Consider the following 61269-nt stretch of genomic DNA (forward strand, 5'->3'; position numbering starts at 1 on the left):
GACCTGTGTGTAAGTTCAGGCACTCTGTTCTGAAAGGGAAATGGACAAGCAGCAGAAACTGAAGCAAATTAAGAGGCAACAAAATTGCTGGTGATATACATGGACAGGCAGAAAAGAGTAGAACTGGTCTTCCGTTTCTGTGTGGAAAGAATATTTTCACACAATATCACAATGACCAGCCAGATGCCTCCAGGACGTCTACAGCTAGGACATGAACTTAGTATCTTAGTTTTGCTGTTACTTCCCAGCTGTTGTATTCAGTAGCAGTGCTGCCAACCATGGATGTTTGTGTGATTTTTGTTTAAAGTCATCTAAGATGGTGACAATTACATTTCATAGCAATCAGTTCCATAATCATGTTGTTCTATTCCTTTTTAATCAATAGCCAATCCACACCCCTCCTTTTAAAAACATGTCACTGGAAGGAGTGGTGGATTGGCACATAGGATGAGTTCTCTAAAGTTCCTCAGATTATATTTTAAATGACCTTATTGTCCACAGATGACCTCCAACAGAGAAAAAAATGATTTTTTTGTCCCCTGATCCACTCTGAAAAATGGTCTTGTTTATGTCCTGTCCCTATTGTTGTTGCTAATTGCCATCAAGTTCACTTTGACTCTGTCATCACCAGCCCTGCTGAGGTCTTGCAAACTCAGGGACGTGGCTTCCTCGAATGAATCTACCCACCTATAATGCAATTTTCCTGTTTTCCTACTGCCTACTACTTTGCCAAGAATAGTTGTCTTTTCTAGTAAATCAAGTCTTCTCAGAGAGCCAGCATGGTGTAGTGGGTAGTCACACTGCAACCTATTTTCAATTCCTTAATGGAATTGGTAATGGATGGAAGATGATTAAGAAAAGAAATTTGTCCCTTTCTTGCCTTTTCCTCCTCTGTTGTCATGGCAGCCTAAGCAGCATTGCCCTAGACCCAAGGCCTGAGGAATTGTGGAGGAGGCAATGATGTAGACCAAAGACAAATAAAATCCTTAATTAAAAGCCTGCCTCAATGCAATGGGAAACCTCCTCTGAACAAATCTTGCCAAGAAAACTCCATGATAGGTTTGCCTTATGGTCACCATAAGTTGAAAACAACTTGAATGCACAAAAACACATACACTCAAACAGGAGGTAAGTTAAAAGAACTTCATGATCCTACCTAGCTTTCACAACTACAGTGTGTCTCCTTGCTCCTCCACACACTGTAGTTCTGAAACCCCTTGGTCCATACCCAAACCACCCACACCCACCTGCTGCTTTTGAAAGGAAAGAAAATAATAGATGCAGCCATACATTTAAATTTGCAGTTTTACTTTTAAGGAGAGAAATATAGAATTACATTGTTCATGCTTCATCTGTTTTGACACTCAGTTTCATTGGATGAATCAGAAAAGAAGAGGAAAGACTTACCAGTTTTCACCACGCCACTCGTCATTCCTGTTTTAAATGTGCTTCTTTAAAAAATATCAAAGCAAATATAGAAAAATTGAATGAACCTTGGTGCCATTTCCCCATGTCTTTTATTTTACACTTTTCACTCACTCAGCCATAAGAACCTTAGTTTGTCCGAACCATATATTAAGACCAGATTACTGGCTTGATTTTCCTACTCTTTCCTTGCTGTTCATCTGACAGTGACTATGTAGTTGAGTCACTAATGATCTTCTGAGTCAGCACAAATCAGATGCTTTTGCAGTCCCACACAAAAGGCTAGATGAGTTTTGCAAAGCAAACCTTTTATGAAAATTACTGACCATTCTACTGTTTGCTTCATTAACATTCTTCAAGGAAATTAACTCGCTTACAAATAAGCAATCCTCTCTTAATTTTCCCTTTCCTAGCAAGGTTTAACATGTTTTGTCAGGAACTTAATTTGCATATGATGCAAGAACTGGTATATACAGCACTATGAATTAAGAAGTTAAACTTTGCTGAAAAACTGAAGAGTTGTGAATCTAGTCTGTCTCACATTTGCCACAGACTAATTAGGCCACATGCTAGATGGATGGACTCTATTAGGGATGACACGGGTATGAATTTGCAGGAACTAAGCAGAGCAGTGGAGGATAGGGAGTCTTGGAGATGTCTCCTCCACAGAGTTGCCATGAGTTGAGACCGACAATAACAACAAATTAGGCACTTAGGCAAGCCACTCCTACTCAGTCTCATCAACTTGATGTGAAATATTTTGGAAAAACTGTAATAATATTGACTTATTTTTTTTCTGTACAGGCAGGAATCACATACCTCTCCAGATGTTGTTGGACTGCAAGTTCCAGTAGCCCTGCCTAACATAGCCAATGGTGGAAAATAAAAGATGTTGCAGAAACATGGTTCTAGACCAAGCTTACAATGTCACAGAGAATGCAACTGGAAATTGTGTGTGAAGTACATTTAAAACTTGAAAGACCTATAGAAGTGCTAAGTATTCTATTCTAATGCAAAACTGGCAGGAAACTGTATTGCAAAGCTACTGCCATAGGAACTGTATTGTTAAGCATTTGAACAGAGATTAAAATTAAAGAAATGTAGCATCTTTCATCAAAAACATTTAGGCAGTGGTGCAGAACACATAGACTTCCAGTTGTTGCTGGACTGCAATTCATTTCAGTCTTAGCTAGCCAATGCTGACCATTGATGGATGTTGCAATCCAACGTCTAACAGGCCATACATTCCTCATTCCTGGTTTTGAAAAGCCACAGGATATGAAGATGCAGAGTATATTGGGATCAACTCAGCAATGTATATGTGTGTGTGTCTGTGTGTGTGTGTGTGAGAGAGAGAGAGAGAGCGCTCTCCACCTAAGGAAGGCAGAGCTGTATCACATCCCAGTCATAGAAGCAACTCCACAAGTGGAACAAGCAGAGGTTTCCGATACATTCAGCACATCTACATTAAAGAGCAATAGTGGCTCTGGTTTCTGAACATGTTCCACAATTTACACATTAATTCAAAAGCTGTTTGAATGTAAACAAAAAAGTTTATAAACCTTTGTTCCATGGTATTTGTTTGAAAATCTCATTACAGTGTCACTGTTAATGTTACTAGCTGGAATGCACTTCAAAACATCTGTGGAATCATCAGGAAAGCGGCTGTTGATACTTGACAGAGCACAAAATCCAAGAGATTAAAGTATGCAGAAAAGCAAAGCAATTTATGGAATGAATATTCTTGGCCAGTATTCAGATCAAATGTTTTATATCACATGAAGTCCTTTCTTGCTGGTTGTTAAAATCTTATTCCAACAGCCAAGCTAATTCTGAATGGATTCTACTGTCTGATATTCTATAACACTTACACCAACATTGGCTTAAAAATTAAGCTCTTTCCATTCCGAAGAAATAAGCCAGTACAAGACTAACAAGTTTGAATAAACACGTTTTATTTTAATTTGAAGTTTTAAGCAATCCAAACAAAAACTCATCAATATAACATAAATACAAAAAGCATTTAAAGCACATCACTGACAGCCAGCTACATGGTATGCAAGAACTACAGCAAACCTCACAGAAGCAGCAAAACACGGGACTTGGTGAGTAACGGTAATGACTTCTAGGGGCAAACTATGTTCACATATGCAGGGTCTACAGACTTTCTGAAATAAAACTGTAATCGTGCTGAACCTCAGGGTCTTTGCAGAAAGAAATAAGTCTTTCCTTCAAAGTAGGCACATACCAGAACTCAGCTTATTTGCAGATTTTTTTAAAAAAAAATGGTAAATAGGAAACAGTCTCCAATTTGTAGAGATCAGTCATACAATTCACCTGTGAAGAGGAACATTTTAACAAACAGAAACAAGTGGTAGTAATTTAGAATAAAAACAAAGAACAGACAATACAATAAAAAAATTGTGGTGTGAACCATACAGACAGTACTAATATAGGCCCTGTTGAGGATTTCTTTTGTGTCATCAGGTTGCAGCTGTCTATACAACATGGGAAACCAGTTTTCACACTATAGGGCGTCTCAAAAACAGCTTGTGACAGGGCATGGCTGTCTGCTTTTTCTGGATGTGGGAGAGAACAAAAATGTTCTGCTGGCCAAGTCTGAAATTGCTCCTTGGATGCCAATGGCAGATTACTATCCCAGGCTCTTATGCGTAACAAAATCCCTTTATGACAAGAAACTTCCTCCAAGTAATGTTTTGTACTGGTGCTGCGTGTGCTATTTGTACATTGGCTAAAACTGAAAACTTAGTCAAATCACCTGTGATTTACAAGAACAAATCTTGGTAATTCAAAAATTAAACTGATGTCACAGTGGACTTTGAAGCAGAGCTTCTGTGTGGGCATTATGCATGTTTACTTCTTGAGTTAATGTTCTTTTTCAGGTTGAATATTAAATACAGGAACTAGCATTTAGGAAAAATCCCAGAACTATTTGTTAAAGAATCTAGTATGGCTTGTTTCTTCATGTGTAATGGCACTAAACCAAGTATTCTCAACTGCAAAAGACTGAAAGCATTTGGCACATCAACTATCATTTCAAATATTATTTTTCCTACATTGGCATGTACTTTAGTGCCACCTTCTGGTCAACCTTACTGCACATATATAATACTATCTAAACAGTATTACTTCCAATAGAATGGTAGCAAGGTTCCAATTATTATACATGCAGTGAGCATGAGTAGTGGTTCTCAAACACATTTTCCAAGGAATTGTGATCTTACGTACTTATATGATTAAATTCAGATAGTATATAGAATATAGCCAAATCACAAAAACAAACTTATCTTTGTATTAATAAAGTATTAATTCCATGTTCCCTATCTCCTATAATTGACAATATTTCAACCGAAATTGTGATCTAATATACTCAACGTCCCCAAAACCCAATGGTTTGTCTCTTTAGAAAACAATTCAGAGGTATCAAAAGGATTTTTAAAACATATATTTGGTGAAATAATTACTACATAAGAATGTCTGTGTTGTGAGAAACTAGAAGCTAGATGTGAAAACTGGAAACACAGTAAAAGGAGTAAGGGAAAGTATTCTTGTATTCTCAGATGTTAAAGAGGTAAATGTGAAAGATTTCATACTATATTACAAAATGATCACAAGAGCAATTTTACTATGCAGAGAGCAGGTGGCAGCTTTTTCATCATCCTTCCTACTACAGTCATTGGGAGGGAACTACTTGTACCAGCCCAAATGCTGTCATGGAGTTCCACTACTTGAGGTATCATCCTGCTAGTGCACCGCTATCTCTGCCAGCAGAATGACACTTACATTACTTGCTGTGGACTCCCAAGTAGCTCCCCACTACTGTCAGCATAGCTCTTCCACAGCAGCAAAATCGAAAGTTACAAAGTAAACACACTGGTATCAGAAGAACAGTTGGCTTTCTATGGATTCTAATTTAGTTACCATTTAGTGAAATGTAATGTTGATAGCAAAGAAGTCTAAGAGAAATTGCTCCCTTCACCATATGCCCCTTCTAATTAATTATAATTATCTCACATTTAGCCCATATAGATCTAACTAAGGTCAATTCCAAGGGAGTGGATTTCTAAGGGCTAGATCCAGATGAAATTGTATGCAATTGGGCTGCCATAAATGGACTTCCCTATTCCCTCCTCCCATAGAAAAATTCCTCTAACACCCTGAGAATACTACATAGATGAACAGGGTGGGCTATGGTGCACATGAAACTACATTACCCTGAAGTATTTTGTGAGTGGGTTATCTTCTAGAAGACACATTTTCTTCTGAACCCAGCCATGCATTTTCTTCATCAAGTAAACTGTTGTACTTGAGAGCTCACTGACAGCAGAATGTCTCAATTGAGTTCAGGACACTGCATATATTAATTGTCTGGTTGGCATGGGTGTTTAAATGTATGGATTCATGCAAGTGATGCAGCATGAAAGCTTTCCTATATAATCTCCATAGAAAAGCTGAACTATAGAACTTGTTTCCAAAAAGCTCAAACATTTTATAGACTTAGGAGTTGCGGTAATCAATTTTTAATAAAGTGTAAGTTAAATATGTTTAGAATCAGTTTGGTTCAGTTAATACCTCTAGATAATTTTATTCTTCAACTCCCAGAACGGCCAGCTAGGCCAACAGTCAGGAATTCTGGAAGCTGAAGTCCAAAATATCTGTAGGATCAGAGTTTGGGAATCTCTATTTACTGAAAGCCTCTATACCGATTCCACAGTAATTGTAAAGGAGTGGGGGTGGGGCATAATATCTGAATCTTCCGGATGTTGGAAACAGAAAAAAAATACAGGATATATATTTTGGAGGGGAAATAAGTTGCTTTATAATACCATTACAGTACAGAATTTTCCCCTTGTTACTGAGAGGTGAATCTTGGTTTTAGAAAATTAGAAGCCAAAGACATATAGCTTAAAATAGAGGAGTCATAGTCTTACTATAATATATGTATAATGACATCACTTCCAGTGTAAGCCTTCTTGTCTGTTCCCTGCTGAAAAAGTGTAGCAGAATGTCATTGTGCTCCAAAAATGGGGACAGAAGGTATAGTACTAAACATTTACCCTAACGGTAAAAGTTACGTGTTAGACATTTTGTCACAGGATAAAGGACACAGGATCAGGAGGAAAATTTTTCAAATTGTCTGTACATTAAACATTCTAGCCTTATTTTCAGATCTAGTCACAGGAACTAAGTTTCTGCACAGCTCATATAGAGAGACCAAAGTTTGCTTACTTTTAGACCTTTTAACCCTACTTGCAGAGACACAGGAATAAAAATGTAGGACACATGCCAATTAGAATGAGGCACTTCTAAATGCTACTGGTGTAAGAGTGAAAGATTTTAGCATATGATATCAATAGGCCTTAGGCTATAATTTAGTAGTGTCCAAGTTCTTTAAGGGATTTTGGACTTCAGCTCCCAGAATCCCAGACTATTGGCCAACATGGCTGAGGCTTCTGGGAGCGGAATTCCAAAATCTCTTAAAGGGCACAGTTTGGGGACCACTGCTATAACCCTATACACACTAACCTAGAAGTAAGTCCTACAGAACTTGAAGGGAGTTACTTCTGCGTAGACATATATACAATTACTTAACTTTGGGCAGGGCTTCAAAATAAAGGAAAGGGAATCCATAAAGGCATAAAAGTCACAAGCCAATGAAGGTATAAAAGTGCAAGCGTCACATTTTAAATATAAAATAATTACACAAAGTACACACTAATGTATTCACAATCTTCTCTCCTAGAGTCATTACCAGTTATGTCAGTGAAAAAATACTTGGTTAGCAAGCCCACTTAGGATGAAAGTATTTCTAAAGCAGCTGTATTATAATCACAGAAGAGATGTTAAAAGTAAAATTTATGTATTTATCGTTAGAACATTAAAAGGGTTTATTTGCAGTATGTAGCGAGTATGAGCAAAGCAAAGAACCATTCTTAAAATGTAGCAAATAATGCTGTATAGGAAAATAGATTTTGAGGGTTCAACATTCTAAAAAAAATGCAGGAATTTTCACTTTACAGGGTTTTCAGCAAAGATGAAGCAAGGAATAAATCAGAAGGGAATGCTTAAACCAAAAGTATTCAGTGATCTCTTCTGGTTAATAGCAGTGCTTGTTTTTCACATGGCATGGATGCACTCCAATGTCCTTCAAATCTAGTAGAGTTCTGATACTGTAGTTAATGCAGGTTTCGGGTTGGTTCAAGAGCAGGCAATAGATAAAAGGAAACATAATCCTGAATGACAGAACACTTGATAACCTGCCCTGGATTTGTTGCTTTCCACAGATTTCAAGCAATACATTAAAAACTCTTCCAACATTCAGTTCTTCTGTTTTAAGTAGGCTGGGCTGCCTTAATCAACAATCACAGCTGGTTTTCTGTGCATAGACTATACATATCCCAAGAAAGGAGAACTCTGTTTCAGGTGCATCCTTCCAAAGTCTCTTCTCCATTTCATGGTGGAAAATACTTAGGACAGTTAACATTTCTAGCAGAAGTATGAATGTCAGGTATCAAAGCAGTCAAAACTCCATACGATGTTTTACCACTTGCTGTCTCCTTCATCTCTACAAATGAAGGCCACTTTTTTGTACTGAGGAAAATTTAGCTTCCCTGTAAGAAAGACCCTCGAGGTAGTAAAATGGGGAGCTTAATGTGAATTTTTACCTTTCACTTTATTTCAGACTGCAAAATGTAATTTCAGACATGACCAATTATGAATCTGCTTAAACAGACACAGGCCCACCCTGCCAACTGGCTATCATGCAGTAACAGAAAATGAATCTGAAAGCAGCAATGAACTGGCATAGAAATGAAAATATATGCTTTGCAATATAGACACACATTATGACTCTCCTTTCTCACCAAGTCCCTGATGCTTACTGCATAGCATTAGAACAGCTGACACAATAGGAGAAAATTGCAACTGAAATATGAGGCATTTAAAGGCAATCCTCCCAGGAGCAGCTTGAGATTATCGCATTGCAAAATATGCCATATGATAAGGCAGCACGAGTGAGCATGATTGCCTGTCAGTCTTCCATTTTGTCCACACAGTTGCATATCCTCGATAGATTTTTTTCTGCTGCTTACCATACTGAGAGAGTTCATGGTCCACTGCAAGCTTTTGGTCTTCCAATTTCCTAAAGACAGCTAGTAGCACTGCTATCCATTGAGTAAGTAGACTACCACTTCATATGTAGACATCATTATAGCTGTGTTCGGTATCTGTCTAAACAAGTGTGTTGTTAGGCCACGGTAAAGAGAGCCATAGCCTTCTTCTCGCACCAGCAAAGACAGCGTCTGGAAAAAAGATCTGTACTTTGTTCCTTCTTCTCGTAGCCTTGTTCGTACAACCTCTGCAGAACCAGAAAGAATTATTATTATTATTATTATTATTATTATTATTATTGAATAAAAACATTCCAAATATACAAAGAATAATATGCCTTACAGGAATTAAAGAAAAGGAAACTAGGGAGCTATCACATTTTTTTAGTCACAATTTTTTGATAGAATTAGAAAATTTGCATTATTATTATTTATTTCAGGCTTTGTATGTGCTACATACCACTACTCCCTGACTACTGACAACTCAAAGAAAAGTAACAAGTAACAAGAGTATCTATTACACATTAATAAGAGCATAACAATGTTTAAAAATACTGCAATGACTGGGGACATTATTAACTAACTTCTTGTTTGGGGCAAGGGTTCTAATTTGTTTTTTTTTTTGAGAATGTTTTCAGCCCCACACCACATTTTTAAGCCACTATCTTCCATTTTTATAGTTTTTTTAAAAAAAGACATCAAAAAATAAAAAAGCAAGGAGTACAAATTACCATGAGAGAGGTCATAACATGTTATATAACAAATTGCTTTAAAAAGTAACTCCAACATACTTTTCTAAGCATCCACAGTTTTAAAGGCCAACAACTGTACTTTCCGGAGCTAAACAGACAACCAGTGCTTTTGATGTAGACCACTACAATCTGTACCAGAAGCATCTTTCAAGCCATCTCTGTAACAAAATGTTGTAATATCTGAAGCATATGGCAGAATAGGAGTAGGCAACTGTGGAAGGCCAAGGGGTGTATTAGGCCCTAAGCAAATTTGTAGGGCTGGACCTACTCCCACAAAAAAATAAAAATAAAAAAATTAAAATTCAGAAAATAATCTAAAGGATATGTAGGGCAATTTCATCATGTTTTAGGTCTCAAAAAAGGGCCAATCAAATGTGGTGGAAACGCACCCCACACCCCCTAGTGGATATTTTGGAACATTCTGGAACAGAATATATTTTTAATTATTTAAAAAAAATTATTGATGTTTTAAGGGCCCATGGGGCCTTAAAACATGGTAGAAATACCCTCTTCACCCCCTAAAGTTAAACTGAGTGCATTTTGGAACAAAACATTCTTTTGCAAATAAAAATTATTTTGACCCTAGTGGGGCACAAAAATGACACTTGGGGGCTGCTTGCAGGTCACACTTTGTACACCTCTGATCTGGGGATACTTATAATGACAGATATGCACTTCTCTATTAACTTTTGTTTAGTAATTTTTTAAAAAGTTCAGCCATTTACAGATGGAGTAGTACGTAGAGGAGATCCAATGAATTCAACGTGTCTTCTCTAAGTTAGACTAAATATTGAATCAACATAATAACAGTGGGTCCTTGTTCTTTGCTGGGGTTTGGTTCCAGGACCCCCACCAAATTGGTAGATGCTCAAGTCCCATTATATACAGTGGCTCCCCTTATATAAAATAGCAAAATCAATGTTTGCTTTCTGGAATGTTTTTATTTTTGGAATATTTTCAAGTTGTGGGTAGCTGGATCTATGGATATGGAGGGCAAACTGTATATGTTTTCTCAACGGATTTGGTTAATAGGAAGTATACAGACATTCTGAACCAATCAATCCAAAAAACATGAAAGATTATGAAGCACATGTTGTCAAGTCCTGACATCATTTCCAAATCATCACTGCCATCACCAATGAAAATGTTCTACAAGACTGTGAAGCAAATTCATCTTTCTCCATCTCTTTGTTGTGCTAACATCTCCCATTTGTTTGAAGTACAGAAGTTTACTTGAGGGGTCATATTAAATGCCTATTTAGACCTTTTTATCACACCTCCAAATATCATAAATTCTAGACTCCAAAAATATAAAACAAACCATGCTCATTTCTTAAGCCAAGCAAATACTAACAAGGAAGGTCTTTAAGCAGAGGTTAGATGGCCATCTGTCAGGGATGCTTTGATTTGGATTTCCTGCATGGCAGGGGGTTGGACTGGATGGCCTGTGCGGTCTCTTCCAACTCTATGATTCTATGACTACATAAAATTCAAATATATAGGTGTGTAAGTCTGTACAGACAGACAGACAGACACATATGTATGTATGTATGTCTGTCCCTGGTTTCCACTCCACTAAATGCATCTGAGGAAGTAGACTGAAGTCTACGAAATCTTATGATGCCAAGTTCTTTATTTCAATTAGTCTCAAAGGTGCTACAAGATCTCTCTACCTACAGTACACATTATTTTACTTACAACAGATGGGTAAAGACTTATGTTTTTACTTTAAAAAGACATGATTCCCGAATCTCTAAGCAATGCTTCCTTACCATGCGGATAGGCTATAGATGTGGCACAAGTTTTGGAAGTGGCTGCAGCCATCATCATGCCAACAAAGTCAGATGCTTCTTTGACAGATTCATCTTCCTCATCCATAGCAGAAGTAGATTTATATTCCAGTAGTCTTCGCTTAATACTTTCATAAATAACAAAATGAATAACAGTCTCTGATATGCCTGCATAAGATGCAGACATTCCTCGGTAAAAACCTTTAATTCCATCTGCATGATAGACTTTGCGAACACATTCAAAAGCACTCATCCGCTTTTCTCCACGATTCCTGAAAAAGAGGGGTAAAAACATTCAGCACCTTAAACAGGTTGATAATACTTTGCCAGGTACACATACTATATAACCATATGTCAAAGTTTCCAAAGATTCACATTTAGAAATGTATTTCAGGAAACTACTTAAATTACAAAGAAAAGTTATGAACTTTCACATGAATATCATCTACAGAAATTTTGGAAGTAATCTGACTCTATGGCATTTAAATTCAAGACAGTTGCAATGAAATTGTAACAAACAAAAAAGAAATCCTACAAAGTCAGTGCTTCTACCACCTCTTCATGCATTTGGATTTGCCTCTCAAATATTATAAGCTTGATAAGGGGAAATTACAATCACATGAAACTTTCTTAAAGCAGCTGTTACATTGATTAGGAATGATGACACACAGAAGCTAATGTGCTCACTACCAGTGTTTCCATTCATTACATTCATGTGCTCAAGAATAAGAACGTGTTGAGTGAAGAAAGTGGGCAACATCCCCCTCAAGTGTTGCTAGCAGTATGTAATGTCCTGCTGAGTTGATCACTAGTTTGTCTTGTCTAATACTGTGATTTCCAACTGGCCAAGGTCCCTCCTAGACCTTCCAATTAAAATTCAATAACAACTGAAGATGCCAGGAATGTGGGACCTTCTGCATGAACAGCATATTACGCAGATACAATTTACATGTGTACATTTTCATATTATCTTCTGTACAGTGCAGCAACTACAATTCTGTTCCCTATCTGCCTATGGGATCCAATGGCTGTATGAAAAGCACCAGTTAAAATTCCTTTTCTGATCACACAATCAGAGGTTTCCAAAAGAAGGTAGAGAAGCTCTGCAAATCACATACTGCATTAAATAACTTTCCATGAAACCTATTACACTAGTTAACAAGTGAGAATGTATACTAGAAATCTGCTATTCTGGAACCTTCTATGAATATACAAACATGAGTGTATTACTGCCAACATCATATTCCACTGTATTAAAATTGCTCAGAAGAAGTCATTACAGCATGCAGTTTGGATCACATCACTTCATGGCTAAAACCATGCTCTTATTTAAATAATTAAATAAGAATAAATAAAAATAGAACAATACATAAGCAAATGATACATAAAAACTTTATAAATGCTCTCAAGAAATTTTTCTTTTACCTTGCATCAAGTTGTAATCGTGTCTTTATTAACCAAATTGGATTGGTTGCTGTGATTGCAGTAAAACCTAAATAAATATTTTAAAACAGCAAATTAGGTTTGCTAACATCACAAAAATAGTTTGTTATAAACTAAAAAATGCACAATAAAACACAGAAGTTGATGTGAACTAACGTGCACTACACTAATTGTTAACAATCAGAATATTTGTAATGACATTTTGTTACTTTTATAAGTCCACAGAGACAATAAACTTTTGCACAATTACTTGAAAATGTATTTCTTATTTCTAGTTATAAGTTATACGTATATTTCAAACTTAATTTGTGCCTGTATGCTCATACAAAACTCTTTTTAACACCTTTCCAACAGCAAGAGTGGGACTAGGCTAGCTGAATTTAATTGTATTCTAAATAAATACAAGAATGTAAATGAAACTAAACCAAGAAGAGCAAAAAACAGAGCATAAAATATTCTCTGTAAATTTAATTTATATATAAGAAATGCAAGGTAGAGTATAAAACCACATTTACTGAGTAACTAAATGTTCTACAACTCAGACACACATTACTGTACATATAGATGTTAATACTGAATTACATAGTATAATTAAATGAAGTATTATATGAATTATGTCAGTGAGTTGTACTTAGCATTCAGAAGCACAGATTGTTGGCGGGACCCAGAAATACTTGTACAAACACAGATAAGTTAAAACAATACTATTGCATATATACTATGGACCACTTAGTAGCAAGATACTAACTAGTCAAAGTCTCCATAGGGTTAAGAACAAATAGGGCTCTAGTAACCATCTTTTGGATGGATTAAAAATTTATCTTTCCCCACTGCACAAGCACAATAAATAGAAAAGCAGTTTGGGATAGCAGGTTTTAATAGGTGTTCTAGGTTATTAGTCTAAGACTAAACAACACAATATTTATCAGGAAACATGTCTACAGAAGAAAGCTACAGAATGTGCTAGGCCCAGGAAATCCTATTTATTATTACAGCCTTTATTCTATCAGAATCATGTGGAAATAACTCTCACTATGCAAATCCATCTCTCTCCCTGCAGAAAAGGGCATCGGGGATTTTAGTGTGAATGTTCAGGAGCATCTTGTTGAGTGCATCTGTCATGCATATTTCAGCTACACCAGAACCAGAGAATGTAGATGCTTTCTTGAGAATGATACAAAGACTATCAGGTTCTTCTGGACAATCTCTGTTGGCATTAACAAGGAAAAGCTGGTACTTCAATGACTAAGACAACTGTAAAAATGTGTACTCAATAGTAAGCCCCCATTGAGTTTAATGTGGCTTACTCCCAGTAAGCATGCACAGGATTACAGCCTAAAAGGCTCAAAAGTAGAATTGCCAAAGGATCTTAACTGTTTTAAAGTTAGTTAATGTTAAAAATTCAAATTTAATGTTTTATTATATGGTATTAAGTAGAAGTGCTTTAATTGCTTGCAATATTTAAATTTCTGACCAAAGCGCTTCAAAGTTCATCACTAATAGGACTCTCACCCTCCCAGGGCCATAAAGTTCTCTGTTAAATTTCACACTGTACCCATTTAAAAAAATCTTTTTCAATTAAAAAAAATGGGGAGAAAAAAATGAAAACAAGCCTGAAACTTTGGTAGACCATTTTCATTTTGGCCCTATAATGCTGACATACATTTTAATGCTATTTTACTAGCATTTACAGATTCAGGGATTATAGTAGTGTAAGCAATGATAAGAAACACATTTATTATGTTAAGAATATCAACATGTTTTAAAAGCAGTAAATCTATCTTGAGCCTAACCTTTATTTCAACCTAGGAAGAACATCTCACCATCAGCTATGTTATCTAGGGCTGGTGGGAGTTGCAGGTTTAAAATTTATGGACATCCACCATTCCCTATCCATGATTTAATCATAAAGGATATTCTACTAGACTAAGGTGCTTTCTGCACCGCCATTTGGGATGTCCGGAGGACGTCCCATTTTAAAAAAGGGGCGTCTCTTATAGATGCCCCTGGGCCTAGTACGGACTCCGTCCGTACAAGATGGCGCCGGCCCTTCTACATGGCCGGCACCATCTTTGTGTATCGGACGCTGAGCGTCCGTACGCGTCGCGTCGCTTGTGACGTAGCGAGTGCGCCCCTGGCGCCTCGCTACGTCGCAAACGCGACGGAAAAAGAAGCTCCATTTTGGAGCTTCTTTTTCGGTCCGCGCGGGAGTCGGGCCGCGTGAAGGCTCCGGCTCCCCCGTGGACCTACTGGCGGCGGCGGCAGAGCGCCGCAAAGCGGAGGTATGTACCCCGCCTAAGATATTACTTTGTTAATGCTATGCTTTTTAAAAACCTCTTGTATATCTCTCCCAAGGTTTTCCTACAAAGGCAAAGAACAAGTCATCCTAAACTCCCCAGGTAATGCAAGGCTTTTGGCTATAATATGGACATACACGTTAACCAAAAACAGTTAAGATTTTATTTGGCACTTGGAAGGAAAGGGGCAATGACCCTATAACTGGAAGATTATTAAGATGCTGTTTCTGTAAGTATTCTATAAACAACTAATGCAAATTGTTAAAATGCAAAACACAAAAGGATCTGCATTCTGGGAAGACCTAGGTTGATCACTATGAAATAGTTTTATCAAAAGCTAACTTGTCACTGAAATGTTCAAGGTTCTTATAGTTGAATCCCATGGATGTCTTATTCAGAACTAAGCTCCACTGAATTCAGTGTGGCTTATCCCCAAATAAGTATGTACGTACAGCTTTTCAACCTTACCTTATTTCTAAATTGCAAACTAGAACAAAGTTGAAACTTTGAGGAGATTGAGTACAAAACTCATGGTAAGCAATTTCAGGACACTGAGGTATATGAAGTATGACCCCAAATATTTAGCTTGGTGTCTCTGGATTTATATAAGACTGAAAAGGAGCCCCAGAAATGAGGAACAGGTGGTTGCCTATACTACATAAAGCAGGTGAACAATTCTTGTTCAAAATTCAGAAGTGCTTACAGTGATGTATCACTGTCACAATAAAGCAGAATTCTAGCTTATCATGAACAAACAAAAGTGCTAAAGTATCCTGTCAGATATATTCCACTTGGCTCCTACAGTCAATGAGAACACACAAATAAGCCAGGAACTCTTTCTATAGTTTGCTATGTGTGATATCTGAAGCAGGATCTCTGGTTTTTGACTCTGGCTTGCTAGGAAAAAACAAGGCAGAGATCCTACTTCAGAGGTCACACTAAACAAATTACAGACAGACAATATCTGGCTTGTTTATTTGCTCTTGATGGCTGGATAAACAAAACTGAAGTTCGTTTGTTACAATAAAGATTTTAACTTACTGTGACATCTGAATACAGCAAATGAGTCCTATAAGTTTTATATGCTTGCTTCCTTGAGCCCACTCCAAATTTAGAAGCACCGAGGGGACTTGGCAAAAGAACTAATGGAGGACAAATTCAGTAAAGAGACTGTGTGTGCTATCAAATGGAAATTTTCGTTCAACAGATGTTGTACCAGTCCACCTAAACTCATTGTCTATTTATCCCTCAAAACTATGCATTACAATTTCAAACTCTAGATTATTTTTTTTAAAAAGGATGATTTTGAGGCAAAAGAATAAACTTCATAATAAAACAGCTAAGATCCCAGGAATGTAACCACATCAACTTTGTTTTCAAGTTATAACATAACTACTAAATTAATGCAAATAATGCCAAGGAGGGGGACAAACTCTGACAACAAATGAAGTTAACAGCAGTGACATTAAGTACAGTTCTGAGATAGTTTTTAATTTTTAAAAGAAAAGAAATCCTGCATACTGTCAACAAGAGTTTTAATTTCACCAAGGTGGTCAAGATGCACAGCCGTGACCATAAAATGTTTCCAAATCTCCCCAAATTCCACTGAAGAAATAGCTGAATGTTTTAAGACAACGAATACAACTTGAATTCAGATATAAAGCTTCCCATTAAGTTCTTTGTTTAAGAGTGATTACAAACCTAAAGTGTGGTTCTTACGCTAGAGGCTGCAAGAGATGCTCAGTTCAGTACTCACGAGGTTTAAGTTAGTCCATATTTCTGCAGGAAGTGACCTGCGGATGGGGAGCATGAGATGACACGATCTCACTCTTTTCACGGGAGAAATGTACAGTAAATGCCTAAAATAGACACAGGCTTTTCTGTATCATAACAACAAGCAGTGACCTCATCAGACACATGTGACAAAATTGAATCCCAATGGAAGGATTTGTGAATTAGTAAAAGGTGAGATCTAACTTTTAAAAGTTTAGAACAATAAAAAAGGAAAAAAGTAGTACAGGCCACAGGTATTTTTTAAAAAGTTTTGCAAAATATACTGAGTACTGAAATTTCTGCCATCTGCAGCAGTTAAACCATGAAAAATACTTACCAATATTTGTTAAATCCAAAAGTGTTGCTTTGTTTTTGCTTTTTTAAAATAAAAATGCTAACCTTGTCACACTGGGTAGAAAAGCATGATTTGGTATCATATTGGTATCATATTTAACTGTACTGTAATTCAAAATTTGAAACCATCTTTGAACTGAATACCCTGTATCAATTTTGTATCTAGTTTTGCAATACAGCTAATTTTGAGTATTTTTAGAAGCATATTCGAAGAGGAAGACTGACAGAAAGAGAAAAGAGGTTGCACGGGCTATTATCTTCCCTCCTTTGTTCAAAACAGACCACCTACAAGTATAACTTGACAGAACTCTGTCAAGATACACGGTGGTGTTACACCAAATATGTCAAATCAATTACTACCGGGAAAGACCACAGGGCTGCAACAGACTACAAAGCATTGACACTGAATTATCCTTCTATGCTTCATGTTAGAGCCTGATGTAAGATAAATGCTCTGTCAGAATGCAATAGCTTTCAAATGTATACATCACTCACCATTAACACAATACAGGGAAGAATAATACCTGTTTAACCTGAACCTGTGTTGTTCCGGTAGATATACATCTCTTAAACATATACAGTACTGCTGCACAGTAACATCTGCCTCAAAGAAGATGGCAAATCTAAGGCCCAACTCAGCATATTCCAGAAAATTGAATGGTATTGCTCTGTAGGCACAGTAGAATGAGTGTAGGGCTTTCAGCTATGGATTTTGTAAAAGATAACATCTGAATGTGTATTTCTTTGTCATTCACAAAGAATTGGATACAAAAACTTCCATTATAGTTACTATTCAAATACTTTTCATTTTTGTTATTTACTTACAACAAAAGGGGTAGACTCTAAAGTGGTATATTTTGTTGCTCCATAACTTTAGGAGGTTATGCCCTAAAAGTGGTCATGAATTATTAGTTGGGTCCCATGTAAAGAAGGCAAGGTATGAGGACCCCTGGTGCACAGAAGTACCCTTGTGACTGGATATCAAATGTTGTTGGCAACTATATTCAGTACTCATGTGGCTCCACTTGAAGTATCATAGATATGCTAGACTATGTTAAGACTATGTACAAAGTATAACTAGAGCCTTGTTTAGCATATCTCACTTGGAAGTCAAGGTAGCTTTCTTAATCCATAAAAACAAAACAAAATCACAAATCCACAAGTGAATAACACCTTTATTAAGATAAACTTCAACCCCACAATCATGTGCAAGCTTTGGAGAGCAATGCTTCATCAGGCTAGATAGAAGAAAAAAAAGTAGGAGAAAGAAGAACTACCGTGTTTCCATCCACTTTTTTTAAAAAAAAACACCTATCCTGATGAAACATTGTGGAGAACTAAACAACTCACATACTACAAATAAAGCTATTGCTCACCTGTGGATATTTTTTCTTATGGAAAGTATTGTATTGAGAGGTCACTAGACCAAACTCTGGGGGCATAATGGAATCTGGAATAAGTGCCTAAGGGTCTTCTGGATTCCTCAACACTACTGGATCTCACCAGATACTGCACACTATTGTGGTCAATCCCATCCTAGATCCCATAATGCAAGGATAATTGGTGACAACTAGAAAGGAGTGTAAAAATTTCCAGCAAAGTAGCTCTCTCATAATGGAGCAAAAGATAAAACATACCAGGCATCAAAATTGTGGGCATATTCATAACTTCAGGCTCTGAAAGTTTTTTTTATTAAAGAAAGCACTATAAAGTTTACTAGTTTAAATTTAAGTTTTGTTTTTTTAATAAACAGTTCATGACAGAAAGTGAGTACAGCAGCTTTGTTTTTACAATTGCTAAGAATAACTACAGTAATACAACTGACTGGCACAAAGATCTTGTTGGTGCTCTATGCTGGCATAATTATCCATTATACCATACAGTTCACTATAAGCAGCAACAAGAAGAATGCAGAGAAAACTGACTCCACTATGGGAATGTCAATTTTCCAAAGCAGTCTTTCCAGAGTATGTGGAAAGTTTTAAAAACCCACCTAGAAACTATACATCAATGAAAGTGACGTGGGATTTCATCCTAAATCTTTTGCAAAAATTTGCAACTACTAAAAAGCTTTTAGTCAAATACATCTAATCCCCAACACATCTTCAATACAATAATCTTGAGAGGTCATCATATTCTTAATGGTTAAAGTGACTGATTTTTAAGCCAAAACAGACCTTGTTGGTAAAATGGTTAATAGCTTAATTTAGTGCACATAAGTCTTATGAAGCAATTACAAAAATGACAAGGTTAGCATTTTTCCCCTACAAGCTAAGTTGTTAACAGCCCTTTATATTAGTCGCATGGCCATCTAGCCAACGATATGAAACAGTATTGTATGCATATTTAAACAAACATTTTAAAATGTAGTCTGTAGGATTTCTAGTATCCTAAAGCTACTCCAGTTCAAGAAAAAACATAGCTACCTTCACAGCCAATCTGCATGGGATATTCTTTTTCACCAACCATGTGGTATAGGTGCATAACTGCAAAGCTGAATATTAATGCCTGTCAGTATTGCACAAGCACCTGAGCATGATAATTTCAAGCAAGAAGAACAGAGCCACAGAAGTGCAAAAGGGGTAGCTTTCCATTTTAAAACCAGAATAAAGCATACATATCAAAAAGTGGAAACTAAATAAATATATGCAATAAATAAGTAAATGAACTAGGAAAATGTGAGTATTACATTGGCTGAAAATTTAATTTTTTTAAAAAAAACCACACGGTTTAAATAGTAAGAATTCAAGCCACTGATTACATTTTGATGGGCAAACTGAGTTTGCACGTAGATATGAAGCTTGCCAATAAATTAGTTCTTTACTTTTTTATTCGATTGGGAATAGATATACATCTACACACAGACAATCAATAATAAAAATGAGGTATATAACTTTAGTTCTAAACAGCCATTTTTGTGCAATACACATTGCATAAGCTATTAAAATAATCTTCATTTTTTAAAAAAAGATTACTAATCCATGTGCTTATCTTCTGTTCCGCTCTTTGTCAAGAGAAATAATAGTTCTTTAAACTTCTGAAGGAAAAAAAACACAGGTAACAGAAGAGCCTTTACATCAACAAAGTCTCTGGAGCAACTGATTGACTGAGATCCATTTAAATGATTCCCTACTACACTTTTCTTCCTCCTCCCATTCCATACCCTATTGACTTCTTCAGTGGAATGTAAAAGTTACAACTGCTGTAAGTCTATTCTCTCTTATCAAAAGTACAGATCTAAACATGACAAGCATTTATTAACCACCTTCTTCTCAGTTTATTTGTCAGCTAGAACAGTTTTAATTTTAAAAATGAAGCAGAAAATTGGGGGGGGGGGGGATAAAATGGTTGAATTACTTCACCAAGCTAGATCTTTTTATCACAATTGTGTTGGGTTAGCCTTCAGATATCTAAATGGGGCATATACTATTTAGGGATGATCCACAGTGGAAACTGAAATAACTAAAACCAAGAAAGTATCAAGAATTACTATATACCTGCTTAACCACATTCTTTCTGATTGATAAAGCTAAATCTATAACCCTCCAAATTATGTAGATGAAGCATGCAAAAAAGAGCTATATTTAAGCCATCATCTGAAAAATTTAACTATTGCGAAATACCAGCACAATACTGTGCAGGTGTATTCAGGAAGAAATGAGTCCTAAAGGTTGCCACCAGATAAATTAGTGTAGGACTGAAGTAGCAGCCTGTAAATACCTTGAAGCAAACTCCACAAATTCAGTAGGAGTTCTGAATTAACATGCACAGAACTGATCTGGACTACATTTTAACTTAATTCTTTAGCAAGAGGCTTGTTCTACTTCTCCACACCCCTTCTGCAAAATGGGGGGGGGGGGGAATCTTATATTCTTATCAAAGCTAACAAACTTTATAGCAAAATTTAAATACTTTCACCATGAAATGTATGGGCAGAAAATGACTACCAGAACCTGCTAGCATATTTCAAATAAGCCAAAGCAGGTGGTTTAACACAGGAAGCTGTTTGCAGCAAAGAGGTATGGGGATTCAGGGTCTGTTTCTTTATTCCTTGGTTTTATTTGCAAAACATATTTGCTCAGTTAGAATTAAAAATAGATAAAATGAAGAATGTTGATATACTTTGCTCTGCCACACTGCTGTTCCAATGAATATCTACTTGGTAGCATTCATCTTCAAGTAATAAACTGTCATAGCTGTCTGCCCAGCCATTTCTTACTGCACTCTGAATCAGCCATTTCCCCAATTTCTGCTGCTCTTTAATTCACCATAGTCACTCAACTGCTAGGAGGCTTCTCAGATAACTCAAGCTACAGAAAAGTTACAGATTCTTACCTGCCACTCCAGCTGAGGTCATGTGAACTTGGGTAGAGTCTGGCTGAAAGATATTATTCAGTGCTTCCTTGCAGTTGGAATAAGCAGCAAAATATATTGCTCTAAAATCAAAACAAATTAAATAGCATTAACAACAAACTAGCGTCTATTCAACCAATTACTAACAAACCTCAAGAACTTTATGAATGTACGAAATATTTTCAGACTCATCAGTGCTCTGACATGGTAATGCCTTGAAACTGGATGCAAACGTTCCTCCTAAACTTCATGTGTCCCATAACTCTTAGAAGCACTAAACCAATTTATGTCTTCACCTCAGTGATGTCAAAGGGCTTCTGTACCCTGACAGGAATCCTGTTGTTCAATGCCCTAAATAAGGTTATGCCTCTTTATTTGTTTCACAGATGGTGTGATAAAAAGTGCTTTCTGCGAGGAGCAATTCAAAAATTTATAAGTACTGCTTCTTTCTTTGGCTTTGGGAGCTTCCAAATGGTGTTTCTGGCTGCTCTACAGAAGACTGGGAGTGTTTGCATCAGATCCTTCCATCCATGCCTCCCATAGTATTAGCAGTTCTACTTGGTTTGTCCTGGACAAGATCAAGCAAGCTTGCATCTTTGAGCAAGGGAAGGAACTAATTCTCATCCAAGCAATCACACCAGCTGCTCTACATTATGTTTCAAAAACAAAAAGGCATGCATTTTTTGTCCTCATACATGACAAAAGAAAGCACCCCAATAGCAAAATTGTCATTGTCTGAACAAAAAAGCACTCCAATGGCAAAATGCAACAGATCTGTTGTGAAAAACATGCTCTTCAAAACATGTTGGAGGTGACAATGTTGCAGATGCCTAAGTTTGTAGGTCTAATTCCATGTGAATTCTGCAACAACAAAAAAGACTCTGGGGTATTTAAAGATTCTGTCTGATTAGATAAAGACTTTTAAAAAGAGAAGAGACTTAACTGACTATAGCTTTCAGATATTCAAATATGTCAACTGAGAAATATAAATGTATTGTTCAAAGCTACAAGGTAAACTCAATTTTTTTTAAAAAAAATATTATGAATAAACACACTACTGTATCATGTTTCTTTCGCCTCACCATTATCGTGAGGTTCCAGGTCCTGGAACAGTGATGGGCAACCTTTGGGAAGTTAGAGGGCTGCACTGGTCCCTCAGGGACCTGGGAAGCCACTCTCCATGGAAAAAAATAACTACCTCAATGCCATTTAGGGTGCATTGGATTTAACCTCTCCATCCTCATAACAAAGGAAACCAACTGCTGAGTGAAGCTTCATGGCTTGCTCAGCTACTTCCACAGCAAGCAAAGCTATCAAGCACAATGCATCAACACACTGGTTGTTTAGAACAAACCAGGGTTAGTATTGCTGGCTTGTTCTCTTAGGCAAACACGCTAATTGTTCCCTTGTAACATAGTTGGGGGATACAGCTGTACAGTAGTTTAACACTTAAGCTAGGATCTTAAAAAATGTCCAACTAGTTCTGGATTAGCACCCCTAAGAATGGATATCAGAAAATTACTGAAATTTGGTTTTGTGATACTGCATTGGAGTGCACTGATGTTAACGAAGATAGCTTTTTGGAATCCATCATGTCTGTTATTTCGTCTTTTTCTGTTATTTAAGTACTAAAATCATGCACTAAACATGTTTTAAAACTAAAACATACAAATTGACCTAGACTATAGGAATATAGAACAATTCAAACAATCAAGTACAGTATAGGCATGCCTCAATTCACAAAGCCTCTGATAAAGAAGCTCCTTTTTACAAAGTATTTTTACAGGAGTGCAGCTAAGTCCCTCTTTTCCTTGTATTCTGTTTTTTACACACTGGTATTAGAAAGATGGGCTAGAGAAAGATGGACCTTCATGCTGGGCTGCAGCAGTGTGTCTGCAATAAACAGTTCAATAAAGCTTGACCTGGGAAACAATGGGACTGTACTCCAGGTGATTCTACTGTGTACTTAAGTATAATAGGCAAGGTAAACAACTGCCTCCAGAATTACTTACTGAGCATGACAGAAGAGCAAAACAGAAAGTAAAAGAGAAATCAGATCAGCCAGCCTTACCAGATCTCCTGGCACGTTGAAACTATACATCTATAAGGTTCATAACCAAAACAAAAATTATTTAAAAAATGGAGGCTGTTGAAAGAAAACAATAATTCTGGTGTGCAATTTGGAGGCAACAATCAAGTGGTCTCTAGAATACGCAAGGCTTATCTGACCTCGTTGTTTCATTTCACATGTACATAATATTAGTATGAAATAAAGAACTGCTGAAACATGAACTACTGGTACTCTTCTTCTTCTTTTACAACATGTAGAAGCCCTATCCCTATTCTTTCCATATTATTTCTATCTATGGTACCAAAGTTCTATTCAAGAAATAAATCCCAGAAACAGATCTACTTCATTAACTGAGGTATGGGTGTGTATGTGTCTTCATGTTGCCTGTCGAGTCATGGCAAGCACATGAATTCCATAGGGCTTTCTTAGGCAAGGTATACTCAGGTGGTTTCCCCAGTTCCTATCTCTGAAATATAGCCTACAGCACCTAGTATTCATTGTCAGTCTCCCATTCAAGTATTAACCAGGGATGGCACTGCTTAGTTTTCAAGATCAAACAGGATCTGATGCCTTTGATATACCTGCAAATATATCTTAATATTGATAATCCTGTTATAAGGGAGCAAGAAAGAGTTTTCTATATCATTTTTACTATACCACCAAGACCCCCCCCCCATTTTCTGCTTTTCTTTTCATTTTTTTCCCTTAAGAGGATTTTAAAATAAGAGGGCTTTAAAATAAAATAAAATAAAATAAATTTAACTAACAGAACCAAAGAACAAACTAACTGGATATTTTTGTCATGTGAAGTTTAATTAGATGTACATTAGCTTTTGATTGGTAGTTAACAAAAATGCATTCAGCAGAGCTTATAATATGAACAGCATCCAGGTCTTCATGAAACAGCTCATTACGTTAAAGTCATTAGTTCTGCAAACATGTGGCCTTTCACAAGTATGTGATAAAGTGGTTGTTTTATGTGGCATAATTAGCAAAACAGAATTCAAAATCAGTGGAGTATGCTACACATGTTACAAAACAAGTTTTCTCATAGCTTATTCAAACAGAGAGATGCCGTTAAAGCTACTTAGCAAATGTTTAAGTGAAACTCAAAAGTATTTGTCCAAGCTTGATGAGTGGAAAAACCACGATATATTCATACATAAGCAAATGGACAAGTCTAGCATGAAAGCTGGGGAAAAGTCCAGTGTTACATTTTACTGACAAAAGGGAAAGAAACAGGACAGATTATTTCAGGTAAACCTATGAAACAGGAAACATACATGGAAACCATGGTTCATTTCTATCTTTCTTTTGTTTCCTTAATTATTCAAATTTTGCTTTATTAAATCTGTTTCATACAAAGTTACTAATATCTAACACTTTTTTGACCATAAGATTTTTTTTTCAAATTCAAATATTTAAATACAAATATTGCTGCAATAGGAAAGATTAGATAAAAGGAAAGAACCAATTGGTTCAGATGAAGTGCCTAAATCAGTCTTAAAGCTAGCCTACATTTATTCTTCTAAAAGACTGAAACTACAAGGTTTTATCAGCAACCAGGAAATGTAGGTCACTTTATATTTATATTCTTCATTATGTTACAGAATAAATATCATTTTATATGAGGAACGAGCTAACCAGAACTGGTAGGATCTGCAACTGCTGATCTCTGGGTAGATTTCTGACATGCAATTTCAGCATGTCTATGTACTGTGGACAACCAAAAAGACAAACAAATGGGTCCTTGAACAGAGCAAGCCTGAAATCTCCTTGGAAGCCAAGATGATAAAAACTGATGCTGTAGTACTTCGGTCACATCATAAGAAGGCATGATTCATTAGAAAAGATAATAATGCTAGGAAAGGTGGAGAGAACAGCTTGGGAATAGCTGCTCCTCAAAAAATATGGTGTACAACAAGGGGCCATTCTATTCCCAGTGCTATTCAACAGCTACATGAAACCAATATGAGAGATCACTTGGAGGTATGGGGCAGGATACTATCAGTACACTGGTTACACCCAAATATATTTTTCCATGCCTTCAAATACATCCTCAAATAAGGATAGTGTGTCTCCTCTGAATGGATGCTTGGATAAGGTAATGAGTTAGATGAAGGAAAACAAATTGAAACTGAATGCAGACAAGACGAGGTGCTTACTATCAAGGGAGCCCTGGTGGTGCAGTGGTTAAATGCCAATACTGCAGCCACAAGGTTGTGAGTTCGATCCCAGGAGCTCCAAAGTTGACTCAGCCTTCAATCCTTTTGTAGGTCTGTAAAATGAGTACCCAACTTCTTGTTGGCAATCAGCTTACAGATCGTAAACCACTTAGAGAGTAGAATAAGCAGTATAGAAACGTACATGCTACTGCTATTGCTAAGAGTCCTAATCTGGAGCTGAAGTGTATCAGCCCCAGAAAAACTCCCCCTGAAAGACTGTGTTTGCAGTTTGGGAGTGGTCTCATATGGGATTATTTCTGCAATGTATTTTGGACCATAGTCTCAAATTCAAACCACTACACCACACTGGCTTTCTCCAGGGAAAGTACTATAACAGTATTTGTTCCATACAGTAAAGAAAGCTATCTGCAAGGGTAACGTTGCCTCAAACTTTACCAAGAGACAAGTATTTAGGTTGCAGGTTAGGTTGTCAGAATGAATCAACCCTCTTTTTTTGTCCAAAGGTGGCCTGAGATAATTTACAAGATGACAGATTGTAGCATGCTGTGGTGTTCATCCAAAGCTGGGCATGTAGCCATCTGACTCACCTAGACAATAGTAGTTTCTTGGCATATCTCCATTTTTCCTATTATGATCTAATGATCCTTTTTCATAGTTCATTCAACACATTAATTGTCCTTTACAAGAAAGGAAGGAAATCTGCTTTCTGTGCCAAAGTGTACTATGGATTTTTTTTCCTGTATTGTCTCAGATTCTTATATCTCTAGAATTTACTATTTACTGCTTTACTGGTGCAGTGACACCACTTCAGTCCAGTTGTCCTTGATAAAATGGTAAGCAGACTTTTTATGCTGGAAGGGAGAATATGTAATCAGTAAAAATTAAACCTGTTCATATAAAAAGAAGCTACATTTGCAAAGATGTGTGCCATTTAGTTTAAGAACTTTTTAGTAGACTTCTGTAGACTTTTTCTGTGAGAATAGCAGTTGACACATCACGAACACATATGATAACAGTCCCCAGTATGACTTTGCAACTATAATGAACTTTTACCTAGTAGCATGGCATACCAGAATCACAGTATGGTTAGTCACTCTTTGTAAAAAACAATGAAATAACTTTGAGATACTTTTAACATGCATATATACGTATACACACACTACATATTCATATTTGAATGGTATGTGTACAAACACACAACATTAATGCAAATATCACTACTCACAAAGATAAGTGAATAGTTTGCAAAACAAACAAACAAACAAACAAAAAACACTCATATCCAGTGACTTTACATGAAGGAAAGGTATTGCAAGCTTCCATTATCAAATAAAAATATTTGTTTGGAAAACTGTGCACCAACAAACCAAGATAACATTACCTGGATGGAGCCACGCCTACCAAGTTAGGACCTAGTCCCCGGAAGAGTGAGCGAGGCCCTTCCTTTTGCAAGATCATCCTGAAAAAGAACACATAATAATTCTTATTTAACAAATGAAGAAAAAATCACACCACTAAATCACATTGCATAGCTTTTTATCTTTAGGATATAAGGAAGGAGGGATCTGACGCTAATGTGGTCAACCCAAGCAAAAGAAGAACAGAATCCAGGATAGATTAGGAACAGTTCAGGATGGCAAAATAAAGAAGGCTTATCCTTACTGAATGCAATTAGCCCCATACAGAAAACTGAGGAAGATAAACTTATATGGTAGGCTATAGATGGATTAAACAAAATATTTTTCTTCTGACTGTGTGTCTGAATGAAGCACGCTAGCCCCACTTTCTTTCTCATGATTTCCACTGCCTTCTTCACTTGGATGGTGACAAGTCTGAAGCAGAGAGCCACTACTATCCATGGAAGGTTTCCACACAACATGGCACCCTGGAAAAATCACCATTCCAACTAATGGTACACCTCCAAAATTCTGGAGACCCTCGGGTTCAGAATGTAATCTTCTACACAGAGAACACTGATACTAGAGACAGAAGGGCTAGTGTTCCCTTCCCTCTTACATGTTCATTCAAGATGGCTTCATTATGACCCAATAGGGCTAGACTGAGCTACAGATTAAGATGTTGTCATCATGAAAACTTCTTCTATCATGACTAGCCTCCACTCTCCCCCTCTGTCTTGAAAGATTCAAAGATAATTTGAGTAAAGGACTAGATAAAGTATCTGCAAGACAACTGCAGTTTATTGAAATTTACCCACCTGAGAAAGAGGTGTGAGAGTTTATTTTTATGCCAGCAATTTACCTGAGATAGTATCATCCCATGTAAAAATCAAGGTGGTACAGACAAAACATCTCAGCTCCTAAACAGAGTCTAAAGTAAAACCTGGGCCTTTTTAGCTTAAGAAGAGACATGGTAAAGGTACATAAAATGATGCATGGTGTGGAAAAATGGTTAGAAAGAAGTTTCTCTCACATATATACTATAAGAATCCAAAATCACACAATGAATCTGAATGGTGAGAGATTAAAGAAAAACAGAAGTATGTATTATTTTGCATGCCATGATAGAATGTACTGATGGCCTCAAACTTAAGACACCTTTAAAAGAGGATGACACAAATTTATGGCAAGATTCATGGCTACCATGATGGCTATATATCACCCCTAGTATCAGAGGCAGTATGCCTCTGATTTTCATTTGCTGGGAAACACAAGTGTGCAGACACTAGCTCTCAGAAGAAGTCTGCTTGTAGACTTTTCATAGACATCTTCAAATTTCTACAATAATGAAGACATTCAGTAACAGGCAACTTTGTTTGCATTAAAGATTTACTAGGAAACATTAACTGTGAAATGGAAAAATGGGGCTAGCCATGACCACAGGAGGGAGCAGTAATCGTTTTCCTTTACTATAAAAGAAGAGCTTTTGTTGGCATGTCTATTTTTTTTTAAAGACTTTTAATCATCTCCAGACATGATCTCAGTCATAGGCATTTGCACTACATCTAACCCAAACATCAGAGGTATTTCTGGGGAGAGGGAGAGCTATTATGGCAAGGCTGGGATTTATTTCCCTGATTTAAATAACTGTACCAAGATTACAATACTTCTCTAAAATCAAAGATGCTTAGAAATAACCATCAAAAGTACTTTTAAAAGTAAACCAGATTTAATGGAAATCCAGCTCTGAATATGTTTACAGTTAATTAAAATCTGGCAATAAACTGATGAACCAAAAAGCAGAAAGTAACACCGAGTCTTTTCATTCTGAGTTAAAACTACAATACACACTGAAGGATCATATTCAGAGCCAGTTCACGTATGTTTAGGTTCCAAAGCAAACTTATTATCTAATCAGCATGTTGCAATGTACACCACACTATGCTTATCCATTTGATGAGGTGCTAAACAATGCCAGAATTTCTTCAAAGTATTTCTTGTTCAAACAGAAATGCAGGTTAGTGACATGGAAGTTGAGCAATCTACAAACAATGACATAAAAGAGTCCCACTCCCAATGGTTTAAACTGATAATTCTCAGTATACACACTCAATTCAACACTGTGGTTCAAAAACTCAGTAACTATTCTTGCTGGCAGCAAATATGCTGTTCTCCCTCATTTTTTGTCCAGTTACACAAACAAAATTTGAGCTTGAGGTACATCACTTAGAGACATTTGTTTATAAACAAACTTGTCCTCTACCTGGTTCATACTATGTACTGTATAATCAAAATTTAGAGCTCTGAAATATGCTGCTCAATTGCATTCCTGAATAGTAATGTGTCTGAGATTCATTATCATTCAGGAATGCAACTGTACAACATGTTACAGAGCTCCATTTTCTGAACAGTTACCCATAAGTACTGTTCCATAATTCTAGCTAGTAAGGTAGAGCAAAACACCAACAATAGTAAACCAAATGATGCATAAAATATATATTGCAAGTAACCCTATTTGTTATGTTCAAACCATTTCCTAAGCATACAAGAGAATATTTTTTTTATTATCACTCTTCAATTGCCAAATCATCATAAGCATCTAGAAAACCATAGATCCCAGAACAAGGTTAGTCTGGAGTGAACAAAGCCCTCCCTGAAATGATCAGCCAAAGTTGGACCATCAAGCCTCCTGTATAGTTTGAGCTTCAGGAATTATCAGAAATATACATGACCAAATACACACATAGATCTACTGTAGTTAATGCTTCCATGAGTGATGTAAGCTGCATGTGTCTATTTATGCACTAACTTAGGAGTATGCTATGCTGAACACAGGAAGAGAAATAGTAATTATACATTGTGCTTTTCAGAGTTTTTATATTTACGGATGATTCAATGATCAAAGATGAGGAAAGTAATTTGTCCTCCTGGCTGTGCCCTTAGGTACTATGATAGCTGTTCTGATGACCCAACTGGAGGTTCCATATCACAGAAGGAGGTAGCCTATCCCACTCTCAGTGACCTTTAGAAATAATTATGCTCTTCACATATTTCACCTAGCCAAATGTGAGCTTACCTCCTAAAAGTAGGAGGATGGGGCAAAGAAGCTTGCAGAAGCTATTTTTACTTTGTGTGTTAGAAAAAAAGCTGAAAAAGAAAGGCCTATTACAGTATTGTGAGTCAGAGTCACCCTTATTAGCATCCATGTGTTTTTTCTGTACTCTGTATAAGCTCTGGAACTAGTTTCTGGCAATACTTTAGGGCTCTGGGTTATAGATGATTCACACGAGTCACAAAATCAGAATGGATCCCAAGGATCATAATCCAGCCCCTGCTACAATAACTATTTCTTGGAGGTGGCTATTCAACCACTTCTTAGAAATCTCCAGAGTCCCTATCAGTCTCCTGTGTGGCTGCACTGGCACTACAGAAATAATCTGGTTTGACACCACTTTAACTGCCACAACTCAATGTTATGGAATTCTGGAAATTGTTATTTATTGTTGTACCAACTGGATTATTTCTACAGTGCGGGTGCAGCCCTCATCTCTAAAAACTTAAAATTCATTTTTTGTTCTGTAGACATAATGATAGCCGGATCCAGTTAACACAGAAGCAATTTGTTACTGGGACAAATGCCTAATAGAACCAGTAAGAAGGACCTAAAGGGGTTGCAAAAAACCCTGAATCTTACATTGGCTTTATATTAACAAGATACGCCAGCATTGCACTGCCTTTTAAATTTTCTCTCCCCTCCCTCGTTTTTTCCCCCCGGCCTGTTAACAGATTTCCTTTTGATTTTAGTTAGAATGTGTAAGATTTCTCTTTAAAAAGAACAGAATTTGAGGCTCTCTAGCTAGAGCAGGAACAGGGCTTCACTCTTACTAATATTTTTTTAATCCTGCAATGGTTACATTTTCAATATTCTTGACTTTTCTATTTATTTAAAATTTATTTTAGAATGTCACAGAAAATTTCTTGATTCATCACCCTTTGTGTTACTTAAGAACAACCATACTGGTTTAAACTAAAGAAACATCTAGTCCACCATTCTTATCATACACTGCCAAATCAGCCATCTGTAGGAAGCCCACTAGCAGAATGTGAAAACAACTACACCCTGCATCTCACACTCCAGAGCAAGTGATACACTGAGGTGTACTGCCTGTTACTGGAGATGACATATAACCATCCTGACTAGGAGCCATGATAGGACCATCATCCATGAATTTATCCAGTTCTATTTTAAAGCAAACTAGGCAACCATCACTTCATCTTGTGACAGTAAATCTTATACTTCTACTACTACTATTACTACTACTACTACCATTCCATTTACCGGTATTTATTTCTTGCTTTTCCTCAAAATTGGGATTCAAAGCAGTTCATAATTTAAAAGAATAATACAATCAAAAACATACAAAAAGTGAGTATTAAAACAGAATTTAACTATTACAGTTTTAAAACACATCACACATTAATAATGCAATTTAAAAAGTTAAAAGCTCTTGAAAACTGCAAAACTCAAACAATACAACATCCTTTAGCCTGTTCTTTTAAAACTTTATTTTTAAAAGTCTGTCTGAATACAAAGTTTTTGGTCTGCAGACTAAAGGACAAGGAGAGGCCATTCTGACCTCCTTGGAAGAGAGCTCTAGAATCTAGAGCAGTGGTTCCCAAACTTTGGTCTTCCAGGTGTTTGGGGCTTCAGTTTCCAGAAGTCCCAGCCAGCTTGGTCAACACTAAGGAAGTTCTGGGAGAAACATCTGGAGGATCAAAGTTTGGGAACCGCTGGCCTAGAAACAACTACTGAGAAGGCCCTCTCTCATGTCCCCATCAACTGTGCTTGCAATGGTGGTGGGACTGAGAGAAGGGCCTCTCCTAATGATCTCAGCCCAAGTCAGCTCATACAAGGGAAACACTCTGCCTGATTCATTACCATGTCACGTGTACTTTCTTTTATCTGTCTTGACTCTAACACCATTTAGTTTCAGCAGATGACCCTGGATTCACTAAGCATAGGCAAGTTATTCCAGTTCTTTGGCCATCTTGGTTCTTTTAAAATTTTCCCCAACTTTACAACATCCTAAGGACAGTGACTAAAACTGTACATTCCAGACGTATGTTCCATCGATTTATTAAAGGGAAAGAAGAAACTGGCAATGTTATCTCTGATTTTCTTCCTAATTATCCCCAATTTGGAATCTGTCCTTTTTAAAACAGCTGACACACATTGGATTGATATTTTTAGATTTATCAACCATGACCCCCAATCCCCTCGTCAGTTGCTACCAGCTCACATCCCACATATCTGTGAACTTGCTATCTTTTGCCACAATATGCATCACTTTACACTGGCTTTTACTGAATTTTCCTTTCGCTGTAATTAGTAAGCTATATTTCTTTGCCCTGTATAGTAGCCATAGATGTTTTCACAATTGTGAAAAGAATTACATTAAGCCATTCTCTACAACCTATCTATAACAACCAATATTGCTCTGCCAAGTGGTGCAACACAGAGCGCCAAAAAGAGACGCCACGGAGGTGCCTCTCCTTGCTCCTCAGCAGCGCCGCAGCAACCAAATTCTGCGACGCTGTTGTGCAGCAAGAAAGAAGCGCACGGAAGCAGCTCCTTTTTGTGGTGCAGTTGCGCCGCTGCAAACCACCAGACATGGCGCGATGGCGTCGCAGCTGCGCAGCGTTGTTTGGACGCTGCGCTTGTGCGACGTCATAGCTGTGTGTGCCGTGTGGATGGTGCTGCACAGCTGCGACGTCCTCATCATGTGCTAGGGTTGCAGGGCATGGGCACGCGCCACCCCCAAGGCAACCCTAGCATGTTGCCATGATGCCACAAAGGGCCTGTCTGGCCAGGGCCTAAAAAAGTATTAGTAATAAGGAAGAAATATGTAACCTTTGCCAGATGGAATGATACTTGCAAAACACACACACACAGAGACATTACTCTAGTATAGGGGTGGGCACATAGCAGAGTGCTAGGGGCCACACATGCACCCAATGGAGTTCAGACCTCCATGTTCCCCTAATTTTTTTTTTAATTACTCAAAAATTTCTCCCATTCTTATAGCAGCAATTTTGCCAAGTTTCCAGTTTTTTTCATCTTTCTTTACTAAAGCATGACTTGAGATCAACTTCCAGTTATGGAAAAAGTGCTGCCTAATATAGGTGGTGGGTAGGACAACAGCATGGCATGATTTCACCCAACAGCCCTGGCACAGTGTGGCTTTTTGAGTAGAAAAATGGGGCTGCAGGGGTGTGGGCTTTGAGTAGCATTTAAGGGTCATAAAAACAGCACTGAAAAGAAAACGAGACAGAGAATGTTGACTAGAAGCATGTATTTTGGTCTATTGTCTCAACTGTACCTTGCTTTTACTATAGACTTTTGTACACAAATGTTGATATAGATTTTATTTTCCACGAGGGTTAGTTTAATCGTAGGAATATCCAACTTCAAAAGAAGATGTCATATAGATAACAAGGTAATACGTTTCAATTTAGAATTTGATCTTACAGGAAGTGCAAAGTATACTTCTGGATGTCAGAAAAAAAGACATATTGTATTTACTCAACTATTAGTTGATCTCATGTGTAAGTCCAAGGCAAGTTCTGGGCCAAAATTATGGATGATATGACCTGTGGATAAGCTGGAGTAAAACTCAGAGGCATTTGACAAATGATATAAATGACAAGGGAAAGGAAAATAATGCCGAAGAACATTCTGGCAGGCATACCTTTTGCACTCACACTAAAGGCTGGATGAATGAGAAAGTAGAGGGGGGCCAGTGCTTCTAAAACAGATTACACTCTTGCCTTTCACCAGGGAACGGTTCCTTTTTTCCTTTTATTTTTTTAAAATAGTAAGAGTTAAAGTATAGTACTTACATTGATCTGTGGATAAGTCGAGTCAAATTTTTTGAGTTATTTTTCTGACTGAAATATCTAGACGTATACATGAGTATATATAGTAAGAAAACTGGGTATCTGGAAAGGGAAAGAAATAGGTACTCACTTTAAGCAATGAAGAGGCCCTGGGGAAACTCTAGTTACACGATTAACACTGGCACCATTCACAGTATTTAGATGAACTTCAGAGATATAGAGGGTAACAGAGGAAGACTGCAGACGCGTTTTCACAACTTCTAGTGGACATGTCAGAATGGCACCTACAGTGCCCCCACATCTGCAAAGAAAAAAGCACACACAAGATTTCAAACTCAGCAAGGAGTTATAAACATCTATATAAAAATAACTAAAAAGAAAGTAAGACAGGTTTTAAGGACAGCATATCTGACAAACATTTTCCTCCAGCTCTATTAATCCCCAGATTATCTCTCTTGATTATCTCTGCTACCTGCCTTTTATAATCCATGCAATATGAAAACTGGGATGTCAGGGTTCTAACAGGAACCTGTCATGAAGACAAGCAGTTAATTTTTTTAAAAGAACAAGACAATACTATGGTTTGTGAGTAAGAAATTCTAGATAATTTCTACAAGCAGACAGCAAATCACTGTTAAGTAGGGCACAAGAACAATCAGATCTCCTCTGGATCACATTTAATGCTTATGACCTAGAAGTATCAGTTTACTTCTCTCTGTGTAGTCTTTCCACCAACATCAAATTAGCACTCAGTAAACCTCCAGGTTTTTAAAATAGAAATGAAGCACCATCAATGTGAGTTTCCAGTTCCAGTAGCTTGATTTCCCCTTTGTGGAATGATAACATTACAACAAATACCCTGTTTTCCCCAAAATAAGACATACTGTACTCATAAAATAAGCTGTAACAGGATTTCTAAGCATTTGCACAATATAAGCCATACCCCAAAAATAAGACATAGTGATAGGCCCAGCGCAGAACGGAAGGGGGCAGGAAGGGAGCGGAAAGATTGGGTCAATGGTTCTAAAAGAAATGGAGTCACAATAAATTCAGGATGGAATTCCGGGTATGGAAAGCTATGACTATGTTCCAGAAGAAGACGACTTAACTATATTTGAATAAATGTAGATTGTTGTACCATACTTAATAAAAATAAGACATCCCCTGAAAATAAGCCATAGTGTGTCTTCTTGATGAAAAATAAATATGACAGTGTCTTATTTTCAGGGAAACATTGTAGTTTGTGAAGAGTGAATATTTTGCCACTACAATACAACACAGTTGTTTTATCACTGTAGTTGACTTTGAGATGCTTTTTAATACCCATTTGTACATCCCACACAGAAGATTATTTTCACTTTTCAAGAGGATCTTCATTCAGTTCTTTTCATTCATGTTCCTATAAAAAATACATTTTAAAGCATTAAACTGAACAGAATGATACAGTATCAAAATTACAGGCCATTTAGAGATTACAAGGCATCACCTTGCACTTTATTACAGAACTGAGAATCCAAAGGGCAGTTACCTACCATGAACCTGGAGAATCTCTGTTAAGTTAAACAATTGTGGGCTAGAAAAAGAAACAGGCCAACATGACCATGGGTAACTCTGGCTTTTGGAATTCATTAGCCAACCCATTCACCAATCAACCATTTCATTCAATTACAATTTTGCCTCAAATTCAATTGTTAGCATCAACAGCCAAATCTAAATCGTAATCACTAACAACATTTTCTAAAAATGTTAGCAGCCAGAAACCCTAGTCTGATATAATGGTGGTTTCCTATGCTTTTCTCTGGTATTCCTGACCCATGAGAGGGCTGTATTAGCATAATTAACTTCAGATAAGGAACTGGGTTAATTTCAAACACACATGCAACACCTATTCCCCAACGTGCAGCCTAGACTTCAAGTATCAAGAGCCTGATTATTCCATTTTCTTCTCAAGCTGTCCCAAAATAAAATTCATCCTTGGTCAACACACAAAAACTACAAGTGTCCAGTTAAATAGATCAACAGTGTCCTTAAAGTAAGCAAGAAATATTATTTTGGTACAAATCTGGCACTGCTGGGGCACGGAAAACCAGAGTTCAAAATGTTTTAAAAGTGTCTTTTTGTTTATTTACTAAACCTGTTAGCAGAAATACAGGAAGTGAAACTGCACTTTCTTTAACTTCATCATCCTGGAAAGTCATTAATAGGAAGCTGGTAACAACTATACTAAAAATACTGAACAAACACCTAAACAAGTGGGTTTTTTAATAACAGGTGGAGATTTTTAAAATATATACCAGTACTCTTACTATATGACAGATTAATGCTATTTTACTGTAATTATTTCTAGGTTATCACATACCTTGAACTTATCAACTAAATTGTTATTACGCATAAATCAATGAGATCATACTGTACTAGCTGAACAATGATAATACCTGAGTATCACCAAATGAAAAAAATAATAAATTAGAGAATTTACCTTTTTCAAACCTTTGTGACTATGACTACAGATAGAATGAAATTGAGAGAAACTTTGAGACATGTAATGGAACTCACTGTAAGTGAAAGGGCACAAGAAAAGATATAACAGAGAGAGTGGTCTGAGCATTTGAATATGCTCTGGAGACCAGGGTTCAAGTCCCCATTCAACCATGGAAATGCACTACAAGTGACCTTGCATAAGTCTCACTCTCTCTGCCTAAGAAGGAAGGCAGAGACACATACCTTATGAACAAATCCTGGCAAAAAAATCATGCGATAGGCCCACCTTTGGGTCACCGTAAGTTGGAAATAATAAATAAATAATAATAAATTTTATTTGTATACCGCTTTTCCATAGATCAAAGCGGAAATGATTTGAAGGCACATGACAAAACAAGAAAAGAAGTTTAACTTTCAAATTCCGTGTTCACTTTCTGAAGTTTGCAATTATATGAAGTTGTATAAAGATGAATAACTTTAAAAACTATCTGGGTTCAATATTTAAAGGCTGCTATTCAAATTCTGCATAGTAGGGCTTTCTCAACTGTGCAATGAAGGAACTCCAGCTGATCTCATCCTTGCTCAATTTTCTTTAGGCAGTCAAAACTGTACTACTCCAATATACTTCCATTCAGCTTTGAATTTAAAGTGATTAATAGACACTGCAAATAAGCAAATAACTTGAGTCACAGTGGCTATACTACTTATTTCCGTTTCTACATGACACTTTCAGCAGACTGCTTTATAGCTTTGTTTTGGTTTTGGGTTTTTTGTTTGTTTGTTTGGTCCCTTATAGTTCATCCCTCAATATATCATACAGGTTCTGCATCAAAGTAATGTAATTAATACCAATACCTTATGAAAACTGAACATACAAAAAAGGGAAATGGTGTTATACACAGAAATGAATCGCAACCTCGGCTTCCATTGGCTCAAGAAACAATCCCCCAACCTGCTGCCCTCAAGAAGTTTGAGAAGAAAACTCCCACTTTCTTAACCATTCATCATGTTGGCTGGGTCTGATAGGAACTGACACTCAAAAACATGTGGAAGCAACAAGATGTCCTAAAGAGATAAACATGAAATATTCTACTTTCCCCTTCCCAAATTCTGTGTAATTTCTGAACTGTGGGAGTCTTACTTAAGGTCAAATGCCTATAAATTAGACAAGATTATAAAGACTTTCAGGCTTATTTCATAAAATTTCTGTGTGAAACACAGGAATTTCAGATATCGTATGACTAAAGCCACCCAAGCTTTTCACTTCCACAATTATGTAAAAAAACAAACAAACAAACAAAAAAAACCAACTCTTCTCATATCTGTTTCGTTATTCAATAGACGTATGCTTAAGTGTGTGTTGTGTAACCCAGTTCCAACATGCAGTGCAGAAATAATGAAGTTTGACACTGCCTTAACTGCCATGGCTCAATTATATGGAATCCTGGGATGTGTAGTTTGTTGTGGCACCAGAGCTCAAATATCTTACAAAACCACAAATTCTTGACTTCTATGGCACTGAGCCATGGCAGTTACAGCAGTGTCAAACTCCACTATTTCTTGTTAGACTTCAGTGGGACTTGTTTCTTGTGTGCCTTGACTCAAAAATACCTACTCTAATTCACTAAGAACTGTATACAACCTCAAATACATATGTATCTGTTAACATTAGCTTGCTATAAATAAAACTCCTACTGAAGAACTATCAAGGCAATGAAGGAAGTACCGGTTATACCACAATTAATGAAGAGGATGCCTTCCTGGACGTTCTTTCTTTAAGAGAAAATTTGATACGAGAGGAAGAAATGACACAGAAAAAATAGGGACAGGTTCCTGCACCATAAAAAAGAAGAGTAATTCAATATGTTTCACCAAACTTTTCAGTCATTTATTACACATGTGAAATAAAACATCCAAGTCAGGGAAGCACTGCATAAGTAAATGAACACTTTGAACCATCTGGATACCTCTTGAAAGCTTCTTTAAAAATGCACCCAGGTTTTGTTTTTGTTTTTTAAAAAAATCAAATTCTAGATATATCCTTAACATGCTGGGGGTAACTGAAGGGGCAGGCTTATTTTCAATCCCCTTTTCTATATGTTCCAGCATTCATACATGCTCAAAAAGGATTTTGGGGATATCCCCTGTTTACTTTACCTGTTGTGGGCAGGGATCAACTGCCGTTAGATAAATTACACTCTCAGCTCAAGCTTTTATTGTACTGTTTATGGCAGATATACTGCTACAACATGATACTGAAAGTCTGTGTTTCTCTATGTCTCTTTCACCATCCTCTTAATGCTGGTGATGCTAAAAAACTTCATTACACAGAGGATGATGAGGAAAGGGGGGTTGAGAGGTATAAATAGGCTTTGTTAAAAACAACTTCTTTGTTAGAGGTAAAGTCGAAGGCTTTCATGGCTGGCATCCATAGTTTTTTGTGGGTTTTTCAGGCTATGTGGCCATGTTAGAGGCTTTAACTGAAGTACGCTAATATTCATCCGTTGGTTACATATAATCATATGTAAGACACTTAGGCCAGAATTCTGTTCATTTTTAATGTATGTAGTATAAATATAAACCAGTGAGGTGTAGTGGTTTGAGACTTCGACTATGACTCAGGAGTTCAAATCCTGCTTGGCCATGGAAAACCACTGGTTGACCTTGGGCAAATCATACTCTCTCGGCCTTAGAGGATGGCAATGGCAAATGCCCTATGAAGAAACTTGCCAAGAAAAACCCTGTGATAGATTCACCTCAGGGTCGCTATACATCGGAAAAGATTTGAAGGCACACAACAACAAGTAGTTATACTGGATCCCATAACTGCCCAATGTGCACCACAGCCTATAGCTGTCCCCTTACAGAATGGTTGCCACATACACAATGCTATCTGCATCAACTGTCATAACAGTACCTATGTCAGCAGGTCTTGTTAACATGTGGCCCAAGGATCCCTAAGAAGTCCATAGATTGGTTTCAAAAGGTCCATATACACTTGGTGCAAACATTATATTCCTCCCTCTTCAGTTTCTTTCCTTTAATCTGAAATGTTTTAAGATAAATTTTCTGGGGAGGGAGGCAGATTCTCAAAGTAGTCCATGACCTCAAAAAAGGCTAAAATCCACTGGCATTTGGATGGCTAGGAGACAGAGGAATAATTGTACTAGAACCACCAAAAAGTTCAGTACTAAAGTATCTGTTGGTTATTTGGCCAGGAGAGGTGAGATCAGAAATGCATTAATAAACAAGAAGCACTCAAGCTTTTAGATATTATTTGTTTTCAAATAAACTCTGCTTTTCTGAGAAGTTAGGAGTGGTGACCCTTAAAATAATTTGAATCAACTCTAACAGTAACAAACACTAGCTTTGAGACTCCTTTAGGTGTTCATCAACTTCAAATGCACTTTCTGGGACACTGTGATTTCGTCAAGCTATAGCCTAACAAGAGGCACACTGTCCCCATTAAAGTCAAAGCAGTATGTACTATGATGTTAACAGACAGGCCTGATGTATGGCTGCAACATTTAACCAATTAATCTGTTGGAATAATTGATTAAAATGTAAGTGAGAAAAAGATATCTCTAGTCAGACAGCAACATGATACATTATTTTTAACAATACTGTATTAGAAAGCACCAAATAGCAAATACTGCCTTAAAAGACATTCCTGATTTACCCCCTTTTTCTCTCATAAATTATAGAGGTGTTGGTTTCTATGACAGATGTAACACACATGCAAATTATATAGACATTTAACCAATTCATCATTAGTGTTTGTTTAACCAGGTAAGTTTTCTAAATGAAGCTTAATGTGTTTAAACTGGCCAATAGAATAATCATAAGTTTCTGAAACCCAAAACCTCACAATTTGGTGCTTAGATTGCTGAATCAGTAATCATAATTTGCAGTTGCAGGCCAGCAGGGATGTAAAAGGGTAGATAGACCCTCTTAACTTCCATGTAGGATTTTAATTTGCAAAGCACATTAAAAAACTTATTCTCACCAGGTTTTCCTCTGTGTGAACCCATGACTTCTTCTTCTTCTTCTTCTTCTTCTTCTTATTATTATTATTGTTAACCTTTATTTATAAAGCGCTGTACATTGACATAGTGCTGTACATACAATCTTTTTAATTGGACAGTTCCCTGCCCTCAGGCTTACAATCTAAAAAGACACGACATAAAAGGAGAAGGGGCATTAACAATGTGGGGTACAGTGGTTAAGCATCTTGTTTATAACACTGTTTCGATGGTAAATTCTTACAACTGGTCCTATTTATTCTGGCATTGGGCAGCAGACCACAGGAGTGGGCTATACAATGCAGCTATAAATTACCAGATGATTCTCAAACTTTAGAAGCTATAGAAACACAGAAGGCTATTGAAGTCTACAAGTAAATGATTAGCTATACAGTGGTACCTCGGGATACGAAATACCCAGGTTACGAATTTTTCGGGATACGAAAAAATCCCATAGGGATTTATTGTTTCGGGTTACGAAAGTTTTTTCGGGTTATGAAAAAACTCCGGCGCTGTTTTAAATGGAGCCGCGGCAGAGCCGCGGCTTTTTTCCCCATTAGCGCCTATGGCAATTCGGGTTACGAAGGTTTTTCGGGTTACGAAATTAGCCGCGGAACGAATTAATTTCGTAATACAGGAGCACATGGCCTTTACAATCAGTGACTCAGGAGAAAGGTTATAATGTTGTCACATTTTACAACATAGTTGTATCAATTACTGTACAAAAATAATTTCCCTAGCCGTTAACTATCTATTCATAATTAGGCTCCTACTGACCTACCAGAAACAAAGTCTGAAGTTATTTCCACAGAGGCTGCCTTAATCTATACTAATCTATATTCCAGACGTCCGTTCCAGAAAAGTGATTTGGACTGGTAACCTAAAGTGTGGCTTCATAATAATATCCAATACACCTGTAGAAAAGGAATGATATTTAAGAGATTTTCCTGTAGGAAAAAAGAATGCTACATAAATGGGACAGAGAAACATAAGGACACTAGGATGAGAAAGATCCAGGTTCAAATTCTCCACTCAGCTAATCATGATTTTTGTGTGGATAAAATGTGGATGGGGAGAGGTATGTCGTCCAGAGCTCCTTGGGAGAAATCTGGTTCATAATGAAACAGTAGACATCGGCAAGCTAAAGTATCTAGTGCTTGTTAAAGAATTAAAACTCCAAAGATCTAACGGAAGACAAAGAAGAAGCCCTTCCTTTCCACACATTCCTTCCAGTATCTTTACCAGGTGTGTAACAACCTTTTTGAGGTGTTGTGACCATTAGACCAGCATACAGTAATCCAACTGTAGCTATACCAGAGATTTGTATAAAGGCATGATGATATGGATAGTTTCAATTTTATTTATTTTTTTATCTGCTAATCTTTGACATAGAATTTGCCTTTTTTTAGAGGAGCTGCACACTACACTACTTTCATCAAGCTCCCCAAGATCTCATTTTAAATGACTGCTGATTCTATATTTATCAATATATATGTAAAGTAAGAGGGTTTGGGCCCATATATATCACTCTACACTTATTCAGACTGAGAACCAGCATGGTATAGTGGTTTGAATGTTTGACTATGGCTCTGGAGATCAGGGTTCGATTTCCCCCTTGAGCATTAAAATCCACTGGATGACCTTGGGCAAGTCACACTCTCTTGGCCTCAAAGGATGGCAATAGCAACTCCTCTCTGATGAAACCTGAAAAGAAAACCCTATGATAGGTTCTCCCTAGAGTCACCATAACTCAAAAATGATTTAGAGGCACACAACAACAACCAACTTGCTTACACTGGACCATACTTGCCATTATACTTCCCATTCCCACAATTTGAAAAGATCCCTTGAAGAAGTCAAAAGCCACAGGAAAAAGACAATTATTTTATTACCTCATTTCAAAGATGGAAAATGCTGCTACAATGCTAACTCCCAAGTATTTTGAAAGAAGGTGAAAGAAAGTGGCCAATACAAGCAAAATACTGCTTTTTCTATTCCGCAGGCAAAACTGAAAAGGCAGGAATACAGGGAACAAGAAAGGCTTGCTGTTAAGAGGAAAGAAGCCAAACAGCATTCCCCAGCGATAAGTAACAAAAATAGTTGGGATTGATGACCCCAAGCTACTTTCACTCTGCTATGCATGTGACTACATACATATTTTCCAGCTTTGCAGATTGAGGAATTAGGGACAAGCTTTCAGTTATTATTCTAAGGACAAGCTACTTCAAGTATCTTCTGGACAACACGAACTTTGACCATTTTCAAGGGACCTTGAAGCTGACAGCAAAGATTCCAGCCTAGAGCACTTCCACAAGAGAGACAGAGGAAAATTACTAGCTCTGAGTCATCACATGCTATTGATGGGAGACCCCTTCCCATTAACTCTAAGCACAAAACTCTGGGCTTCATGTACAAGCAAAACTCTACCAAAGTAAGAGATACAGGGAAGCTAAACAAATTTAGTGTTTGCAGAGAGGAATGGGAATAAATGGTTGCTGCTTGGCTGCCTAAGAAGAACAAAAAACAAAACAAAAACAGGAATAGTAAAGTAACCTCTTCAAATGAACAAAGGTGTCAATAATTTAAAAGTAGGTATTTATCTGTTAAGGGAAAAGAAACTGTAACATACAATAAAACTTGATGAGAAGAATAGAGTCTCAGAGTGTATTAAAAAGGGGTTCGTTCCAAGAAAAACCCAAATGCATTTCATCAGGAAATATTTGGACCTTCTCTTTCAGGGGAAGACAATTTGAAAATCAACCTGCAGACATTTCAGAAAGGTGTGCCTCCAAACACATTACCATAAGCTTTGGAGTCACCCTTTCCTTAAAACCCCAGCAAGCTGATTTTCAAATTACTTTCCCCTGAGCAAGGACATACTAATATATCCTGACTGAAATCTGTTGAGCTATTCTTGGAATGAAACTGTTTTGTACACATTTTATGACTACATCTCTCCTTATTGTCATGAAAGGGGCTTTTATTTTTATTTTCAATTTGGAAGGAACCAAAAATTTCCAATGACCAATGTTGCTTTGAACATACATCATTCTGATTATGGTACAACAGAAAATTGATCTTTAAAAACCCTTTAGGGCCCTGCAGCATCTTCTCTTAATCAGAAAACAGGTCTTGATTTGTTGCTCAAGAAAGAAACTTAGGTGAGAGGATTCTCCTGCCACCAATAGGTGTCTCAAAAAATTCCTTCCATATGTAGGTAAAGCACTTATTACATTTATATTTTCTCTCAGATGCAGACACAATATCTCTATGTTTTATCTCGAACAGTTTTCTCTGGCACTGACTTCACTTAATTCAACAACTACCTTCTAAAATTGATGTTTCCCCCCAGGAAGTCTCCATGCCAGTGAAGTGAAGTATATATCTCTCATATCTCCCAAACTGGGAAATCCCCCAAGCTAGAAATGTACACCACCCTTTAAAAGTTATTTAGGCTGCAAATCTATACTCGCTCATCAAGGACTACACTCCACTGAACTGAATAGTACAGGATTGTACTGTTAAGCTGCTCCTTGTTAGCGTTGAATACTGCACAATAATACAATACTGCTATCTGACAATTAAAGTTATATCAAGTACATTTGCTGAATATTTAAAACAAACCCTTCATTCAGTGGAGCTCATTCCTACACATACTTGCTCATGACTTCCAACAGTGCAGATCCACACATACCTACTCAATGAAAAATACCAAGAGAGTTAAATGGGGAATACTATACTGTAGTGAGAACTAAGTAGCATAGTGGTTTTAATGTTGAGACTCTGGAGCCCAGGGTTTGATTGCTGCCCAGCCATGAAACCCACTATGTTACCTTGGGAAAATCAAGTTCTCTCAGCCTCTGGGGGAAGGCAATGGCAAACATCCTGTGAACAAATCTTGCCAAGAAAATCCCATGATACGGCCTGAGGGTTGCCATAAGTTGGAAATCACTTGAAGGCACACATCAACACACATACTGTATAGTGTTGCAGTACCAAGCTCTCCAGGATATGGTCCATTTAAGCAAGTACTTATATTATTTATACTGGACATACAATTTCTGTTCCATCTGACTGTGGCTCTGAGTGATTATAAATATCAATCTGAAAATAAAACAGGACCATCCCCACATAAAGAAGGTCTACATACTTGGGGGATGCCCTGGATACAAAGCTATATACATTTGTTAAGTTGAAAGGAGAAAAAAAATCAAAGGAATCTGATCTGACAACTACAGTCCAAAACACACTGCAGAAATAATCCAGTCTGAGACTGTTTTAACTGCCCTGGCTCAATGCTAGGGAATTCTGGGAACTGTAGTTTTGTGAAATATTTAGCTTGGTCAGAGAACTCTGGTGCCACAATGAACTACAATTCCCTAGCACTGAGGTAGGAGTGGTAACGTGGACTCAAACTGTATTATTTCTGCAGTGTGTTTTGGGTCAACCTCTGAGCTTGTAGCCCTCACAGAATGCTGAGGAGAAAAAACAAAACAAACATGAATTAAAATAGTCATAAAGTGGAAATAAATTAGGATCAAAAACTTCCCTAACAGCCCCATAAAGAAATATATTCTGGCGATACAGTGCAATGTTTTATCATAGGTCTACCTTTGCAAGTATCTATTAGAACTGATACTCAACAGGCATAAATGCATAAAGATTAATAAAAAAAGGTTTGAAGTCAAACTGAACAAGCTGCAGAATAAGTTTTCCCTTTTAATGGTTAACATTCACAACAATGTAGTCCCCCCCTCCTCTTCTAAATTCCTGTATTTACAAAACTTGCTTGCCTTACATCTATCACAAACACAGAGCCCACCAACAAAACAAACCCTACAAGTATCTAATTCTCACAGAGTTCACAGGGTTTTTCATACCAGAAACACACAACACACACATTATCCTTATTTCATAAATAATTAGTGTAGCTCTGATACAGAGGCAAAATAACTGATTGTCCCCAAATAAGAATTCTGTCCTCCAATGAAATTTTCCTTCAGTCCCCAAACTTCTAACATTTCAGACAGTTAGACATTTACAATCTTGACATGTTATCCTTATATTTTATCTACTGGCATCCTCCTTTTCTTTGGATGACTAAACCGTATTTCTAAATGATAAACTGATGTTTTAAGTGGCTGAAATATGAGGAATTTGAGGAATGAAAGAAAATTTCACAAGTGAGGGAGAAAATTCTCATCAGGGTAACATCTTCAGGACTTCATTCCCCGTACTTACAACCTGCATATAATGCCAAATCAATTACATGCAGCTGGATCTTTAAACACCTCCACTGACTAGAAAGACATACAGTATGTCTATACAGGTTGTACAGACCAGTTTTTGTTGTGTGCCTTCAAATCTTTTGAACTTATAGTGATCCTAAAAACCATGGGGAAAACCATGGGGTTTTCTTGGCAGGATTTGTTCAGAGGGGGTTTGCTCTTAGCACTCTTACACACACACACAAACATGCAGGAGTACTTGTGTTGGCCATTTAGTTCACTTAAACAAAAATCCATGAAACAGTGATACCTTTATTGGCCAACCGAAACACACAATATACTTGTTGCAAGCTTTTGAAGCTCCACTGGCTCCACATTCAGAAATAACAAAATGCAGGCATCTTACTAACATCTCTAATTTTTCTCCTGTTTGGTTTGTAACATCTTGCCTGATAAAGAAGCCAGTGGAGCTTTGAAAGCTTGCAACAAGTATATTGTGCATTTCGGTTGGCCAATAAAGGTATCACTGTTTCATGGATTTTTGTTTGAATACACAAATATACGCACGCACACACATAGATATACTGTGTGTGTGTAAATCACTTGCTGCCGCTCACTCCTGGAACCTCCATGTCCCATGAACACTTGTCATCACTTCTTTAACTAGTTTCAAAATTGAGTTGAGGACCATCCTGTTCAGAGAAGCGTTCCCAGGCATTGCATGACTATCATTTGCTATTTGACGTTTTTAATTTGTTGCCTGTTTTATTGAACCCGTTCCTGTATTGTTATGCATCATTTATATGTATTATACTATTATTTCTTAGACTGTAGGCCATGGGCACGTTTACTCTTACCTATTTTATTGTTTCTATGTACAGTGCTGTGCAAATCTACAGTGCTATATAAATAAAGCATGATAACAATATTGATAATAATAAGTGTGTGTGTGTGTGTGTGTGTGTGTGTGTGTATATATATATATATATATATATATATATATATATGGACACATGCACATATACAGATACATACATACACAGAAAGAGAGAAGGTAATAACTTGTTAAGAGGGAAGGGAGAATTTAAAGAGGAAGGAGGAAGACCAAAGTACGCAAAGGAATCTTGCAGCACTTTTGAGACCAACTGAAACAAAGAGGTTAGTAGCATGAGCTTTCATAGACTTTGAGCCCACTGCCTCAAATGCATCAGTGCGCAAAGCGATCTTGCGACGCCTTTGAGACTAAAGGTGCGTCTACACTCTAGAAACAGAAGTCACTGCTGCCTTTTATTTCCCTACACAATATGCAATAGCGTGACCCCAAGGCATACTCTGAAGCCAAAACGAAAGGGCTCCATCCTCCAGTATCCTGGGATCTGTAGTTTTTGATGGGGAAGGCTAAAGACTTGTTGATGTTGTTGTCGTTGTGTGCCTCAGAGTCATTTCTTACTTACCAGTTGAAGCCATCACAGGGGTTTCTTGGCAAGTTCCTTCAAGAGAGCGGGGTTTGCTGCCGCCATCCTCTGAGAGGCTGAGAGAGTGTGACTTTTGCCCACGGTGGGTTTTATGCTCGAGCCGGGAATCGAACCCAAGCCATACCTCACAAAGCCACAAATCCCAGGATGGAGCTGTAGGGCTTTAAAAAAGCGGTGCCAAACCACATTATGAATGCACCCTTTGGTCCAAAACACACTGCGGAAATAATCCGGTTTGAGACCGCTTTTAAGTGCCCTGGCTCAGTGCTACAGGGAATCCTGGGAATTGTAGTTCATTGTGGCACCAGAGCTCTCTCTGACAGAGAAGGCTCAATGTCTCACAAAGACTACAGTTCCCAGAATTCCCTATAGCATTGAGCCAGGGCAACTAAAGCGGTCTCAAACTGGATTATTTCTGCAGTGTGTTTTGGACCTCAGTGCTACGAAATCCTTTTTGCATAACGTTTTTTCCCTCCAGAAACCAGGAGCAAAGGGAGGGGAACCAGGGCTGACTTCCACCTTACCCTCCAGCCAAGAGGTGCACGCAGGTGTCCTGTCGGTTCATCCTCTCTCATCCTCGGCTGAGAGCCACGGAGGAGCCAGGGCCAGAGGACAGGAGCTTCTCCTGCCTCTCTCTCCCAACGAAGGCCAGAAAGAGAATGGCTCGTATTGCTATTCCTCTCTCAGAGACATCATAAACGCGCCCGCCCGCCTCCTCTCTGAAGTGGAACTAAGGCAGCGGCCAAAAAAACCACACACGCACAAAAGCGGGGCGGGCAGGCCCTTGACTTTTCTGAATACGAAACGAGGGCCCAAGATAAACAGAAGCCGCTATTGGCTGGAGAGGGGCCGTGACGTCACCGGCGCGAGACTTCTATCAGGCTCCGAGCACGTGACCCGAGGCGACGTAGGGAAAGGGCTTCAATGGAGTTTGAGCGGAAGCGAAGAAAGGGGGCGGGGCTAAGAGAGAGAGAGAGAGAAAGCAGAGCTGACAGCTGAGGCGAATAGATGAGGAAAAGAGGTCTGAGGGAAACGTCTCTCTCTCGCTCTCTCTTTCTCTCAGACCTCACGCTGTTTTTTTCCTATGTTTCCAAAACACACACACACACACACACACACACACTGCGTTAATAATCCAGTTTGAGGCCGCTTTAACTGCCCTGGCTCAATGCTAGGGGATCCTGGGAACTGTAGTTTTGTCAGATAATTTAGCCTTCTCTGTCCTGAGGAGAGCTCTGGTGCTACAATACACTACAATTCCCAGCATTCCCTAGCCCTGAGCCTCAGGGCAATTAAAGCAGTCTCAAACTGGATTATTCCTGGACCCGTGGGGTGTTTTTGTGTGCCTTTCCAGTCAAGAAATAAAAAAGACAGTTTGACATTCACACTGCAGAAATAAACTAGTTTGAGACTGCGTTTAACTGCCCTGGATCCAAGCTGTGGAATTCTGGGATTTGTAGTTTTGTGAGATATTTAACCATGGCTCTGGCTGCATCCACACTGGAGAAATAAGCCACCTTGACACTACTTTTAACTGCCATTTATATGAGTGTTTTTAGACCAAGGTAACCAAAGGTCCTCCTTTTCTAGGACTTTTCCTCCATTTCAACCTACTCTGCAGGAGGAATGTCAAAATGTCCTCCATGTTGAGCAAGGGTAAGAAGCATGGACTTACATTTATAGGAGTGCTTTTAGTTTTGTATTGTCCTACATTTTGTGGTGCCTACATCTGGTCGCCCTGGCTAAATACTGTATCTCACAAAACGTTAATTCCCAGAATTCCAAAGCACTGAGCCCTGGCAGTTAAAGGGGTGTCAAACTGGATTATTTGTGTGGATACAGCCAGTTGTGACTTAAGCAAGGCCGAGTGGAGATTTGAACCCTTGTCTTCAGAGTCCTAGTCCAGTGCTCAAACCACTACATCACACTACCTCTACCTACCCCACATTATTATTGTTGCTGTTGTTGTTGTGTGCCTTTAAGTCATTTCTGAGTTATGGTGACCCTGAGGCAAACCTATCACAGGGTTTTCTTGGCAAGATTTGTTCAGAGGAGGTTTGTCATTGCCTTCCCCTGAGGCTGAGAGAGTGTGATTTCTCTAAGGTCACCGGTGGGTTTCATGGCTCAGTGGGGATTCGAACCCTGGTCTCCAGAGTCAAAGCCCAACACTCAAACCACTCCACCACACTGGTTCTTTCAGGGATAACGTCCCACTGAACTAGGAAAGGCGTTTTTCCAAGCTAAACTGGCCCAGAGGAGACTGAAGATGCGTGACCAATACATTTACAGAGGTTTGGGTCTTCTCAAAGGAAACCACTTTATCTGAGCAATTAGAGTTTTTATCTCTCCACCACTTTTGCCTCTAGAGAGTAGAAATGCATTGTATATTTTACTTTATTTTGCAACTCTGCTACAGTACCTTTCCCAACCTTCTCCTATGAGCCTCGAAAAGGGAAAGCGAGTTAAAAGGTTGAGTGTGTCGCAGAGGTTTGACTAGGACTCTGGAGACCAGGGTTCAATTCCCAACTCAGTCATAGAAACTGACTGGGTGATCTTGGGCTAGTCACATACTCTCAGCCCCAGAAAACCCTGTGGACAGGGTTGCTGTAAGTCAGAAATGACTTCAATGCACACAACAACAAAAAAATGACACTAGTAAGTCAGCTCATAAGTACAGAATTAGGGGGGAAAGCAGAACAAACACATTGCTAGATGTGTTATTGCAGTAGAGCCAGCATGATGTAGTAGTTTGAGTGTTGGACTACGACTCTGGAGACCAGGGCTGGACACCTGGCTCAGCCATTAAACCCACTGGGTGACCTTAGGCAAGTCGCATGCTCTCAGCCTCGAGGAAGGCAATGGCAAATCTACTCTGAACAATTCTTGTGATATGGTTGCCTTAGGGTTGCCTAAATCGAAAACAAAGGCACAGAACAATAACAACAACCATCATCTCTCTCCCCAACATGCTCTCTTCTCTCAACCCATGAGAAAGGGGGCTAGTTTGGTGCAGGAAGCCTTTGAGGAGTTTGAAATTTCAAGCTGGGAAAGAGTTGGAGCTCGAAAAGAGCTGCCAAATTCCAGCTTGGTCTGTTCCAGTTGCTCCTAATTGACAGGAGCTGATAAAAGTATTCTGCATAAGATCAAAGGCGTGCTTTGAAGGGTGCATCTACACTGTAGAAATAATGCAGCCTGACATCTCTGCAAGTGCTGAAGCACCATCCTAAGATATCGTGACACTTGTAGTTTTACAAGCCATCTCTGCCAAAGGGTTCTTCTGCTCCACAAAACTACAAATTCATGATTCTGTAGGATGGAGAGATTGCAGTTAAAGTGGTGTCAAACTGCATTATTTCTACAGTGCAGATGCACCTAAGGAGCCCTTTGATTTGGGCTTCAAATTATGCCTTGGATTCCCGATACTCCATATTATTGGGAAACAAAAGGAGATGGTGACTTCTAATTAATGTTTGATTAATGTCTGCATTGTGGTGCTGTCTTCTAACTTCTGCAAAGATAAGAACTTCAGTGAGAACTGAGATTTCAAGAACTTTGGAGAAAAGCAGTGCCCAAAAGGAATGCTGTTAAAGCAATCTCTCCCTAAAGTCACAAAACAGTGCCACTCTATACATTTGTTGTTCAAAAGTAAGTGCCAATGACAACAGACAACAGCTACCAGTCAGAAATGATAAAACTATGGTAGATGGACTTCTGATCTGTCTCAGTGTAACACATCCGTTCCTATGTTAGGTGGTCCAAATCTAGATGAAATGAGTAGATTTAGGTGTTGCTAAAATACAACGGCCAATACAACAGCGAACACTAAAAAAGCAGCATGTATTCTGTTTTGTGCAGCAATGAACCTTCATTTTGTGACCCCTGCTTCAATTACAGTCAGCCCTCTATATCCATGGATATACAGTCGTCCCTCCATATTTGCGGCTTTGGTATTTGCGGCTTTGATTATTCACGGATTTGATTAATATGTTCTCTCTAGGACTGTCTAGGTCCTCCAGTGCAACTCTGTGGTCAACTTTAACTAAAAGTTGCACTGAAAGACCATTTGTAGCTACTCCAGTGCCATTCTATGGTCAGTGTCTGTTGGACATTGACCACAGAGTTGCACTGGAGGACCTAGAGATTCCTAGAGAGGTGTCCTCTCAGGTAAAAACAGTGTTTTTGTTATTTGTGTTTTTTCCATATTCACGGGGGTCTTGTTCCCCTAACCCTAGCGAATATGAACATTTGAAAATGTTTTTAAAACAGACAAAATTCCAAAAAGCAAACCTTGATTTTGCCATTTTATACAAGAGACACTATCTTAATGTGTCATTGTATTTAATGGCTCTTGAGTATCCATGGATTTTGGTATCCATAGGGAGTCCTGGAACCAAATCCCAGCAGATACCAAGGGCGCACTGTATATCTCCCTGCTTTAGTAGTGTCCCAACTTCATTTTTAAGCAACAAATATACCTTCAGTTATTTCTGTAAGAGCAAGACTTACTGGCTCCCTCCCACTTCACTGGTTTGTGCCTGTTTGTATTCTTAGCAGAAAAGTTTAGAATTCTTCTAATCTGGAAATGCCCTTAGAAAATCTTAGATTGCACAGCTAAATATTTATATAGATACGTATCATCCTTTGATTCTCTACTTACTAAAGAGTTAGGGCCAATTTATAAAGCACATTAGATAATGGGTTGAGCTTGCCAATTGGACTTTATGTGCAAGAGGTTATAAAATGCATTAATGACATGTGTGTCGTGTCTTTAGATTGTAAGCCTAAGGGCAGGGAACTGTCTAATTACCAATTTGTAAGCCTCTCTGACAGCCTTTCTAAAGAGCGGGGTATAAAAACAATAAATAAATAAGAGAAAAATAAATAAATAAATGATTTTTCTGCTAGAGGCAGTTCAGCATAGTGGTTTGAGCATCAGACTAGGATTCTGGGAGACCAGGGTTCAAATCCCCATTCAGCCATGGAAATGCACTGTGTGTCCTTGGGCAAATCACACTCTCTCGGCCTAAAAGGAAGGCAATGGCAAGCTCCCACTGAACAAATCTTCCAAAAAACTTTCTGATAGGCTCACCTTAGAGTCACCATAAGTCAGAAAATGACTTGAAGGCACACAACAACAAACCATGACAAACTGTGTAGATCTCACCTTCCAGTATTTAAATTCGCTGCTCATTCAGCATCAGCTCCATTTACTTATGCAACACATACCTTGGTTCCTTCATCCTAGCCGCTGATTAACTAAGCTCAAATGAATTCAGTTATAAAATGGAAGTTATATATCACTAAATATGTGGGCCAGTGTGGTGTAGTGGTTTGAGTGCTGGATTCAGACACTGGGAGACCAGGGTTCGAATCCTAGCTCAGTCATGGAAATCCACTGGGTGACTTTGAGCATGTCACACTCTCAGCCTCAGGGGATGGCAATGGCAAACCTCCTCTGAAGAAACTTGCCAAGAAAAACCTGTGATACATTTGCCTTTGGGTCGCCATTAGTTGGAAACAACTTGAAGGTCCACAACAACAACACAGAACACTAAAACCCATAACAAACTACTTTTCAAGGTGTGTGTGTGCAAGATCAGTTTGGAGGATGTTTCTAAATAAAAACAATGCTTCTATAATCCTGCAAATCCCATATGCTCTACCCAGTGATGAGACTCACTGACTGCCCCACTAGGATTGTGGTACAGAAATGGAAGAAAAATGTTGTGCTACACAAATATACTCCAGGACAGACAACAGGAGCAAGAGGTAATTCTCTTGTGAAACCCTGTAAGCCTCCAATCCTGCTCCCTTGCCACCTACCACCACCACCACCTCTTTACGACTCAATCTTAAACATGTTAACTCAGGGTACATCCGCACTGCAGAAATAATCCAATTTGACAGCACTTTATCTGCCATGGCTCCATGCTAGGGAATTCTGGAAATGGTAGTTTGTTGTGGCACCAGGGCAGAGCCACAACACAATCCCCTAGCAAGAAGCCATGGCACTTGAAGTGGTGTCAAACCAGATTACTCTGCTGTCACAACAAACTATCATTCTCAGAATCCCCTAGCATGAAACCGAAAGCCATGCTTCTGGGAGTTGCTAGGGGATTCTGGGAATTCTGTAGCTTGTTGTGGCACCAGAATAATCTGGTTTGACACTGCTTGGACTTCAGTGTCTCCCTGCTAGGGGATTCTGGGGGTGATAGTTTGTTGTAGCACCAGAGTAATCCGGTTTGACGCCACTTTAAGTGTCATGGCTCCCTGCTAGGGGATTCTGGGGATGATAGTTTATTGCGGCACCAGGTTAATATGGTTCGACACCACTTGAACTGCCCTGGTTCTATGCTGGGGGATTCTGGGGCTGGTGGCCTGCTGTGGCTCCAGATTCCCAGGCAAGCTCCCACCAAGAAGGAAGGGAAGGCAGAGGCTGCCCAGGAGGACAGGAGAGCCAGGCCCACCTCCTTTCCTCCCTGGGAGGCCTGCTCTGGAGCGGGCTGCCCCTCTCCCCTGCTGCCCCCAAAGGCCGGAGGGACCCCCTTGCAGCCCAAAGGCACCTACCCTCCGGCAAACAGATGCACCAAGGTGTCTCTCTGGCTCATTCTCTCTCATTCTCGTCCCAGCGAAAGCGAGCAGAAGGCGCTTCCTGGCTCGCCTTTGTATTAATGGCGCAGCGGCGGCGCAGCAGCAGGGAAGGGTCCCCCGCGCGCCCCCTAGTGGCCCTGCTGCAGCCCTACAGCAGCCCCCTCCACTCCAGAGCAAGGGCTTTTCTTGCAGGGCTGCTGCTGCTGAGAAGCATGGCTTTGCATTGCTATGTTCAGAGCTCAGGGTGACCAGGTGTCCTCCTTTTCCCAGGACACGTCCTCCATTTCAGCCTTCCCTCCAGGAGGTACTCCCAAATGTCCTCCATTTTCATCGTGGATTTACATTTATATGAGTGGTTTCAGCTCAGAGTGAACAGATGTCCTCCTTTTTACAGGGCATGTCCTCCATTTCAGCCTTCTGTCCAGGGGGAATTCCAAAATGGCCTCCATTTTCATCATGGATTTACATTTATATGAGTGTTTTTAGCTCAGGGTGACCAGAGGTCCTCCTTTTTCCAGGACATGTTTTACATTCAACCTTCAGTCCAGTAGGAGGAATTTCAAAATGTCCTCCATTTGGAGCACGGCTAAGAAGCACAGATTTACGTCTACATGAGTGTTTTTAGCTTTTATTTTGTCATGTCCTACATTTTCTTGAATGACCGACATTCTTCAGTGCCTTATCCTCCTTTGCAGTTAGGGCATCTGCTCACCCTGTTGGCAAAGGGATCGTGCAACACCTTTGAGACAGATTTGAGAAGTTGTTAGCATGAGCTTTCTACATTCCCAACATGAGGCAAGCGAAAGCTGAACCTATCAGGGGTTTTCTTGACAAGTTTCTGCAGAAGAGGTTTGCCATAGCCTTCCTCTGAGAGTGAGAGCATATGACTTCCCAAAAGTCACCTAGGGGTTTCCATGGATGAGCAGGGGTTCAAATGCTTGTCTCCCAGAATCCTAGGGGTCATTCACACTCACTTTTTTTGTACCGAGGAGATGCAGATCTGTGCAGTAATGTGATACCAAATTGACATTCACACTATGTTTAGCGGTGCGATCAAATCTCCCCAACCTAGTCCAGCATTCACACTGGCGCCACTTTTGGATAAACATGGCAGCGCCTCATGGCCGGAAATGGATCTCAACGAACCAGATCAATTTGATACTGCGTTCGCACTACCGGAGATGCTAATCGCTCTGGCCCCCCAAGAAATAATAATAATAATAATAATAATAATAAAACTTTATTTATATACTGCTTTTCCAACAAGATCAAAGTGGTTTACAGGTACAGTTGATTTATATGTATCATATTACCACACAGTGTAAGTATAATTACAGATACTATTCAATAATTCCAATAAAAATATTAAAAACATGGTATAAAACAGTCATCTGAATAACATACAATCTATCAGTCATAATTAAACATCTTGAGGTAGACTTGGGGAATAGTTTTCTTTATAAAGAGTCAGGAGGGTATGCTAGCCGGAAGAAGTGGGTTTTCAACGCCTTCTTAAAGGCATCCAAGGTAGGACTGAGTCAAATCTCTTCTGGGAGATTATTCCAATAGGTAGGAGCTGTCGCTGAAAATGCTCTTTGGTGAGTTGTTGTTAATCTCACCTTGGGGTACTTGAGTAAGTACTTCCCTGTTGTTCTGAGGTAAAGTTGCCATTAGTTACTCAGTGCCAAATGAAATGGGTAAAGTCACTTTTTCACTGCCCACTGGGTGCATTCAAGCACAGTGTGAACAACCCTGAAATAACCTGGTTTCAACACCAGTTTATCTCATAATGTGAATAACCCCCTAGGCTGCATCCATTACTCTAGAAATAATCCAGTTTGACACTACTTTTATTGCCTTGGCTCAGTGCTATGGAATCCCCAGAATTGGCAGTTGAAGTGTTGCCAGACTGGATTATTTCTGCAGTGCAATTGCAGCCCTACTTTGACTTTCAAACCACTACACTATGCTGGCTCCCCACTAAATATCCCACATTCTCCAATGGCTGATCCATGTCTGCACACTTTCTCTGGTGTCCTGTTTTGCAAATGTGTTGTCAATAATACTTTTCTTTATGTGGGTTCTTGAGTGGTTCAGTTCCTTTCCCTGGTGTTCCTTCTTCAGGGTTTGTTTGGTTTTGGAGCTGAGAGATAGCTGACCTCAGCTTCCAGCTCAGAGTTTTGCAGCTGCTGCTCCTCTTCCTCTTCCTCCCTGGTTGCTCCCTCCCATTTAAGCCTTAAGCAAACTCAGATGTTTGTTACATTACAACGGCCACAGAGAAAGCAGCCACCTCCGGAGGCCTTCAGCTGTAGAATTTAAGAAATGTCATCTGGCATTGTTATGCCACAACACCTCTCAGTCTGCTCTTGCCCTAAAGGAAATTATGATCTCACTAACAGCCCATGCCTGATCAGGCCTTTTTCACATGGACTGAGGTCGAGGAGCACAGCCAGGAAGGGAATTAAATCTTCAAAGAGTGTGGTGTGCAGTGTCCAAGGGACACAGGAGATCAGAGACTAGGCTTGCCATATCCCGCCTGGGGGCGGGACTTTCCCGGTTTGGGGCGGGGCCGCACGGTCACGGCCCGGTTTGGCCCCGTCCCCGGGATTGCCCCTGCTCCCTGGCGACATATAGCAAGCTGAGGGAGGCTTTCCCTTGCCGCTTGGGCCCAGGCCTGCAGGGAAAGCCTCCCTGAAGGGGAGGAGTCCCTCTCCGCCTGGGCTCCGCCCCTGCCAAGGGCGGGGCCCAGGCCCACAGGGAAAGCCTCGGAGGCTCCTATTCAAATGTAGGACACAAAAAAGTGTCCTACATTTGAACATTTTGTCCTACATTTGTCCCAGTTTGGAGGTCCTGATGAATGGCAACCCTATCAGAGACTGATTTGTGATTGTTAACTTCTCTCCAGTTGACCTCAACTCATGGTGACGCTGTGGATGAGACATTTCCAAGACCCCCTATTTTCAACCTCTCTACGCAGGGGCTTCAGGACCCAAGTCTGTGGTCCATTTGTGACTAACCATCTAGCATGTACATTATCATCGAAAACTTACAAGACAGTGATACCATTATTGGGCCAACCAAAGTGCATATGATTCATGTTGCAAGCTTTCAAAACTCCATTGGCCTCTTCATCAGGCAAAGTTGTTTAAAATGATATAGGGGGGACTGATTATGTTAGCCATAGCCCTACATTTGATCAAGATGTTATAGTTGTGGTCATTAGACTACAAAACTGAAGACTATGACTACAACATCCTGACCAAATGCAGGACTATAACTAACATCGTCCACCCCCCCCGGTATCATTTTTAACACCTTTGCCTAATGAGGAAGCCACTGGAGCTTCAAAAGCTTACAACATTTATAGTGTGCATTTTGAGTTAACACTTTTTGCAATAAAGGCTGTATGCCCTGGCAAACTGATCATACCAAGCTTTTTGATCTTGCTGTGCCTGTTGAAGATTGTGGTGAGCGTCTTGCCACGCTGTCCTGAGCGTGTTTTGCAGCTTTGTGACAAAGTCTACCACATTAGTTTGCTGTGAAGGTTGGTCGCCTTCCCACTGTCTGCGCACCAGCTGCAGTGGCCCTTTCACCTCATGACCATAGACTAGCTCAAAAGGTGAATAGCCCAAGCTAGGATGTGGGACAGATCTGTAGGCAAAAAGGAATTGCTGAAGCGCCAAGTCCCAATCATTGGAGTGCTCATCCACAAACTTTCGTATCATGGTCCCTAAGGTAGAGTGAAAGCGTTCCACGAGGCCATTTGTCTGGTGGTGATAAGGGACCGAAGTGAGGTGTTTTACTCCATGTGTCTCCCAGAGACGGTCCATGGCGTTGGACATAAAATTAGTCCCTGCGTCCGTCAGGATCTCCAAAGGCCACCCTACTCTAGCAAAGATGTCCGTCAATGCTTGAGCCACAGCCTTGGCTGAGATAGCACCCAGTGGGACAGCTTCTGGCCACCGTGTGCAAAAGTCCACCAATGTGAGGATATATTGCTTTCCCCTGGCAGTTTTCCGGGGAAGAGGCCCTAAAATGTCCACTGCCACTCTCTGAAAAGGTACCTCTATGATTGCTAGTGGTTGTAGAGGAGCTTTTGCTGGATCCTTGGAGTTTCCCACGCGTTGACAGACCAAGCAGGATCGGACAAAGATGGCTACATCCTTGTTCATCCCGTCCCAAAAGAAAGCCTTCTTAAGTCTGTCCTTCGTTCGCGTAACTCCTGCATGGCCACTAGGGTGATCATGCGCCAGGCTGAGTAGTTTGGCCCTGTATGCAGCTGGGACCAATAGTTGTCTTAGTGGTGACCAGTCTTCCTTAAAGTCCTTAGGCCAGAATTCACGGTAGAGCAGGCCATCTACCACCACGAACTTGCTGCGGTCATTTGAAGAAGTGGTATGTGACTCACCCCTCGCCAAGGACCACGTTGCCTGCAAGGTTGGATCCGAGTGTTGTTCCTTCTGGAACTGTTCCCTTGAGACCAGAACTGGCTGCTCCTCCACAGAAGGTAGAGCAGGGAGTTGTCCAGTTGTAGGCGAAGTGTTGTCCCCATTTGGGACAGGAGTTGGCGCCACAGTGTCCGCTGGTGGCGACATATCCCGTTGTGGTTCAGGGATATCCTGTGGCTGTGGTTGCTGCGTAGCGGCCACAGCTGCTGGGACCACATCCCTCTCCCCTCCCTCAGGTAGGGGTGTTGTAGGATGAGAGACTGGCATTGTCACACCATGTTCGCCCTGGCGGACCACGTCTGCCCGAGGAGCCTCCTGTGGTGCACTGGCATGACAGGGCATCCTGGGTTCGCTGCGGCTTCGCCTTGGTCTGGGACGGCGCGGGGAACTTCGCTGCGCCTCCTGGACATGGCGGTGCAAGTCCTCCCCCACAAAGGCAGGGCATTCATAGTCGCTGTATATTGCAAAAGTCCAGAGTCCCGTCCATCCTCTGTATTTGATGGGGACTCTCGCCGTCGGCAGGAGACTCGGTGGTGCCCTGAAGCCTTTTACCAGAATCTTGGTGTCATTATCGATGAGGTTAGGGTCCACAAAGGATCGATGCAGAGCTGAAATCTGTGCGCCTGAATCCCTGTAAGCTACCACCTCCTTGTCACCCACCCACAGGGTGTGTCTGAGGTGAACAGGAATCATGGAGGGATCAGGATCTACTGTTGCACCAGACTCAGCCACGTGAGCTTCGGCCTGAGCCATCACATTTATTGTTGTAGGGTTTTGTGGGCATTGGGCCCTCACATGGCCTAATTGTCCACAAGAATAGCATTTAGGTGCCTCTTTGGCCTTAGGTTTACCTTGTGAAGACGATGAAGGTTGTTGAGATGCTTGTGGCTGAGAAGCTTGAGACTGACGGGCTTGTGGCTGAGAAGGCTGCGACTGACGGGGTGGTTGGGGCGGATTCGGTGTAGCAGCCTTGGACTGTTGAGGCTGAGAGATGTCCTTGCGTTGAAAATGATGTCCAGGCTGCGACTTCTTGAGATATCCAGCACTGGGCACTGGAGGTTGAGCTCGCTTGAGGTCCAGGTATGAATCCGTAGCCTCTGCAGCTTCTTGCAGTGTCTTGGGGTCCTTGTCCAACACATGATGGACCACGTCAGGAGGAAAATAAGTCAAGAATTGTTCCAGATCCATGCGAAAGAAGACCTCTTCCAGCGAAGTTATCTTAGCTACCTGCACCCAAAGTTCTCTGTTGCGTTGTATCGCATAAGCCAGGTCGACGGCGGAAGCATCCGGCTTCTTGGGTGTGTCCCTGAAGCGCCTTCTGGCTGCTTCCGGAGTGATACCCAGGCGTTGGCGCGCCTTCCGTACGAAGAGCTGAAAGTTCTGCATCTCCCCCTGCGGCATACTGGTTTCCACATCTCGGAGAACCCCTGAGATCTGGGGCCGAAGTTCGTTCATATACTGATCCTCCGCAACCCCGTGGAGTTCACACGTCTGCTGAAAACTTTCCAGAAAGCTTTCAAAATCATCGCCGTTCCTGTACAGGGGAAACCGGCGAGGTGGTTCAAGCCGCACTGATGCTGGTGCAGGTGAAGGTTGGTCCTGGCTGCGATTAGCAAGGAGGTCGACCATTTGGCGCTGCAGAGCCTCATTACGTTCAGCCAACTGTCTATTTTGCTCAGCCATTTGGCGCTGTTGCTCGCTCCATTGGCCCTGTTGACGTTGTGTCTCTGTAAATGTGGAGAGTATTTGGGTCAACATATCTAGGCTGGACGGGCACGATGGGCTCGCCAGTGACGAAGCAGCATGGTCCTGGCTACTTGAGGCGCCAGATGTCGAAGAAGTAGTGCTGCCCTCCCCTCCTGGGGTTGACTTGGTAGTTACCTTCTTGTTGACCATGGCAACGGCTGTGCCACAGTGTAGAAATCTATTCTAAATGCTAACTGTAATGCAGACACGCGAAAGCACTAAGAAAACAAACAAACAAAAAAAAATACAATAGCTTGCTGAAAGGAATGGGTGTGCTTAAACACTGCACACCATGGGCCAGAGATGAGAGGGAGAAGAAGAGAAAACCCAGATTGGAAAATCCCACTTTCCTCCCTGAACAAACTAAGACAGAAAACTCAACTGTTTATGCTGCAGTTCTCCAACTCCACCACTAGATGGTGTTCCCAGGCGTCAGTAACCACAGGAAAAAAATGGTTTTTTTTAAACTAACCCCCCCTTTTCTTTAGCTAGAGAAAAGAAGCAGCCCCTCCTTGAGTGGGCTAAAAGTCCCCCTCCCCTTTCTTTAGTCAGAAAGCCAGAGAAGAGACCAGAAACAAGATCCGTCCTAGGCTAAGCCATAAATACCAACTTATATTGCTCTGTTTGCCAGCCAAGCCAGAAGATCAAAGGACCTCTGGCTCCCTCCTCCCCTTTTAGGTAGAGAGAAAAAAAAGAGAGAAAAGAACAGCCTCACTGGCGACTGAATTCCTTTGTCTGTAGCCCAGTGATCAGATTACAGCTTCAGCGAACTCAAGCCCAAGCTGTTTATTTGAAGGGATGCTGTGGCAAACACTTGCCCCCCCTTCCTCTCCTAGCGCAACAGCACAAACACACACAGGCAACAGGGTCCTCTAACCTTGTGCTTCCTTTCCCCCTCTTGTCCCACCAAGAGATGAGGAAAGAACCAAAGGGAAAAAAAACCTCAAGCCTACTCTCTGTGTGAAAAGGCAGGTACCCCCCTTTTCCTCACACCAGAGCAAAAGAAAAGAATAAAATCCTCCTTCCCTCTCCTCCCACTGAGGAGATTGGAAAGAAAAAAAAACCTGAAGCCTACTCTCTGTTTGAAAAAGGAAGGCTACTCCCCCCCACTTCTTCTCACACCAGAGCAGACCCACACAAAGAAAAGAAGGAGTGAGAGAGAGAAGGATTCTCCTTCCTCGCCCCAGGCAGGTAAAGAGAGAGCTAGAGAGATAGTCAGAGAAGAATCCACCACTTTCTTCAAGCACCTAGCTGAACTACAGCTCCCAAAGCGAAAACACACTTGCCTAGCAAACTATGTTTCCAACAATCTGAAATCCGCATCCCACCGCTGCCACCATGTGGTGATTCCTTGCGAGCAATGGCCCTGTGCGTGGCCCTTACTCCCAGGGAGTCCCTTAAAAAAAAACT

At 39.5% G+C, this 61269-nt stretch overlaps 1 protein-coding gene across 2 annotated transcripts; it reads right to left on the reverse strand.

Moving 5' to 3' along the window:
- Nucleotides 1-3363: 3363 nt before the first annotated feature.
- Nucleotides 3364-53773, reverse strand: SLC25A36 (solute carrier family 25 member 36). Of its 2 annotated transcripts, none has more exons than XM_042457817.1 (7): nt 53642-53773; nt 33999-34169; nt 26956-27033; nt 21300-21400; nt 12523-12589; nt 11080-11369; nt 3364-8803 (listed from the first exon to the last, which is right to left on the reverse strand). In XM_042457817.1, the coding sequence occupies exons 1-7, from the start codon at nt 53680-53682 to the stop codon at nt 8610-8612; spliced, it is 942 nt and encodes a 313-aa protein (XP_042313751.1). In that variant the 5' UTR covers nt 53683-53773; the 3' UTR covers nt 3364-8609. The 2 variants fall into 2 exon arrangements, with proteins under 2 accessions (XP_042313751.1, XP_042313750.1); XM_042457816.1 differs by lacking the exon at nt 53642-53773 and adding an exon at nt 47599-47874.
- Nucleotides 53774-61269: the final 7496 nt, after the last annotated feature.

Source organism: Sceloporus undulatus, chromosome 3 (genome assembly GCF_019175285.1).
Source record: "Sceloporus undulatus isolate JIND9_A2432 ecotype Alabama chromosome 3, SceUnd_v1.1, whole genome shotgun sequence".
Classification (NCBI taxonomy): Eukaryota; Metazoa; Chordata; class Lepidosauria; order Squamata; family Phrynosomatidae; genus Sceloporus; species Sceloporus undulatus.

Coding starts and splice junctions, on each gene's coding strand:
- SLC25A36 (XM_042457817.1), bottom strand. CDS start 53,682: ATGAGCCAGAGAGACACCTTGGTGCATCTGTTTGCCGGAGG. Junction 21,401..26,955: donor GTAGGCGTGGCTCCATCCAG/GTAATGTTATCT, acceptor TTTTGATTTTAG/AGCAATATATTTTGCTGCTT. Junction 12,590..21,299: donor GACCTCAGCTGGAGTGGCAG/GTAAGAATCTGT, acceptor ATATTTATTTAG/GTTTTACTGCAATCACAGCA.